The sequence below is a fragment of the Asterias amurensis genome, chromosome 10 (assembly GCF_032118995.1).
Source record: "Asterias amurensis chromosome 10, ASM3211899v1".
Classification (NCBI taxonomy): domain Eukaryota; kingdom Metazoa; phylum Echinodermata; class Asteroidea; order Forcipulatida; family Asteriidae; genus Asterias; species Asterias amurensis.
Window position 1 is genome coordinate 10,678,534 of NC_092657.1, and position 55,857 is coordinate 10,734,390.

The 55,857-nt window shown below is 39.0% G+C and overlaps 2 protein-coding genes, 1 non-coding gene and 2 pseudogenes across 3 annotated transcripts; 3 read left to right on the forward strand and 2 right to left on the reverse strand.

The window, feature by feature from the left end:
- The first annotated feature begins 7,773 nt into the window (after window positions 1–7,773).
- Window positions 7,774–9,558, forward strand: LOC139943203 (P2X purinoceptor 7-like; annotated as a pseudogene).
- Window positions 9,559–9,729: 171 nt separating this feature from the next.
- On the reverse strand, window positions 9,730–10,953 carry LOC139943207 (uncharacterized). The gene is made up of 2 exons (XM_071940021.1): window positions 10,267–10,953; window positions 9,730–10,004 (listed from the first exon to the last, which is right to left on the reverse strand). Exons 1-2 carry the CDS (start codon window positions 10,545–10,547, stop codon window positions 9,884–9,886), a joined length of 402 nt encoding a protein of 133 aa, XP_071796122.1. The 5' UTR covers window positions 10,548–10,953; the 3' UTR covers window positions 9,730–9,883.
- A 2,205-nt stretch (window positions 10,954–13,158) lies between these two features.
- Window positions 13,159–15,564, forward strand: LOC139942658 (zinc finger protein 862-like). The gene is made up of 5 exons (XM_071939483.1): window positions 13,159–13,761; window positions 14,344–14,567; window positions 14,695–14,909; window positions 15,041–15,164; window positions 15,321–15,564. The coding sequence occupies exons 1-5, from the start codon at window positions 13,159–13,161 to the stop codon at window positions 15,562–15,564; spliced, it is 1,410 nt and encodes a 469-aa protein (XP_071795584.1).
- A 616-nt stretch (window positions 15,565–16,180) lies between these two features.
- Window positions 16,181–23,299, reverse strand: LOC139942659 (uncharacterized; annotated as a pseudogene).
- Window positions 23,300–25,429: 2,130 nt separating this feature from the next.
- On the forward strand, window positions 25,430–25,528 carry LOC139943533 (small nucleolar RNA SNORD90). The gene has a single exon (XR_011786828.1). It is a non-coding gene; the product is annotated as a small nucleolar RNA SNORD90 (small nucleolar RNA).
- The last annotated feature ends 30,329 nt before the right edge of the window (window positions 25,529–55,857 follow it).

Below are 55,857 nucleotides of genomic sequence, written 5' to 3' on the forward strand. Positions count from 1 at the left end.
CCAGCGCTCTGTATCCTTTGGAAAAGGGGCTCTATAAATTCGGTAATTGTTATTATTGTGACACTTCCTTCATTATATCTGATCAGTGTGCTTTTTTTTTTTTTTTTTTTTTAAGATGTAGTTAAATGTTAATGAGACGAGCATCCCTTTGCATAGCATAGTCAGCTACGACCTTGAGGGTTCTTCACTTCTAGAACGCCCATGCCGTGACACCTGCAGTCCTGCACTTGATGAGTCCTTTGGGAGAACCAGCCAAGTATGGAATACCTGTACGACTGTTGAACCCGGTCTCAGAAATGTGAAAGCTTTGTGATTATTCTTTTTATTCTTTACATAGACTTTTCTGGCTCCTATCTCTCTGTTTCCCGAATGCTAGTAATTTTGATGTGACCTTTCCTCCATACCACATGATTCCGCTCAACCTCTGAATCATTGACTTTCACAGTGCAATCGTGTGCTATCGTTTCACTGTTTCTTTGGCCTCTGATTCAAACGCATAAGGCGATGCTTGCAAGTCAATATAAGGGCATTGTACATGTGACAGTCGCCTATCTTAATACACTAAAGAGTGTTATACCTGGCTTAATAAATAGTTTTTGCCAGTTGTAGTTTCCGCCTCCTCTTCTGCTTGGACATAATCAAAATCTTCATCTTATAGACCATGCTTTCTAGGAACATGTAACAATGCAGGCGCATTTTCCGCCTGTTATGATCAACTGCAGCACTCTCTAGATGTAACTCGCCATTGATTTAAATAACCAATGAAATCATCGACTACTCATCGACAATAATCAACATGTACATACGAGTGCACACTGACAAAAACATGGCTGAAACTTCTATTAATTGTGACAATGAGTTATTACCTAGGATGACACTTCTTTGTTTGGTTTATTCTATTTGTCTTTGACGTAAAAACATATGGAAGTTGACATTGTGAACACCTACCTAGTCCCCCCTGAATGCATTTGGGCATGTGTTCATCGAAAGGACATCTTGGTTGATGTAGCGCTTCTAAAAATGTGAAGCAATGTCCCTCATTTAGAGTGGATGGGATTGGCGATGAGAAATTGCGTACTCAACCCCATACATTAAAGTCTCTGATGGGATTTTCCTGGCAATGGCTACAGGTTTCGTTGAACACTTCGAAAAAAGAAGCATACCAAGTCGTCTCTCTGGATGGTCACGGGTAAAGCCCAGTTCTGATTGAACTAGTGGATTGTCTTTCAGCTGCGTGAGTGAGCCGTTCACTATGGCTTTAACTTTTTCATAGTCCATTGATTGGAGCCTGTGGAGTTCAACAACCAACTCTATCCAACGTTACGGTCTTGTCATCAAACTTCACGTCTTTCCAATAGTCACCTAGACGCTCCATGGCACTGTCAAATACCTGGTGAGAATTATAAATAGCAATAGACAAAATTAGTGCTGATAAACAGTTATAGAGTTAAATGTCCGAAGATATCTGGCAAATTTGAGCACCGCAGTCTGAATGTTGTGTACAAATTTACCCAATGCACTCAACGAGCAGGTGTTTTTTGATCACATGAGACCAAATGTGTGTCGAATTTCGTTTGGCGCATTCTTCGGAATTTTCAGAATATGCTCTGCAATTTGTACGTCTTCAAATGCCATTTTTTACGGACTTTGGTCGCGGACCCTTTTTTCTTGGCAATATTTTAGCATATGGTAGCATATCTAGGGGACGACGATGAAGGACTACATGTTAACCACCATGTCTGGATAGCGACGGTCAATAAGGACAACCGTCCTGCTTCTTCACCAGGTTTGTCCAGGTCATGACCCAAACCAAACGACAGCTAGCTGTAAAACGCCCGCCTTTTATAGATTTCTGTAGGTTACAATTAGTTAGTACGCATGAGCACGCAACCAAAAGTAACGAGTTACTGTAATGCAAATAATCATTCGCGTCAAGTGAGCTGTGTAGTTCTGTTTCGCAAAATTCTAACGAATACCCTCAACTTAAAGCTCATTAAAATTATTGTCAAAGATTGTCGGCGTGTGATAACTGCTAGTTATGTGCAAGTTCCAAGCACAATACTATTAATGCGATAAACTCTCGAACACCATTTTATGTGATGGCTCTATCCTTAGCAAAGTTTCTGCCTATCAACCTCTGGGGAAAAGGCACTTTTCGCCACATTCTCCCAACACCCAACAATAAATTTCTTGGAACATCAAAAACTTGTTCTCAATCATCTTAAAAAATCAAACATAAAATTCACAACATCTCATCTGCTTTTACGTAGACTTCTGTTCAAAATCTGTGACTCGCTCAATTTCTAAAAATCAATTATGAATGTATAACGATGGTGGTAGGCTACCACAACAATATATTAGAGATTACTAATACATTACAGGTAAACAACTGAATACAATAATTCAAAAATGTTATTAATGTTTGGACACAGTGAAATTATCATTTAACAAAACTCGTACAGACATTTCAAACCAAGTGGAAAATGTCCTGTATGTTCACTGTACAGGCATTTTTTCTTATGTCGACAAAATTGTTAATAAATCTAAACTAAAGCCCTTTTCCACAACAAAGTCAAACTAGGGTCCTTGGTCTCCTGTGGCAGTTGTCTTGACCAAGGACGTTGGTCAAACTCAAACAGGACCTTTCACACGGCACAGAAACCAACATCCCATGTCTCAAAGGTTAACGTTATTATATAACGGGGTCGAACATCTTGATTTCTTGCAACATGTGTTTCTTCTGGCGCGCATGCGTGGTAGCTCCAGCCACACCAGGGTCCTTCGTTACGCAAGCAATTTCCATTCACACAGCACACACGGACGATCATGGTCTAATTTTCACAACGTTGTGTTTTTAAGACGGAGGTCTGGACCTCGGTCTTAAAAGACCAGGGACCCGTGCCTATTTAAGCAGAGATACCTTTCAATCGATGTAAACAACGTTGTGTTCTTAAGACCAAGGACCCCCTGCTTATTTTGCTTGTGTGAAAAGGCCTTTATACTGGTGACCATTTTGGTCAGAGAAAAGGAACAAATTTCCATTTTAATTAGCATTTTACTCTCCAAAACGTTCTATTCTAAAACCACACAACTGCACAACTTACTTTTATACTCTTGGTAGAGGCCTTCTTTCACCTAGTATTTCACGAACTGGCGTACCAACCTTAAATTAGTGACAAAATATTTAAATACATGTTACTCTCACGATTCAAGATAACAGGGATTTTTCGTTTTCGACGACGGATGGTTCTGCGACGGTAAAGATCACATTTGGCGTCATCTGCCCATGCGTCGGCTTTGAGGACGGTCGTCCCTCAATTTCTACGACAGTATATGAAATGAATCTTCGTTGTGCTGAAAACGACGTTTAGCTAAACAACCGTCGCAGAACCATCTGTCGCCGAAAACAAAAAAGTCCCTAACGTCCGAGTGTGTAATAACAGTTTACCGAAGCATGCTGGGAAATTCCTTAAAACTATTCTTGGACAAACCAGGTAGCTACAACTAATTTTTGTTTTCCTCTTACTTTTGAATTATTGTTTGCCTAGATGCTCGTCTCAGTATTTTTTAAACTTTAATTAATTTATTCGCTTGGCTTACTGCTCGTCAGGTTGGGCGAGGTGGGGCTGTCCAAATGTTGCCATACTCTGGTCAGCTTTGTCGGAGGGACGGAATGGAGTATTCAGTAAAGTTGACCTCGAATTCCCTCCAGGGCATTAATAATATCGGCCCTCTCTCGCACATGGCGTGCCTGGACTCCAAACTCGATTCCATGGAGGATGTCACTGCGGGTTCTCCTGGCCTGCGGGTTAGAGCTCGCCTGCCGCATCCATTTTACTTCCCTTGTAGCCGCCGATTAAGGGGTTTTGGTTCTGCCTTTCCATACAAAAGAGACCAGGGGTCCGGGTGGTCCATCACGACCTGTGGTTGAGGGGGGGGGGGGGGGGCGCTCTGTAGGACTGGCCAGTTGTGGTGATGTGGGCCATTAATAGGCAGGGTAGGTTTCACTTGCTGGTGGGGGGGGGGGGGGGGGTCAACAAGGTCAAGTAGTCCTGCAGAGCTCATCGATTCATGTCAGGAGTTCGCGCGGCGTTGTCGTCGGTTGCTGCTTCATCCGTCGCCGCCGAAACAAATGCTATTACCGGCTGGCTTCACATTCTGACGGCCCAATATAGATTGTTGGAGTAAGGATTGTTTGGTTTGTCGCTGCCTAGTTTGTCACTAGCACTGTCTCTGGTGAATGTCTGACTGTCTACGGGGAGACTACCTGTGCGGGACTTGTGGGTCTTTGTTCAGGGGGGTCCGGTAGTCTTGGTTCCAAGACCATTGGTGTTGCGCGGTCACACACAACCAACGTTCCGATTATGCACGGCAAAAACTGTTCACAGCTTGTTATGAACGAACGCTAGCGGGCGCTCTGTTTCTCTGATTTACGGATCTCACAATGTCCCGGGCTCACCATGGTCTTGGATATTTGCAAATTGAAGGCGTGGCCAGACTATGTAAATTACTTTTAATGTATGTAATATTCATATCACGTGACGAATTGAAGATGACTATTCAAACTAGATTGAGTCAAAGGTCAATATGATCGGCGGTCTATTTTTAATAATCTTTGCTCAAAGAGTGATTCCGTGGTCATTATAGGCCTATTAAAAGGAAAACAGTGAAATTTTAAGTATAGGTACCTATTCAGATTATGGATACGTGACGATTTGAAATCGTAAATAATGGTCAAAAATCGAACGTAAATTAGCATTCAGAGAGTCCGTGTATCGGAGGCTGTATGGCCCCACGGCGTGGAGCCAATCGGAACGTGAAATAAGCCTTGTGGAATATCACGTACCCGCCCCATGCCGTGTCTCGTGGGGGTTGGAGGTGTTAAATCCCAGGCGCTATGAACTCCCAGCTTGCGGGTGTCGAATCCGTTGTTTCTTATGATCGCAAACGTTCCAATATGCTCCATTTTGATTCATGGCCCCCTAATTTCTTTTTGTTATGAGTTTTCAGGTAATTTTGATGATGTCAAAACGTAGGAATATCGCATTTTGTTATATTGACAGTGTTATTGTGTGAGTAGCTTCAAAAAATTATGAGAATTTTTTATAAAAGGTTTAAATAACAATAATGCTAAAACAAAATTCCCTCAAAGCATAATTTTGTCAAACAAAGTATTATTTTTTAATTCTGTGAATGAAGAGTTGCTTTTAAGGTAATGATAAAACTGGGCAACTAGTGGAATTTAATGACCCCGACTATTCGCCGCAAATAACTGGGAGTTGAATAGCAGTAGTCGCAGCTGGACAAGCAATCAAAATTCGAAATTTCTCATGAGTTATTCCAAAAGATATTGTTACGACTACACTCCAAAAAATGTATATGGTTACGTTCCAAGCTACGCAGCTACTCGGCTACGTTTACGTTCCAAGATACGCTTAGGGTCTAGCTACGCGTCAAGCTACGCTTACGAGTCCGAGCTACGTTTACATTCCAAGATACGCAGCTACGTTTACGTTCCAAGATACGCTTAGGTCTACGTTCCTTCAAGTTTCACTATATCAAAAGGTATGCTTTTAAGCCTGAGTCAAGCTATGCCTACACTTAAAGTTACGCAGCTGCGTTTATGTTCCAAGATGCTTCGCTTCAGTCCAAGATATGCTTATGTTCCAAAAGATGTCAACGTTCCAAGCTACACAGCTACTCAGCTGCGCTTACAGATCTGCTTACGTTCCTTCAAGTTACGCTATAATATCAAAAGGTACGCTTTCAATCCCATGTCAAGTTACGCTTACGTTCCAAGATGTGCAGCTACGGTTACGTTTCAAAATACGTTCTCACAAAGACGGTTTTGAATCCCTCAAGATTTCCTTCTCCCAAGATTAAAAAACTTTCACTGTGAATAACACTACTGTTACGTTCCAAGCGACGCAGCTACTCAGCTACGCTTATACACTCCAAGATACTATTAGGTTACGCTACAATATCAAAAAGTACACTTTCAATCCCGAGTCAAGCTCTGCTTACGTTCCAAGATGTGCAGCTACGGTTACGTTTCAAAATACGTTCTCACAAAGACGCTTTTGAATCCCTCAAGATTTCCTTCTCCCAAGATTAAAAAACTTTCACTGTGAATAACACTACATGGCCCACCAGTTAATATCTGTTTGGCAGAAAATACTGTACAAAATTTCTTTACTATCCAAAAATTTACTTGGGCACTACAAAATTTCAAATTTAATTAAAAATTGGCTGGCAACCAGTTTCTGCTAAGCAATACTATTTTGTGCTAACTATAAGCAAATTGTTTAGCCAATACAGGCTTCATCAGTGTGGGCCCTGGCACGTCGGGAGCATAACGCCACGATCGCATTTCAAGCTGCATATCATGGCAATGCAGTAGTCTGGATCTGGACATTATACATAGAAATGTTTGTGCTGGTACCACAAACCTTTCTTTATCGTATTTCCACCATGTGTCAAAGTTTCAAATCCTACTGATCTGGACATTATTATACTCCGATAAAAACATATAAACCCACACACAGAGTAAAGCAAAAGTCATGCAACGGAATTACTGCATGCATTGTACACTACATGCACAACACTGATGAATTATTCATGAGCCAACCGCAACGCAGCCTCTGATTGGCTCCACCGGAAAGTCGGGGGAGATTTGCCGAAAAACAATAAAAAAGTTAAGTTATTCGTTGCAAATATTCAAGACCATGGTGAGATCTAAATCAGAGAAACAGAGCGCCCCGCTAGCGTTCGTTCATAACAAGCGTGAACAGTTTTTGCCGTGCTTAATCGGAACGTTGGTTGTGTGTGACCGCGCAACACCAATGGTCTTGGAACCAAGACTAGTGTCCTACCTTTGAACGCCTTGCAAAATCAAAGTGCCTCACTGCCTCGGCCCGCACCGCGTAGACTGCTCTCATTGTCCCCATATCCACCAATAAATATTTGCGGCCGAGATGTATTGGATATATTTGTGGCAAAGATGTATTGGATGATTTGTTGAAAGATAGTTATTGCTCCATGAAGTACCACAATTCTTGTGTAAGCTCCGATAGTGACGCTGCTGTCATTGGATGGAAATGCTTCTTTTGTTCAAGTTGAGTAAGAATTAGGATACACCACGCGGCTACAGTCGGATGAGTGTCGGCTCATAGTTGTATGTGAAAGTTTGTAGGACGTCTGTTATCAACCATGATACAATGTAGTTTTTCCGACCACAATAAATGAAGGTCATTTAGACGTCGGCAAATTTCCCAAAACATGACGTCGAATCCCGACTTCGGATGGCTGTCGGCTTATGGTTAATATTCAGGAAACAGTTGAAATTATAGGCCCTCGGTGATGTCAAACCATTACTATGCCCTCAGCTTCGCTTCGGGCATAGTCATGGTTTTGACAATCAACTTGGGCCTATAATTTCAACTAAACCCCTCATAGCAATCAATATTTCCAGATTACTGACTTTAAATAACCCCGCCTAGGCATTTGCAAGCATTTTCCCATAGTTTTAGGCCTGGAGATTTGCAGGCCAGTCTAATTTAAATTGTTGCTAACGGTGTAAAATTATCTAACTCTTAAAGTGCGTGGAAAATGAGAAGTTTCCATTCAATCCACTTTCAAAATCTAGTTGCTGATGTATCAAACACAATGTGTAAGTATACAAAGATAATTTCTCGAAATTGTAAAAAGATTAAAACAAGGATTTTTTAAAAAGCCCGCGCGTCGCGATTCTGAAAATGCAGAGGTCACGATTGGTTGTTGCGCAATGGCTGTGACGTCATAAAGGAGACTGACTAAGTCTGGTACCCATACAACTCACGCACGCTAACGCAAGCCCCACATGTAATGTGCGTGTATTGTCCGCCGATTCTTTCCTCGACGAAGTAAACATGTCAGACTCTGAAAACTCCGGTGACGAATTTTGGGAAGAAATCAGTGTAGATTCTGATGGTTTCAGTGAAGGATCTGAAAGTATCTCAGGGGGATCGGGAGACAGCGATGACGTTGAGCCAGACGATGAGGATGAGGAGGTGGTTCGTGGGGCTGAACCATATAGATTCGAGCCACTGGCAAGACCACGCCAACAGCAAGGGTGACGCTGCTGCTGCTGATGACGCCGACCCCGATGAAGAACAAGATGGGAATGACCAAGCTGCCAACAACGAGCGATTGAACAATACCGACTGGTAATTTTAATTTCTGAATCATTGACATAGTATAGTTCACTGATTTTACATAGCCTGTGTATGTAGGCTTTTGCTGATATTGATGAGGGGAAAACACGTACCCATGTGTGTATACCTGGTCATTTGGCTCATAAAATCATAGGCCTTTATACTCGCTCGTCTATATCTACACAATCATACATCATACAATGCAAAGACAGCTTTGTTTGTGAGTAGTTTTCTGTAACTGTTAGTGTCTAATTTGTCATGATGTCAACCAAGTGAAATTCAGTTGTGTACATGAATGTTGAGTTAAATTCCATGCCACAGTTCTCTAAAAAATGTCTGACTTATTAATTGTCTTGCTTTTTGAATTGAAGGTGTTCCTGTGGTAAATGTGTGGTGATGGAGTTCGTTCACAACTGCATTTGCTGTAAAGAGATTGCAGCCATACAGGAGAAAATCGTTCATACTGGAGTCGATACTGAGGGTTTCAGTTGTTTTACAGACCATCCCTGGTATTCGGCTACATGTCTGAACCCTGGAACACTAGAGACAGCGTATTATGCGTACCGACAACAGTATGGGGCTAAAGCTGTTGAAGGTGACCTTCCACGGTAAGAGTTAATTTTCAATTGTTTTTAAATTTCAACTTTTTTTTCTGTAAGATTTTTGAACCGAAATAGAAGCACACAACCTGGTTATTATATTCAGATAATCTATTTTATGCGAAACGTGACATACATGAACATGTATCAGGACACTTTTCCCACCCCCAAAGTAAAGGCGACTCTCTTGATAAGCCCAATATTCCTTGTTTGAGCCCATTTCGTCAATCCAACTTATCCTGGTAACACTGATACTGGCTAGAACATTGGTCAATTCAACGTAACAAATGGACAAATGATATACAGTTTGTTGATTGTAAAACAGAACGGTATTATTTTTTATTTCACAGAAAGTACAGACATGTGTCTTATCGGCAGGTGATCAGGTGGTGTTATGGTTACTTTGGAAGACACAACAGAGTGCCCCTCCCAGCATGCATAATGGGGATAACCAGAACGACTTTCCCAGATGAAGGAGGCAACTATGAAGGGTTTAGATTTCCTGACCTTGATGACATGTAGATTTACAATATAGTAACACATAACTGGATATCAGTAACACTTTTACATGGTTTAGGAGTAAATATACACTTTACAATGTAAATTTGATGATAGTCTTTCAAAAATGAGTTTGAACGGTCAAGCGTTTTTGTAAAGTTTACTAAAGAGGCCTTTGCATTTTTTTATTATTTTTTTACACAAAATATTTTACATTCAAAGTTTTGGACTAAATATATTTGAGGGAATGCCATGTTAAATTCATTTTTGTGATGCACTCATGGATCAGTAGGAAAATAAACAGAATTTGTACTTTACAATAAAAAAATGTACAATTATACGGCACAAGTACATGTGTTTGTTAAAGTTCAAGCTCACCACGATGTCAAATTTAAAAAATATGTTGTTGCATTTTTATTTAAAATGAAGTGGTAGCCATGGCTAGTTATATTGGTTGAGTTCAGTTGAATAGTATTCTAGTGTGCAAACCAAGTAACAATCAATGCATGCTGACATGAATGCATAATGAATATCAAAGGATTATGCTCTGTTGTGTCGTCACCCCCAAATGAAAACATCTTAGGCGCGTACTGGTTAATAACCGAGTGGAAGCCTTCCACCGAGGATGTCTGCATGGATGGCGACAACATTTTCACATCCTTTCTTGTCCACTTGCTGTCCAGAATGGCTGCAACTTTCTTGGCAGAAGCCGACCCTGAAAAATATTCAACAAAAGGTGTACAAACCTTTAGTGACAAATACAGTGTCTGCTGGTCCATGAGAGAACAGTTTTAAAATTCAATTACTTCAAGCTGAATGAAGTCCATGGCATGGCATTGACTTAAAAAAAAAATAGAAAACATTTTCAGATAAATTTTTGTATTAATTACTGTTAAATTTACAAACCGCATTGAAACTTTCCCCAATGACAATGATTATGAATAATTGGACAAACGAAATCGGTGGTTTGTACATACCCTTGCTCTTTCCCTTTTGAGGTATGCTCCCCCAGAGCGCTTACGAGGATCTGTACTCCATGTCTTCTCTGCGGTGCTTGTGCTAGGGCCGGGCTCATCCGACTGAGTCTGCACATCGGCGGACGTCGAAGGAATTCCCGTCGAAGTACTCTGTGTCGGACGTTGATGCATGACCGATACTGTTGGTCCTTTGATGCTTGGGACATACCCAACTTTAAGTCTGAACCGAAATGGCAAGCCAAGACTTCGCTTCTTCTTAACTGTTTCGTCAATACAATCATCGGTGAAGTGAGCCGAGCAGACAAAAGATGAACTACCTACATGTAGTGTGAAGTCGGAACGTGTGTTGTTGACGAAACGAACTCATGCTCGCTGGTAGTGCACTGTCTTGAGGAAACAACAACCAAAATACTTCGGGATTTTTCAGTATATTACGTGTGCACCCGCCTACAACACACGATTTGGGCATTTTGATAGTGTCGGCACTGAACTTTAGATACACAAATCGAAGATTAAATGATACTAAACTGGGATACAACCAGAGGATAAAATTGTGAAGCTCGCATCGCTACGGCGAAAACAAAGCATACACACACACGTTGAAGCTCCTAGTGTACTTCCGCGTCACGTGACTCGATCTCCTTTATGACGTTTTTGGGGTCACGTGCATATCATTATCTCAATGTCCTACTTTTACGTTATGGGGGCAGAGGGGGTCATGCGAGTGCTAGGGTTGTCGCTTCTTTTTCAAGGTCAAATACACAGATAATGGTAAAGTAATATTTTATTTGGAATCAGTAGGGCTTGTTTTATAAAGTATATGTGTTTCCGTCCCTCAAAGCTATCATTTTTCACGGCCTTTAACTCTTAACTGGTTAACTGTTGCACAGGAAATGTGATGATGAATGGACTTGCATCGTTACTAAAAAAAGACTGGTTTTGTTAAGAACACCAGAAATGGGTAGCATTGACAGAATAACAGGTCAGTCGATTGTTGAAGTTTGATTGGTATAGATGTGTGATTGAAATCGTAGTAAAAGATTATGGTCATTTAAGTTAGAAACTGTTTGATTTGTCCGTCATTTCTGTCTGGGGTTTTGCAACAGGAATGACAAGAACCGAGATAACCACGTAACAATAAAAATTGTACCTGAAGTTTTTGATGGTGCTCTGAGTAAGAGGCCCCTCGCTGTAAGTTAATTATGCATTAACTTGGACAGCTTAGCCAATAAGCGTGAAATGGCCCACACATAACAAGTTTAAGAAATAAGTGTATTGCTGTTATTCCAACTACAATAACTATTTACTATCAAACAATGTATTTCAACTGCACGTCACCATTGCAATTTGCACTCGGTACTTATCTTAATTGCCTTAAAGTATCTTAGTTCTTGTGTTGAACTAGATTATTGCCTTACAGTGCGTAAAGTGCACATTTTTTGAGCAGCGAAAGCAACCGCCAGATTTACCGGGAGCCTCTCTCGGTCTTTGCGGTCCTCTGGACCTATACCCAGGCCCAAAACGGCCTTAATTGTAGCCTCCTCTGAAACTATTTGCAGCTGCCCCCCCCCCCACCCCTCCCATTTACTACTACACATAATAACGGCATCTGGTGCTACCACTCGTGGCTTTTGCCTGGCGGATGCTCGCCGTTCCAAATGCTTTCCAGCGGGGCAAGAGTTTGTACCAGTCTTCATCTGCAATGGACTTGTACAATTGCATATATACATTGCGATACCCTCTAACTTCGCATCTACGTGCTTAGTGCACTCCGCCAACAAATTTACATACAATTGTTTCTCTTTCCAATCATCGGAAGACAATGGCTCCATTTCTTCGACATATCTCAGGGGTCGAAATTGCCGGTAGCCCGCTAGCCCGGGACTACCAGATTGACAGCCGGGCTACCGTTTCCCCCATTTTTAGTAGCCCGGCGGGCTAGTGGAACAATAAAGCAAATTCACATCTTAACAAACATCATTATTTCTGTGTTAACAATAAGTTGTAGAATTTTCTCTTGTTTTATATTTCGTTATTTATCGAACGATAATAAATATTTTGATATCAGATCACCGTCGTGCTAGCGCCGTCATAACAAGAAGAGCAAGTCTCATCTTGTTGCCTGCAATAAATAAATGTACATGTACTTACTGTGATGTACACGCACACACTCACACAGTCACACACCAACCCACACGCAATAGCATGTAAAAAAAAAAACGCATCGTCTGGTTAACAGGTTGATTGTGCTAACGTAACGTCCGCCGCAAGACCAGAAATCTGATTTGACATAACAACAAGTATTGCACTGCCGCAAATTTACTTCCACTGTACGGTGTGTGCGCAGCAGAATCTCAGTTGTGCTTAACTCAACAGTGTCAATATAAAATTACACACCGGCACGCACGTGCAGAATCAACTGGTTCCCGCAGTCATTCAACTGAAACCTGATTATTGTGGTGGGAACCAACCAAACACAATACAACAAATTTCAGACGGTGCCGCGGCCGTGCGTGATTGACGGAAAGTTTTTGTGTGGATCACCGGCGAACTAGCTGCACTGTCGGCATCATGTGGCGATTTTTGGAAGGAGTTAATCCTCCTTCGAAAAAACAAAAAGTTTGGGAGACTCATAAAAGTAAACAATATGAGCTCAACGCAAGGAAACGAATCTTCCAGAAGAAATGGCAAGAAAATCACGCGTGGTTAGATTACAATGAGGGAAAAAAGGCAATGCATTGCAAATACTGTGTTAAATTTGCAATCAATACCGAAGACAAAAAGTCTACATTTGTTGTGGGGTGCACAAATTTTAGAGTTGAATCTTTAAACGCCCATGAGAAAAGCGATCAACACATCAGATCATTGGGGAAGGAAACTGCAACGGCAGCCATGGATACCGCGGCGGGCAAAGCTTTACAGAAGTTGAACGAAAAAGTGTATTCTCAACTCGTGGTTCTGTTCAGGAATATGCACGCAATAGTCAAACAGCGACGTCCCTTTACAGATTACCTGTGGCTTTGTGAACTAGATGAGCGAAAAGGAGTTGACATCGGCAGAACATATAGAAACGACAAACAGGCGGTAAATTTTGCAAGGTTAAAAGCTGAGCATGAACGAAAACAGGTTGTACAATATGTAAATAATGCAAAATTCATTTCTGTGATAAGTGATGGTGCAACTGATAGTGCAGTCCAGGAAGAAGAATTCGTTTACATTCGAGCGTGTCAAAATGGCTCAATAAAAACTGGATTTCTTGCAGTAGGAAGCCCTGAGCGAGCTGATGCTGATGGTATCCTCCAAGTAATTACTGACTCCCTAAAGGATGCTGGAATTGAAGACTGGTCAAAAAAACTTGTGGGAGTAGGTAGTGATGGAGCAAATGTTATGTCTGGCAAAAAGGGTAGTGTCGTTGCTAAGCTGAAACAAGTCCAACCATTATTGCGAGGGGTTCACTGCTTTGCTCATCGTCTTCAATTGGCTTACAAAGATGTGGTGAAAAATACACAACAGTACACAAGAATGAACACTGTATTGATGGGGTTGTACTATTATTACCACAATAGTCCCCTTAACCGTGAAAACCTAAAGAGATCATATGCGGCATCAAATATAAAACCACTCATGCCGAGCCGAGTGGGAGGGACTCGCTGGCTGCCACACACGGAACGAGCTTTGGAGGCCCTATAGACTGGCTACATTCCAATCAAGCAACATCTTGAACAAGTAAGTACATGGCATGGCCAAGTAAACAAACTCATAATATTCTTTAAATGTATAACACAAAAATGTAATGAATTAGTACAAGTTTAGTTTATCCCAATATTAATAATGGAATAATTCATGAAACAAAGATATTGATAGTTTATATTAAATACAAACAAATACAATTAAATTTCAAACCCATAAATTGTTAATGTTTCTAAAAAAAAATAATCATGTCTAGGCTAGCTCTTTAATATTTTTTTTAATTTTTTTTTTATTTTATTTTTTTTATATGTATTTATTTTTTTAGTGCCAAAAAAGTGTCTGTGAAGTAATATTACACTCCCCTTTTATTTTATTATTTACTTATAGCGTCCAACGGATAAGACAGCTTCGGCAGATTCTCTTGGCAAGGCAAAGGGCTTTTTAAAGATAATGACCAATCATGCCATGATCAAGTTCATGCTGTTCATGACAGATGTCATTGCTTGCCTGTCAAAGTTGTCTCTTTCGATACAAGCAACAACTGCAAGTGTTGCATATATCAAACGTCAACTAGATGCAACCATTGCTGTGCTGAAAAAATATGAAACCAAGTGAGTTTTCAAAGTTTAAATTTAAAATGTCATTGTTAAACCAGTGTTAAACCAGGGTTACACCTTGTCTGATTAGTTTAAAGACCAATTACAGTTTATTATTATTTTAATTTTTTTTTGATTACAGGGATGGTCCCAAACTTCGCAAGATGAGAGAGATATGCAGATTAAATGAGGACGAGATTGTTGCTGCAGTATCCATTCAGCCTGTTAGGAAAGCTGTAATAACAGGATTGGTTGAATGCCTTGGGAGCCGGTTTGCTGATGCTTATGAAGGAGTAATAAGCGCTTGCAAAATTGCAGACTTCCAGCTTTGGCCTGCAAAACAAACCGAAAGTACAAGTAAACAAAACAATAAGTAGTGTATAAGTAAATACGTTACAAACTAATGTTTTAACATATAAACTGCACTAGCAGTTTACAAAGCTTTGTATAAATTTTGTTTATTATTATAATTGAATTATTTCCTCCAGAGTTTGGAGACGATGAGGTGGCTGTCTTAGTTGATCATTTTGGGCCAATAATGACTGATGCAGGAGTAGATACGGATGCAGTAGAACTAGAATGGGACATGCTCAAAGCAGCTGTGTTCAACAGGTATATTATTGTAGAAAACTTAAGGAAACAATACAAAAATTATTATAGAATCATTACTTTAATTTATCAACAGTGATCTGCAATAGGAAAACTTTTCTTACCTTTTTCATTGATGTCAGTTTGTTATATCTTGATAATATTTTGTTTACCTAACAGATACAAGGATGTTCACAATGCCATGTGGTCAGACATTGGGCCAGCTTCTGCTGCAGATCCAAACTGCAAAAATGCCATGGCATTGATTGATCTGATATTGACAATTCCAGCACATTCAGCAGATGCTGAAAGAGGATTCTCAGAGATGAAGCTAATCAAGACAGACTGGAGGTCTAAATTAAGACCAAGTATCTTGTCAGATCTGATGATGATATTTTTCCATTCAGCAGAAATTAAATCTTAAGACCAAGTATCTTGTCAGATCTGATGATGATATTTTTCCATTCAGCAGAAATTAAATCTTATAACCTATCAGATGCAATCGACCTTTGGATAGCGGGAGGAAAAAGAAACAGACGACCAACCCAGAAGCCGTATGGGCAACGGATCCGATCGGAGATCATCAGCTCATCAGATGAGGACGAGGACGACTACCAGCCAGATGGGCAACAGATTGAGATCATCACCTCATCAGCTGATGAGGACGAGGACGACCACCAGCCAGATGGGCAACAGATTGAGATCATCACCTCCTCAACAGCTGATGAGGACGAGGATGACAGTGATTTCTAAATCAACTACAATCAAATAGACTAATTTTTTGTGTTTTTTGTTTATTCTAAAGGGTATGGTCATTGTTTGGTTTTATCAACATAATGTTAGCTCTGATATGAAAGCAAATTAAATCAATGACGTGAAGAAGGAAACAAAAATCCAGCCAGGGCTACTGAAATTTATTCAGGGCTAGTAAAAACTCAGGGTTACTAGCCCTGTGGGCTACCATGAAAATGTACTTAAATTCGACCCCTGTATCTTCTCAGCAAGGACATCACTTATGCAACATTTCGATCATAGCATGTCTATGTACATGCCTTGAGCACCAACATGCGTTCTGCTTGTGCACCTCTAATGTGGACTTTGCCTGTATTCACCAAACGGCAACTAAGACAATATTAGTTTAAATTGTTGCCATCCAAGATGTCCAAAAATATAGTTAAATGCAATAAATTATGATGCGGGCAATGTACAATGACTTTTAGCCACATGGTCCAGCTCTTCTCAAACTCAACTTATGGTTGGGGTTTATGAAAACTACTTAGTTATGGCTTTTATCAACTTAGTTTGTTTGGAGGTGTACTGCGACTTGGCCAACTGGCCAAAGGATATGTGAAGGGATTAAATGTCATATTGGCACCACTTCGATGGACCAATCGTAATGCATTATGTAAGTAATCAGTGTCAATTATGTGTAATAATTTACCTGCATTCTCATCGACGGTTTCATCCGGGGAAGATGGCTTGTTTATTCCTGATTCAGGTGTCCTGTGCACCATTGCCAAGTACTTGGCAGATTCTGCCGAAGTACTCTGAGAAACGAAAATTACACAATATCCACACTACACTTCTGCAAATAAATAAGCAATGTAAACAGTTCTGCTCTCTTTATCTCTTATTTAAACACTAATTGATATTGAGTGATAGTGAGATAGTAACATTAGATATTTCTTCCGATGTCACCAAATCCTCACAGACACTTACATCCGCTCATATGATTTCCCATAATACCCTGGCTCAGGACAATCTGTCAGTTTTACACAGTTAACAGATTGTTTTTGTACGTCTTTGCCACAGCTGAATTACAAAAGTTGACTTTTGAAGTGTTTTTGTCATCGTTTTGACTGACCACATGTGCAAATGACGTACAATAAGTTTCGAGTTTCAATAATTTATTTACATTTCTAAATGCCGAAATCATTTTGAGCAATTGTAAATTACTGGCTTGTATTTATTTACTTGACCTCGCGTTCAAGTCGTGCTTGTACCTCAAGGTTGTATCAATGCCGTAGCAACCTGGCACAGGACAGTTGGCGAATATCCTTTCATATTTGCCTCTTTGGGGTTTGGTACTCTGTGAAAACACAATAAAAAAAGAAAAAATCACATATCGGCTGCATGAGAGAAGGGATTTTACATTAGAGATCAACTGGGGTAGCTTCAAGAAGCATCTCAGTGTGATAGTATGACGTCTGCAACGTGGATCAATTGCTGATATACTCCTTAAAAGTTCACTATTTACTGGCATTTTCCTCTGTAGACATGCTGCACATTTGACATAAGCTTTGGCACATTGTCTTTGGCAAATTTCTCTGAATACTGCATGATCAGGGAGGTCATTCGTTTTGTCGTCTACCTGAAGCTGAGCTAGTCTTCTTTGTGTGATTTCATTCAGCTTCTCTGGTTTGATGCAGTGCTACTTGCTTGTCATTGAGAAGATGAATCATAGACATCTCTGTTTGAAACAACATCACATATTTCTTAAGAAGTGGAAGAACTGATGAAAAAATATGGACCAAGACTTTGGTTTTTGAACCAGTGTAAAACAGCTTCTGTACATTTCTCTTTTTCGTTCAGCACCCTCTGTGGTCATTCTTTTTATTTTCAGTTTCATTTTGTTTTGCAGCTGTTTCAGTCCTTGTGCGTTCTTCTCAACATTGTGCTTCTTGTATACATCAAGAATACATGCAAGGTAGGTGATTCGATCAGTGTCGGACAGGAATGCAAAATAAAACACCAGTTACGCATCCCACAAACATTCTGTATGAACACTTACATCATACACTGATAGCCATCTATGGCTCACATAAAGTTCAGGTGATGCCCAGTGTATCACATATTAAAAACAACACTTCTTTCTTATCAGCAGACCACTTGAAGTCGTTGAACAAGCTTGTCAATTAATATTCAACATACTTTTCGAATGGTTCGCAGAAAGCTTTGGCAGCATTGTGTGCATGGTGACAATCAACGAGGTGCGGGGCTTTGTTTCTTCTTATCAATGTTTCTAGGCCTGCTTTTGAGCCTCGCCTCACATTAGAGTTATCCATTAGCATTGAAACAAGGTTCTTCCAGTTGGAGCTCCTCAAACAGCCGCACAAGTTGGTCATAAATGTTCTGGGTATCTACTTTTGTGAGTGCAAATGATGACGAGTGCTTAATTACTACTTTCTTTTCTTTTTCGGAGTAGTAACATACCAACACTGACACAACTCGAAGATTAGATTGGCTTGTGCATTCATTGATATTCAAGGAAAAAAAAAATGTCTGCAGATCTTCAAGACATCCGTCTTGACAGGTTTTACCAAGTCCATATGTCATTGTATATGTGGCTGACGTGCGGTCCATTGAAAGTCCATCTAAAGCTTGCTTATCTTTGGCTAGGGATTTACTCAGTGCGATTATATCAGGGATAACAGCATACGGCACTGATTTTTCAGCAGCAAAAGCCAGGACAGTTGCTTCTGCAGTAGACACTCTGTCCGTCAGTGACTCTCGGGGTGGCAACATGCTGCTGGTGGGAGTTTCTGCTTTAATTTTGAGCATAGGATGTATTCCATAAGAAGTGTCTGTGCTTGATTTTGGTTTTTTTCTGACCTGAAAAATAAAAAAGGAAAATCAATTTATAACTTTTAATATCTTGGTTAAAAATAGGAATACAATAAATGGATTTAAATTGACTTAGCTAAAAGAACAAAAATTAAGAACTGAAAAATTTAACTGACCCAATATTATTTCAAGACGCTGAAGGAAATATAATATTGTGGACCAAAAAAAAGCAGAAACACATTATTTTCAATCCATCAAAACAGTTCTATAAACAATCTTATAAAATAATTAAATAAGTCAATGTGAGCTACACTCTAGACTAGTAAGTTTTTCTTTGTTCAATGTTCAACCCCATATTTTTTTTTACCCTGTCAGTTTCCCCCTTATTATGCTTGTGGCTTAATAACTTGATAATCTACCATGATCTAGACATACAATCCATAGAGTAGACAAATTATTTAAATCCAATTTAAATGTTTTATTTATTAACTACATTTCATGTATTTTAATTTTATCATGTTAAGATAAATTCAAAAGTATTATACTAAGTTTTGTACAAATTAACAATATAAGTTATCACACGAGCGAGTGCCATACGGAAAAATATAGCGCTTCTGCGTCCCATATTCAACGAGGCTGAAGGCCGAGTTGGATATGGGACGCAGACGCGCGTTATTTTCCGTATTTCCACGAGCGTATTTATCTTCAAGCAAACTTGGCGCGTGACATAGAACACACAAGACGCATGGTAGTGATATTAGCCGTGCAATATAGGTTTTTATCACCACTCCATTCTGCCAATGTGATGGGAGGATTTGCGCGTACTTGAAGATAATAGCGATTTACAAAAGCTGGCCTATAAGTATTAACAAAGTACAATTTATAGAAAGAAGCTGTACCTGGAAGTAGGGTGTTGTTTTTCCTCATCTCCATTATCGATACATGTGATTCTTTTTTAACGTGTTGCACAAGCGCAACTCGCCCACGTTTCCCGTACTTCAATACCTTATTACAAATAATGCACATTGCAAACCCAGCTTTCTGGATTTTCCGAATTGTGTCCCCCAATTTTACCTCACCGACAGTATACTCCATCCAACTCCATTTCCACGGATTTGTGACGTCGGGATCGGATCTATCGCTGCCTGTGTCTAACTCTGACCCCCTTTTAATAATCACGCAATTATGCAATACCGACATCTTGAATTGTTGTCCGCAAAACACAACGAAACAAAATGTGCATGTGTACCGTACGGTTTACAGGTACATGTACATGTGTACATTTAATGTTCACATTTAATGTACCAACCAATGATCCGACGACGCCCTCTATTGACGTAGAGGGTTTGATTTCGTTTTTTACCCTCTTTTCAAGTCTTGCACACGCACGATTCTAAAGTATATGCAGCATTATTTTGTTCTCAATGTATTTACCGACTTAACAAACGGCTAAAAGACCACAACGTCCTCATGCATCCATTTGTTTTGTGTGAATCCCATTTAGCGTACATATACATGTACAATCATGTACACTACATGTACATATATGTGTTTATTTAAGTTGTACACGGGTTTTACAGGCTTTTCCAGATGCGTCCCGTGTGGTAAGAATTCTTCGGGTCTTTTCGTGTTTGTTTTCTTTCTTTTGCCGGCACTTCTGCACTGCAATGAATAACCATCTCTGTCCTTACACTATGGAATAACTAAAAAGCGGGCACAAATTTGTGTGATCATTTTTATTTAATCGTGGAGGAAGTAAAAAGCGGAAAAAATCGGTAGTCATGAAAACAAAAAAGCGGAACTAAACAATCGGCACGGAAACAAAAAGAGCGGATTTCAGCTTTAAAGCGGTTATGGAGCTGAAAAAAATGTTGTTCATGATGGCTTTGGACCTCAGCAAAACAAGATGTGAGATCAAATGAATAATGACCTAAAAGCTGTAAACGAGACACAATTAATTCATGCCACGTAACTGGTTCACAACTGGCACATTAGTTTAGTGTATAGAAACAGACAAGTAATAACCTCAGTTTTCATCGTTCTGTTTCTTAAGGGCTAATGTCTACAGACACACATACGTGTTTATCACATCACTTAAAGTTACCCTATAAAAGTAGAAAAAGTAATGGGTCTTCAAAGTAATGGACAAAATGTGGTCAAATTCATTGAGTTACACACCGTAAAGTTCCAGCAACTTGTTTTCCTGAAAAATTCAAACTTGCAAACATTGTACCAATTCTCAAAGGCTCAAATAATTACTGCCCCATTACAAACTTGAGGTTCTTTGCTAAAACATTAGAAAGAATGGCTGGCAGCTGGGCAGTTGCAACGGTACTTAAATGATCATGAACTCCACTCAAGATCTGGGTACAGATCATTTCATAGTGTTGAAACTGCCTAACTGTGAGTAACAAATGATGTATTTTTGACACTTGATTTACGTTTTGTAGCGATAATTTGAATACATGATCATTTTCATCAATTATTCGTTAATAATTTTGTAGAAAAAAGAATAAAAAATTGGTTAAGTATGTTACTTTTAGACGGCTGGAAGTAAAACTAGCCCAGGTCACGTGATTGTTTGTTCCACTTTTTGGTTAGAACAATCACGCGACCTGCCTTGTTGTCTTAAAATGCTCCAAAACGGCTAAATTTGGTCATTCCTGGAAGAACGTTGAAGTCTTATCTTAGTCTATTTAGTAGCCAAAATAGCCCAATTCGGCCGGTGTTGTCCCTTTAAAGCACCTCATGGTCTTTCGACAGAGTATATTCATGCTTGAGGAAAATACTGGGGGTCACCAGGAGGGACAGACTTTGCAACACAAGAGTACGCGAACTGCTTCGCTACTGTAAAGATCGTTCAACTTCATTTAGGAAGACTAAACTCAAGTATTTTGGGTATGTGAACAGAATTGGCAATGGCAGATACCCCAAAATACCCCAGAAGGCCACATTGCAGGAAACAGACCCAGAGGATGACCTGGGAAACGATGGCTCGAAGATATCAAGCATTTCTTTGAAGAGGCTGACATACCATATGTGGCAGCAGCAGGACACCTAGCAAGGAACAGAGACCTATGGAGACTCTTAGTCAGGAAGCCATCTCCGGGATCTACCTCGGGAGGACGGCTATGATGATGATGATATACAGGATCTTGTTTCAATCTTTTTATAAACTCGGGTCAGGGAATAATGGTTATTTCTTGGATATCCCTCTGGTTAAATGTTGACTACATTTGGCGATAGGGCTTTTTCTTTGGTAGCCCCTAAGCTTTGGAATGCGCTCCCACTTCACATACGTAGCGAACAGAAACTCAGCTCCTTAAAATGTGAATATAAAAACCTATGTTTATAATACAGCTTGTTAGCTTTTGTATGTCTTCTTCAATGGCCACCTTGCCAGTTAGTTTAGAATTGTAGCATAGTAAGGGTTAGATGCGTCCATCTCCTGAAAAGGACAAAACATTATCGATGCCAGCAGAGATAGGCCTATGTAATAAGTAATTAATTACTTCTCTGTTAGCTGGACAGACGTATCCCCATATTTTTGCTTGGGTACTGGCCTGGTGACCAGTCTTTTTTTTTTTGGTCTTTTTCTTCCACTCTGTGCTTTTTAACAAGTGTTCTGCGTCTCTGATCATTTTGTATGTAAGGGGCGCAATATAAATGTTAAATAAATAATAATAATAATATTAACAATAAAAACAGCAAGAAGGATTCCAGATTGACGTGGACAAGGTTATGAGACAGATAAAAAAGGTGGCAAATTGGAAAGCCCCAGGTCTGGACCATGTGCATGGGTACTGGTTGACGAACTTCTGTAGTTTGTATGAGCGAATGGCCATACATTTGCAAGACCGTCTAGCACAGGGTAAGGTCCCATCTTGGATGACTGTGGCAAAAACAGTGCTGATCATGAAGGATGTCCAGAAATGTAACGTTGCAAGTAATTATAGACCAATCAAGTGCTTACCTGTCGTGTATTAACTCTTGACCAGTATGATTGCATATTGCCATATGGATGACCAGCAGTTGTTTCCGGAGGAGCAGAAAGGCCGTAAGAGCGGTCCAGAGTTAGAAGGATCAACTTGTCATCTATAAGGCTGTACTGAAGGACTGCAGGAGCAGAACGACTAATTTGGCAATGGCGTGGATCGACTATAAGAAAGCATGACATTGTATCCCACACATGGATAATGGAATGTCTGGATATGGTTTGAGTGGCTGATGCAGTAAACGTCTTGTAGTTGGAAACATGAAGACATGGCAAACACATCTCACAGCCAACGATGATAATCTTGGCAAGCTATGCAAAAGAAGAGGGATTTTTCAAGGTGACTCTCCGTCTCCGTTGCTGTTTGTTATTGCATTGATGCATCCGTCTCCGTTGCTGTTTGTTATTGTACTGATGCCCCCGTCGATGGAAGGTGAGTGCAGGTTATGACATGAAGAAGGACGGTTGTAAGAATAACCATCTGCTTTTTATGGACGATTTGAAGTTGTTTGCAAAGAATGAGGCCGAGATCGACTCGTTGGATTTTCAGTGATGACATCTCGATGCAGTTCGGTCTGGAGAAATGTGCTTCAATGACCATGAAGAGGGGGTTCAGATGGAATCAAAGGTAAGGCTGAAGGCAGAACACATCAGGCCTGTAAAGAAATGTTTGAAGTCTAAAATGACAGGGGGAACATGACTAAGGCGATTAACACATGGGCCGTGTCTTTGAGGAGGTACAGTGCGGGTATTGTCGAGTGGACTAAGGAAGATCTAGATGTCACTGACAGGAGAACAAGAAAACTAATGACCATGCATGGCCAGAATATTGACGACGACGGCGGCGACAATAATAATAATATATTCTTCCCCAACATACTTTAAACCTGTTGTACAACACTCTGATTCTGCCTCACTTTGATTATTGTGATGCTGTTTGGCGCAACTTGGCCAAATTTGTTCTTTCAAAATTTGATACATTCCTAAACAGAACTGGTAAAGCTATACTTTTCCTCCCCGGAGGATTTCCACACACACTATTTTATCTACTCTTGGCTGGGAGTCTTTAAGTGCCAGGAGAAATTCACTTAAACATTTTAGTATAAACAAGTCTTACTTCTACACTGCCTCCTAAACTTTGTAATGGTTTTAATTATTCGCCACTGCCCACTCATACAGCACCAGGTCTGGCTCACAAGGTACTTCAGTTCCCCAACTACTTAAAACCGACTCAGGTAAACGTAAATTTTCTACTCATGGCGTCAACTCATTCAACCAACTCCCCCTTACACTAAAAAATCCCTTGCCATGCACTGTAGCACTGTAATCATTTTCTATATTGTATTTTGCTTGTATGGTAATTTTTTACTGTTATTAATACTAGTTTATGTAGTTATGTTATGTAGTTGCTGGGTACCTCCGAAAACAGTGTTTCACCGAGAGGTTTTTTCCAGGGTAAAGCAGAAACAAACAAATAAATAGAATGCTATTCCCTCACATACTCTAACAATACAAGGATTGTTCACTATTTATATATCGTCCCGGGGCAACACACGGTTGAAATAATAACTGGAAGACACAACCGACAGCAGTATCTCTTCCATGTGCCAGTCAAAAAACAAACTGTCCACACTGCACATGACCAAGTCACCGGCCAATGACTTGTGGAAAACAACCGAAACAACCGACATACTGACTGCTCTAGAGGAGTGGTCAGTATACACATGTTGTGAAGGCAGACAAGATTCTTCGCCTTGGTGCTCACAACAACCCTAGAACAACCACTACTGAGAAAGCTGGACCCTCCACTGCCCCATCCAAACTTATTAAGAGATTGTCCACATCATAGATTGTGTAGATCACCGTTTCATTGTTATTTACAGTTCATTTTGTTATTTTTCCTAAACGAAATACAAAGTTAACCCTGTTTTGTTGCTAATTACCCAACTTGAATGTTAAACGATATGATTAAATGAAGCTAAAACAAAAGCTCTGTTAAAATACTGGCAAAATTATCTTAGAAAAATTGGAAGCCTCCAGAATCGAATGCCCTTTACCAAGGTTTTAACACAAATGACAGCAAATGCAACCCATACCCAGAAGCCATCAGAGCGTTTACTGTAAAACAATCGAACGGATAAAGCTCACGAGCTAAGTCTGACAGATCACGGGCTGCCACCAAATGTGATGCCTATGACAAAGTCTCTGTAACAATTTCTCAGGATGTTCATTGAGTCTTAAGTTTTGTTTGAACCTTTCAGTTCCACTGGTAAAAGAATACAAGCCAACCCTGTTTTGAGATGGGGAGGACTACAAGATCTTCTTCAAAGCAGAACAGTTCAAGAGATGTGGCTGTACATCGAAAACAACCAAAAAAGATTTAAACGAAAAGAAATGCTCTTCAAGGGTACACAACTTTTGTAAAACGTCATACTGCTTAAATTATTAAATGCCGTCAATTACAATATTTCTTGTAATTTTATTTTTGGCATTTTTAGAGATTTACTTGTGAAAGACAACAAGACATGCAAAGTTGAGACAAAGCTTCAGAAATCAGTGCATAGATTACATGATTTAACTAAGTGAGAAAAAAGGAATTGCTACAATTGCAAACAAAGTTGTTAATTGCCTCATGTTTCGACCCCCATCAGAGTCTTCAAAGGACTCTGCTAGGGTCAAAACGTGAGGCTATTGAAATGTTTTATTTATTTATTTATTCATTAATTTATTTATTTTATTTAACTAGGTGTCTCTGTACTGTGGCAGAACCAGTGGTGGGGATGCATACCCACCACTGGTTCTGCCACAGTACAGAGACACCTTATAAAATAAAATAAATCAATCAATATAAAACAATTCAATGGTGTCTCTGTACATAATTGTCGTGGTGTTGATACAAATTACATTGATACTGCTTCTGCTAAAGTAGGTTGTAATTTTGTGTTTTTAGGAAATTTAAATGTTTAAATACATAAATGTTACCATTAAGTATAAATAATTTAATAATTTAATCTACAGGCTCTGATGTAATTGTACAGGAATGTCCTGGTGTTGATCCTGGTAATCAACAGCGTTCTGCTTCTCATGTAGGCCTAATTGTACAGGAATGTCCTGGCGCGGATTTCATTAAAGTCTGTTTGCGATCATCGCTAACACGCTTGCCTCAAATCCATCTCAATTGCAATGAAGCTAATTTTGCGTTTCACTAAAGTCATCGCTAGTCATCGTAATAGCGATGGCTTAAACATTAAAATAAACGTTTCGTACGAGGCTCAAACTAGTGACCTTTGATGGCATGACCTTTGACATGACCATGACTGCAAAAAGCGGCAAGGTTAAAAATGGCTTCGGATTCTGCTCCGTGTTGTTCGTCCGACGTTGCTGGCAAGTCGACGGGTTCTTCCAGTAAGAAGCAAACGGTAGGTTGAAATGCAAAACAACTATGAAACCCATAGGATTGTAGTTTATATTTTTGTTAATTTGTTGTGTTAAACGGCTGTAGTTTTACGTTCAGAATAATGTGAATTAAAACACAGATTAGAAGATAAGAATCCTCGGTTACGGTACGACAACACGTACACAACAATGTTGTTTGTGTAGTGATGCGAGCTAGCTGTCACTTTGTCAGTGTACTACAGCGTACAGTACTTGTTTAGATTGGCTCTATAAAAATCTGATGGTGTAATCTAGCTAGTTAGCGCTAGAGTCTATTACAACACAACCCATTTTACAGTATTTAGTATAATAGTTGGGAGCTTGATGATGATGATGATCGTATTTTGTCACTGTCATTGTCAATAGTTGACAATGCTCTCTTTATTACCCTTGCCCAAAAGTTTTCCCCCGCCTACTCTTCTCAAAAATTCAAAAGTAGTGAATGTTTTACTTGCTTGGTCACGTCAGTTGGTTAAAATGTGTGAAGGCAGTTTATTCAGGTCGGTAGTTGCACATAACAAATTAAAACTCTGCATTTTTTCTTCTTCTTAATATTTTGTATTGAATATAACATTTTTTAAACAAAATGGAGAATCTTAAATCACCACAATCTTTGAGCTGAACCACATCTTTCGTTAGCAGCCATAACAATAAAAATCGACCCAGGGTAGAACAAAATTGTGTCGGTGTAGGACTAGACTTTGATGGGACGGTAGTCTGGACCCTATAACCATTTTCATATAAAAAAGGCCTACTTTAGTTGTAACGATTTTTTACGTGTAATGTATTATTAATTCGATAAGTTTATACCAAATATTATGACGTGTCTTCTCACTATTTGAATATGGTTATTTTCCGGATTGCAGAAATTTTACTGAGGTGAGATTTAGTAACATTGACAAAGTATCCAATGAATTATAGGCTGCGTATGTTACTTTTTCTTTATATGAAAGTACTATAGGCATGAAGATTTTGATTATTTACACAATACAACTGTTGAAAATAACTGTAACAGGATTGTTGATGTTTTTTTTGTTATTTTTTTATTAAATTAGAAATCCTGACAACAGTGATGGGAAGAATGGGAGACAATTGCCCTGGCAACATTCGTTGAGGATAATGCCAGGGAATTGTTCGGCAGCACTGGCTGTGCTGCAGTACAAAGCGTCAAGAGAAAAGCATGGCAAAGGTATGAGATGGAGTTACGGGCAGCTGGTGGCCCAGAACATCCTGGGGGATGGGATGCCATACGCAGGAAATGGTCAGATGCAACATACCGGGCCAAAATTTACAGCCGAAAAATGCAGGTGACAAACGTGACAGGTACGGTTTTTAATAAATTTGTTTAATAATTTATAAATCTTCAAGTATGCTGAAATCCTTGATTCTGATTGGTTTATCCATAAAAATGACCACACAAGCCTGAGGGTGTAATATGGAAAAATATAGTGCTCTTCTATGTCCCATATCTAACAAGGGCAAAACGAGGCCAAAGACTGATTTGGATATGGGCCGCAGGTGCGCCACATTTTTTAGTAATCCATGAGCGCCGTGTGACAACGTATTTTATCTTCAAGTACGAGCGTATCCTCCAATCAGATTCGCAGAATGGAGTGGTGATAAAAAGCTATATGGCACGGCTAATATCACTACCTGCCTCTTGTGTGTTCTATGTCACACGCATAGAGTTATATATAAGAAATAGAGCGTGCATTGGCCTATGGACGCGCCGCGGTATGCGAGCAGGCGGCCATTTTCTAAGTTGACAAAACAGCTTTCTCACAGCGTGTGTTTGTGCGGCCATTTTGTAAGTTGAACAGCATCGCATGAGCGTTAAATAAAAAAAAACCTCAAACGTGTAATTCATATTCACCGCACGTACAGAATGGCGCGCTTGTCATCCTGCGGTCCCGTCGTGTTGGTGCACGAAGCATCACTCGTGCGGCCTCTAGTTCTTGTATAACTCTATGGTCACACGCCAAGTTTGCTTGAAGAGAAATACGTTATCCTACACGCGCTCATGGAAATACGAGAATAAAGCCAAAACAGTGAAAGAAAACCAAAAAAAGTCCAGTGAGGCATAACCATAAGCTTCTGATACACTTAATCAAACAGGGAATCAAAATCAACTTTTGATTTAAAGCCCCATGAAGTTTGCATGGCTTGTACCGATACGCCAAGTTTACATTTATTTCCAAAAGAAAAGAAAAAGCAAATGGTCAGTCCAATCTAACAACCGAGCAGTACAAAATGATCTTGGAGAGAACAATACAAAAGACCAAATCAATATATTGAAATAAAAAGTAACAATGGTATCTGATGATACAGACAAAACATACGTAATGGTTGGCAATCGTTTACTTTTCATACTTGGCTAGGTCAACACCACATCAGCCCAAGCCAACCCCGTTGCTCAGGACAGTGCACCACCTCCACCCCCAGACACAACTGACACTGAATCTGAAGCAAGTATTATGCCTTTGAAGAGTAGTGAAATTTAACTTTCAATTTGCAATGGGTTATTTGGCAAAGTGGTTCCCCTAAAGTTACTGTTTTATAAGAGTGGCACCCCTGCATAGTACCTTGACTTAATTCACTCCTTAATTAATTATTGATGCGAGGCGTACCAATCTATTGCTCTGTGTTCCACTGACCACATGTGCTGGTGTGGGTCAGTGAGCAGCGTTACAGTATTGATGCCAGACGTACTTATTTTCCTTGTGGCTAATCGGAGTAGAATGGGAGCGCAACCTACAGGAAAAACAAACAAGACCAAATAAACACAACAAGCCGAGTAAAGAGGTAGATATTCTAGACCTTAATTGCAAACTTTTGTCCCTTGAAAAGGAGAAGATGCAGTATATAGCAGAGGAGCTTAGTCTTCGAAGGGAGATAGTGAATGTTTTGCAAGACATAAATGCAAACTTAGCTCAAATAATTCCATCACCTGTTCAAAATCTCTTGGACCCCGAACAATAAACAACAAACTGACAATCTGTTGTTATAATTGATAAAGGAACATTACAGAACTGGTAAGAGAAACACAAGTCTAAGATTACGGGGTTACATAAAACTTTAACTGTCCAATGATCGAGTAAAACACCCCTTGAAATATATCTGTCTGAAATTTCAACTTTTGATGAGAAACAAATAGTACTTGCTGAGGTGCTGTAGTTTTGGGGAAATGAGTAAAACAATGTATAGTGTCCCTATATTAGGATTCATCTGGGAAAAAATTGGAAAGAAGCTGATTTCAACTAATAATGGTAGGTATGGGTGTCAGTTACCACCAAAAAAAAAGTAAGGACCAATTGGGGTTGGGGAACTCGTTTCTCATTTTGTCATGTTATCATCCTGTGAAAAGGTACACTTGATTTAAGATGTGGCGCTTGCTATTACACAGTATCAACAAGGTCATTACACACATTCACATGTAAAACCTTTAAAACTATTATTTTACATTACTTTGTATCTATCAAAGTGTACCACACTGTTTGAGGGTTCAAATTAACTTGGTTCAAGACAAGTGGATACTACTGGTACAGACAGGCCAGTGTGCGGGAACAACTTGTCGGAACATAGGGGTGCGGAATATAGGGGTGTCGGAACATAGGGGTGTCGGAAGTATAGGTCCAGTTGTCGGAACATAAGGGTGTCGGAATATAGGGGTGTCAGAATATAGGGGTGTCGGAACATAGGGGTGTTGGCCTATAGGCCGAGTTGTCGGAACATAGGGGTGTCAGAACATAGGGTGTCAGAATATAGGTGTGTAACCTGGCTGACATGGGGCTTATAACCTGGGAGGGTCCAGGATGTTTGAAATAACATTGCCAATAACCTGAACCCTGATCCTAGGTTTAAAAATCAGTATCAGGTCTAAGAGAATTCTGTTTTGTGTTGTACATTTACATAAACAACAATTAAGTAACAGTGTTCTTAGTCAATAATATTTAAAAAGAATTCGTCCAAAGACATGCGCACGCAGTGATGTTTTTACTCAGCTTTTTCGTTCCAGCCGAAAAGTTCCATTGCAAACTTGCGTGCAATGGTACTTTTCGGATGGAACCAAAAAGCTAGGCGAGTGACTCGGCGTCCTCAGTGTGCAATGGTAACTTTTTTGCTGTCACGTGACGGACAATCCTCCCATCAAATGGCAAGGATCTGCTTGGTGTTATATAAAATTTCTTATTGCATTGTTTAATCTAGTGTCAGAGAGTCCTTTAGAACAATAGTTACTATACCTCATACTTATACATGACCGAGAGTCTAGTTGTCATTGGTTTAATCATCATCATGTGCCAGGTGTTAATTTTGCTAACTACCAAGCGCGCACACAAGTATTTACGCAAGTGGTGTATGCGCATGACACGTAATAGTTCCCTGGAAACTATCTTGTCATGGGCACTACCATTGTGCCACGTCATACCCGGGTGCTATTTTTATGCCGTGCACTCTACGATCGTGGAATATTTTGTAATGACACATTAATACGTGAACTAAAACGGACTGAGTCGTTTATTAGCACCCCTCGATATTGGAAGTTGAAAAACTAGTTCCCTCGGCCTCGCTTCGGGAACTGGTTTGTCAACTTCCAATACCTAATATCGACTAGTTACCCTCAAACTGTTATACTTGTATATTAGCTAGCTCTTACTGTTTGCCTTTAAATTTATTCTTTGTTTGTAGGATCTGGGTCGTTTACAACCAAATCCTTTTCAAATAATGATCCAATGAGCAAGTTTTGTTGTATCCTATTTTCTGTGCATTAGACAACGAAAACCAAGTTCTGGCAATTGACTCTAATCATCTCTTTTATTGTGAACATGTATGGAATAAGTTGGGTCTTGAACATTGTAATGAGATTGTAAAATAACGAAAACCAAGTTCTGGCAAGTTCTGGCAATTGACTCTAATCATCTCTTTTATTGTGAACATGTATGGAACAAGTTGGTCTTGAACATTGTAATGAGATTGTAAAATAATTTTTTAGACCCACTTATGTAAATGTAAATATGTAAAGTAGGACCTTATACAGTGATTTAAGCTTTACTTTTTTGGTTGAAATACCTAATCAGCTACTTGTAAAGCCATTTTCACAATGACAGATTTTCATCTGATAATTGTTTAGCATTTTGACACCTGATGTACTCAACATGGCCAAACTCTGTGGAAATAACTTTTTTGGAAACCCTGCATCAATCAGTCCAGGCTAACACTGAGATAACCTTTTAGTTATCCAATTACATGCAATAGTGATTTTTATGGTCCTGGGAAAATATTTTTTTCCCAAGAAATACACACAATTAAAAATAACTGCATTGTAGTTATTGTGAGTAGGATCTTTTTATGATGTGGCATTAATGCAAAAGTACTGCAGCATTTGGACAAATGCCACCTTAAGACCTCCAAGGTCAAATTCAGTTTCAATTTCCTAACAAAACAAATAACAAGTCTTACATAACGATAAAATGGTTTCAGATGTAAATGAATCAAGAAAACTTTGATGACATTACAATTCAAATGTATGGTCTGTATTTGTGTTCATTGCTTATTATTATTATTATTAAATCTAAAACGCTTTGCATTTGTTGTTATGTGAGTGGAGCCAAACTTCTTCTCTGTAATGTACACACCCCTTTGTTGATGTCCATAGTATCAAACAAGTTGATATTTTACACCATAGCACAACATAATGTGAGGTCACAGACTTGTAACTTTTCCTCACTTTCATGAGGACCTTATCTAGTATCTATTTGAAGTTGAGTGCATCACGAAACTGAATTTGATCTTGGAGCCTCTCTTTAAGCAGATAATAAAGCCAACAAAACCAATTAAAACTGTATGATGAAACAACTTTGTCTTTCGTTTAAAACTTTTCAGGATTGATGCAACAAGCCCAGCTTCTGGTTTGGCAAGATGGATAAATGACGGAAAATATCCGTCATGTAATTCCACAATGAAAAAGATGATGTTTGATGGAGACGAAAGACCACACCTTTGTTTGTTTGCACTACGAGACATCTCCTCAATCACAGAGCTACGGCATGACTACGGAATAAACAACTTGCCCTGGAGGCAGCAGGTGTACAAACTTTTAAGTCATTATTGTTACAACTTTTTTTTTTTTGAAGTTGTGAACATTTTGCTCGTCCATTAAGGCTTTTTTAAAACTAGTTGTTGAGAGGTCAGGATGAGGATGTTGGTTGATTTGAAGTACTGTTCTGTAATTTGCCTTACAGTACTGTCGGGTATTTTTAATTGTACTTGTTATCAATTAACGGTTTGTAATCACTTTCAATTAACAACTAACAACTAAGTATTGTGTTCTAAAGAACAAGCCTTTTTTCAAAATCTGGTCAATGATTTATTTTAAGAGCAAACAAATGTTTTTTTGTTGTTGATTATATTGCACGATTGACAATTTTTGTTTCGTTTAGATGAAAATGATCCTGACTTTGTTCCTTCTTCGGATGAATCTGACAAATTAGCAGATTCATCAGATGATTATGATGTAAGTTCATTGCCATCAAGTCCTGTCATACTAATGCCACCATAAGCTAGTTGGTGAAGCACTCATATCAGGGGCCAATTTCATAGAGCTGCTTAAGCAAAAAATTTGCTTAAGCACGAAAATAGCTTGCTTGTTTTAGACATGTTACTGGCCAGAATTTCATGCCATATACATTGCTTGTGATTGGTATTTAGCTGTTGTTTACTTAGCATAACAATTGAGTTGAGTCTTGGCCGGTAATCTGAATTTACAAAGCAAGGATTTTTTTGCTTAAACAAAATTTTGTGCTTAAGCAGCTCTATGAAATTGGGCCCTGGTGATGAGTGTAGCGAAACAGTGTAAAGATTTCCAGGCGTCTCAACGGGGAGACGGGATTAGCCATCATGCATTACGCAGTCTCCATGAGGCTAAACGAAACAGTCCCAAATTGTTACCGTTGACAGATGAAGTGAAACTATCAAACTATCTCAAGGATGAGGTCAAATCAAGAGGGCAGACACTGAGGCATGCAACTGAATCAGAAGAAATAACGAAAGTGTGGTCTAGACTTGCTGAAATGAAGTACTCCTCACACAGGCCAATAGATGGTGTGATAAAAATATTTCAGTACCTATAAATTATCTATGTGTGCTGAAATATAATGGAGAGTAATAAAATGTGTCTTGTGAGGAAAGGCTCCCCGTCGGACTTCACTTTGCCTCACTGAGCCGGGAAGCATACCGGCGGGCCGATGCAATGCATGATCGAAACGTAAACCACAAATATTTTAGGGTTTTGGAACACGTTTCTCCAAAACGAAATGAACTGAAATTTATGAGGTATTTTATAAATAATCAGACCAAAAATTTCTCGCCGGGCGAAAAAACTAATATAAATGCTGGACTTCCTAAATTGTTTGTTCCAATTTTCCAGAAGAGGGTTGCCGCGATCCGTAAACAAACTAGTCAAGCTGGAATGGCCTTTTCCACCTTTTTTTGGGTTGATGCCCTGTTACAGATTATCTGTTTATTCGTATTTCTTTTGTTTAGCCTTCGAGTGAGGGCCAAAAAGTCAGGCTACTTTATGTTAACTCTTCATTTTATTCTACGAAGGGAAATATTTAAGAGGAACCCCGTCAATAATAATGTAAGCGTACTGTAATTTTTAATAATACTCTACCGTTACGTAAGAGCCTTCTTAAGCGTTACGTGTTGCTCAAATTGTCTTCTTCAGACAACTCTCGCATCAAATTGCAAAAGCAACCTTGCTCTTTCCTTCTCAGGAACCACTTTCTGACCCACGGCATTTTCTTTTCAACTGATTCTTCTTCCAAGACAATAATCAGTGCTGTAGCAACTTTTCTCTTTTGCTAGGCGACATGGTGGACGTGCACCGTACACTTGCTGTAGATTGGTTGAAAAATCGATGACACGACAGACGGCGGCGGGGCGAGGAGCCGACATAGATATGGAATAAAATAACTAGATCGGCCGCGCGTACAATAGGCTTGTTCAGCCATTAATCACGGTTTGACGCCAACGCGCAACATTTGAAATGATGTGACAAACATGCTTTCGACGACCAAACATATTTTGACTAAAACGAGGAGCCAGACGTCTTCAAATTTCCGGATATTGTAGTCTCTGTCACAGGTTGACTAATGGAAGCAATTTGAAATAGTTGTTTTGTATATTTTGTGGTACACTAAAATATAGGGCAATGATTTGCTGTTGTAAATAGTGCTAACGCTAGCTGATATCTGTGCAACTGCTGGGGCAATCGCTACTGGCTACAGCGCAGCGGCTACAGCTACTGTGTTGAAATGTTGTAAATAGTTTTGACAGATGGTCAAGTGCTACTGTGCAGCAGTAGAACTTGCAATGCAAGCACAAAGGCTTTTTGTTAGGGCGGCCCTTTGTTTCCGTGTGGCGTTGAGAAATATCTTGAGAATTTTACTGGAATGATTGAGTGTAGAATGGGAAAAAGTGAATTGATGTGCAGAGTACCAGTTCTAAAGTGAGTGTGGTGATGTGTAAGAAGTTGGGGCTATGCATTTAGAGTTCTGCTTGCGTTGCTACAGCACAGACGTTAAGTTCTGGTGAGGCACAGAGGAGGACTGAGCTCGACAAATCGTAAGTTACTTTTAATTATGTTTATGGAGGAACCCATTGGATTGAAGTAGTATGTTTCATTCAATATAAAGCATTTTGGAATTGTAGGTACACAAGTGGAGAATTGCAAGTTTCAAAATTTGTCGTTGTATTGGAAAGCGTGCCGATACATCCCATAATGTTAGCGACCTTGTTCTTGTACAGTTTTGTAAAAGTTTGGTTCATTTTTAATTATTATAGATGGCCCTAACCCACCCGATTTTTTAAGTCCGGGAGTGACTGATCGGACGCCCCTGATCACATGACAAATCACATGGGACCGCCACGCCAACATTTTCATCACTAGAGTGGAGTTGGAACTTAACCGATGGCAGGGTTTTCTAGTGCTCGAAACACAGAATGCACAGATGCACACATCCAATGAACACTACACTTCTCACGACCATTGAGGAACTATAATATTGTAGACTCGGGAGAATTAACCAGCCTAAGGAGTGGTGTTGTACACAGTTTGTTAAATAATTGTTGGATTTTAGAGAAGTTGCCTAGTATTGGGATATATGGTTGAATTATTTAGAAGTTGCAAAGTATTGGAGATATTGTTGAATTATTGAGAATTTGCAAAGTTCCGGAGGTATATTGTTGAAGTTATTGAGAAGTTAGAATTTGAGATCGAGGTGATGCAAGGCGTAGAAACTTGAATAAACTACTGGCGAGTTAAGGTTACTTGACTGTACTCACAAGTTTAAGAGTCGGGTTGACTCAATTTGAGGTTTGGAATGAGTGAATTTTGGTATTTGAATTTATTGGTTTTTTGAGGTGTGGCCACTGAAAAGAAATCAGATTGCCGATACATTGTCTTGTAAATAAATGTGTAATATTTTGTAAATATAATCTTGATTGGCTTGAGTGCAAATTTATTTCTGCAGTGTTGGTTTCTTCCTCGGTTGCAACAACCCTGATGGGTTGGTTGTGACAGTCTCTTTCCATCCATTTTAGAATAGGCCTAACGTTTACCGAGTATTTCTTATGGTGTATATGAAATGGTGAATAATTGTGCAGCAGCTACATGTACAAATCGAGGGAGGAGAAAAGAACCAACATCTCCCTAAACTGAGATACCACATAGGCAAATACAAGTACATGTACACTCCTTACACAAATTAAGTTCAATATTGAGGTCTAACTAACGGTTCTTTTCAAAAAACAAGAACAAAAGAAAGAAAATAAATTTAGATAGATTACTAGTAACGGCGAGGCAAGCGATATGCCCTACTAACTGAACAGTCCGTAACCATACCATAGAAATGCTTGCGTTCTGATTAAATTCAAAAGTGCATTCATCAGCTGAGGCAACTGACATCATTTGAATTCATATTCGAAACAGACATCCAGCGCCAAGTTGCTGAGTTATTTTCCAAGTGTGAAATACAAACAAGCAACATCAAAGCTCTTATTAACCTATAGACCCTATTGGTTTTTGTTTCCATCTCAGATTTCCCCTCAAGGACAAAATGAGGATGTGCAGTTGGTTGCACAGAGTAAACAGGAAGAGAATGTACCGTATGTATAATGGTACCGCCACACCGTCACCTATGACCAACCTTATGGAGACCAACCATGGTAGGAAGAGCAGCCAAAGATATGATTAAGAGTGGTGTGTTTTCATCACCACAGCACACTGTTGATCCAGCTAATTCTTTCCTCCACGATCCATCACATGGAGAGAGCCTGGTATGTGGTAACCAGCATCGCTCGCGAGTATCTTCGAGTCAGGGCGTATGACTTCGGGGAAAAAACTACAGAGATCGCTTAAAGGCCAGAAAGTACGAAGCGTGTATTCTAATGTGGTTTTGTTCGAAGGGCAATAAAACTGCAAAGGATATGACTAGTTTCAGACGATTGGTGATAGTTTTTACAAATTATTGTAGTCAACATTTAACAAACTATTACGACGGCAGTTGTTTAAATCATGACGGGACCTCAACTTCTTTTAAGTTTGACCAGAGCGGACCTCATAGAATTGCTTAAAACCACTTCAGCGAAGCGAAACAGTCATTGTATTATTTCAAGATGTCATTACAAAGAATATACCAAAACATTTGGTAAAATTCTACCGTGGGCCGTTTTCACATAGACTTTTGTTTTCGTCCATTTGAAAGAGAACATGTTTTGTTTCTTCTTAGGGATTTTTTTTATCCGAATCTTCAAGGATACTTTCAGGAATTGCTCAAGCTTCAATGTTCGACACAATTTCATCGAAATGGGCTTTGGATTAATTCTCTGAATTGTACAGGTTACTTTGGAACTCGGTATATAGCAACATCGATCATTTTATTCAATCATTTATTTAATTTGTTTATTTAATTTTATTTAATTCTGTTTTCTTTATTTGATTTAACTGTTCTTTTTTTATTAATATTTTGTTTTTATTTATTGTTAACAATTATTGTTTAAAATGTTTAAGGGGTGCCGTTCTTTTACATGGGGCGTCTTCCGATAAGGCTAAATAAATCTATCTTGTTTAGCTGTCATGTCTTATGTTCGTCTGTTCTTTTGTTTGCGTGTCTGTCTGTCTGTTTTTTGCGCCTGTCTGGTTTTTTTTTTTTTTTGGTACAAGCTACTTATCAAAACAGTCACATACTATCTTATCATTACATTTATCCTGCTTAGGTCGTCATTGCTTTACTCCTTAGCTTCATCATGTCGACCCTTTCACAGAAGTGTGGCAATAAAATGTGTGTCTGAATGAAACTGAATTTAAAAACTTTACTGGTTAATTGGTTGCTTTGAACTGCATTGTAGCTAGTCACGAAAATGTTAAGTCATTGTTAAGACTATCGCTTAATATGTACCCTACTTGTTAGTAACACGAAATTGGCATTGTCAATTACTTTATTCTGCGCGTTGCCGTCAGCACGTGACATTTTACCGCATCCATGTCGAACCAAAACTTTTTCTACACAGGCAACGGTGCGGTTTGTATGCGCGGCCGATCTAGTTATTTTAATTATGTTTCTATGGGAGCCGAGGACAAGCCACGTTACCTGTGATGAATTGCTAGCAACGCGATTGCCCAAAATCGCCTTGTGTGACAATGGTTTTAAATTATCAAGGCCACACGATCCCCCAACTTCGTCAAAACAACTTCCCCAAGCATATCAAGCAATAAGCAAGCAGTATTTAATCCACAAGAGGTAGAGTTAAGCCAGAGCTACCGAGTTTTTAGTTGGAAACCTTACCTTATTTGTATGACACCATTTTTCCCATGAGGCACAAGCCGTCAGAGCAATCGCGCAAATTAAAGCCTCCTCGGAGCGTGCAATCTGGATGGTATAAAAGTGGCCAAGCCTGTGCAAAGTTCCATGCAAGTTTCAAGCCTTTTTGCTGAATGCACATTTTAAGTGTCGAACCACGTATCAAACGAAATTGAAATTTTTTTTGTTTTTTTGCGAATTTAAAGGGGTCTTTATTAGTTAAAGACCAAACTAAAGTCCAAATGCCATATTAAGCTGCACCCTATGGGACATTTTCGCCTTGCAGTGTATGTCGTCTTTGGCGAAAAGAAGCGCAAGCTTCAAACGCATGCGCAAAATCACCGTACAAAAGTTTCACTTCCAAAAGCTTGAACTTTGTTTGGCCCATCTTTTTTAAGATCGGGCGCACCACAAGCTTCAAGCGGCTAGTTTGCGACATCAACAAAACAGTGAAAAAAAAAAGCAATATTTTAAGTAAACAGCCAAAGAAATCATGGAACCCATGCATGGATACACTATTTGTTTACAAAGAAACATGTCAAACCTGTGAAAGTGTCGAATGAACAACAGAAAAGTATTTTTAGGAACCTTTTGCAGATCTTTGGTAATTTAATTGTCATTAGTTGAGAACTGTTTTTAGTTAGTCATCAATGACACATTGTAAATAACATTATTATACATCTGACGATGTCGAAGCCAAACTGCTACATCACTGGCAATCGGACTATCCTATAGTATTGTTCATAAAAGTGTGGGGAAATGTGAGCCCATGCTCATAATGGTTGTTGCGGCTGTGTTAACAACTACGACACCACTCCCGTCTGAGCTGACATTTGACGTTATAAATTAGTTGTTTTATTTAGATATTAAAACTAAATTTATTTGAACTTGACACTGTCAGGACGGTAAAATGTACTTAAATTCAGAAACAGTCTCAGTCTCCTACTCTCACTCGAGAGTCAGACGTGTCCAGTGTTAGACTCTTGAAGCCATCAGTTTACCCGTGCACAGGGCCCAATGTCATAGCTTTGCTTAACGGTAAGCAAATTTATTTGCTTACCGTTAAGCAAAGCTAACTTAAGCACGTAAACAAACTGCCCGCGCAACATTTTAGATCGTCTTCTTAAGCGAATATTTGACAATAAAATGGCGGGCGAAATAAATCTGAAAGTGGCGCAGGCCGGGGCAAAACCTAAATCGCCCCCCTTCTCCCGCCGAAATGGACCTTGCCCTGGCGACATCTTATATTGAGGGCCAACTGAAAGGATCTAACTTGACGTCCTGACACAAACAATCAAGCTGGGAACGAGTGAGGGGGTGTGTGAATGCGTGAGTATCACAGACATAAAGAACCTATTTTTGTCTGAGGTGAGTATTGTAAATGGGTGTCGCAATTGCATAAACATAACGAACGAGAGTGTTACATAAAAAGATTCAAGGTTCCGGTCTTATGTCGTAAGGATTTGGTTTTTGTTTCAAGTTCTAGGCCAACTTACGATGTTTTAACAATCTGAATTGGGTTGGTAGTTTGTTCGTTGGTGATGATTTCTGGCGGCATAAACCGTGATATGATGCTGACAATCATGTCCATCATAGGACGTGTAGAACTTAGTTACTGTGCTCGTCCATCCAATGCCGTCAACATTTACTGCGTCAATTAGGTGTAGCCCCCCCCTCCCACTTGTGTTGCCAAGGCTAGCTGTAAGGCAGTCATTCTGACTGAAATTTTTGCTAGAGCAACAAATACGGTAGTTAAGGCTCCTTTTTTCTTGCTTATCCCATTAAGCAAAAAGTTACCGCCAAATTCTACGCTTACGGTCGTGACTCCCCGCTTACGTGCAAGCGCTGAATTTCTACTGCTGTACACAGTTTGTTTCTGCTGTGAAAGGTGCAGGGTGATAAGTTAAGACAGCAGGTGATGTAGAGCAGCATAACAACGATTTGAACCTTGAACAGGTATTCTCCTCGACCAATGCAACTAAAGGTTTTGCCGTTTCCCATTTCAAGTCATTGAATAACACAGATGATGCGCCATCCCATAAAAAAAACAAGTAAACAAAAATACAGTTTGGGGTTTGGTTCGCGGTGTACTGGCAACAGTCTGATTGTTCGAGAAAGATGATAGAACTTCTCATTATGCTAGGGAGTTTGTTCACCAGACAGCTCAAGAAGATTATTCCTTTGGGGTCACTACTGACATTGTCAGCTCAAGATTATTCCTTTATGGAAACTACTGACATTGGCAGCGAGTAATCTACAACATAACTTCAAAGAAGAAATCAACAGCAATGTTGACTGCAAAATAAATTGTCATTCACTTTTATGAGTACATTTGCTAAGGTTCGGTGTTGTTAGGGGACATCAAACTAAAAAAAACAACAAACATAACACCAAATGTCTCAATTACTTAATCAAAATTTTGCGTCTACAACACACCTGCAGTATATAACTTACGGTCGGTAAGTGTCCACTGGGCAATTCGATGCAAAGTGGCCACTTCAAAACACATATCATTGATTCAGTGGACTCGACTGTCATGGAGTTCAACGATGCCTCCGTTCAACAAGAAAGTGGTTTGACTTTTAACAACAAAGTGTCTGCGACTCGCTATCTATTTTTTTTACGAAAAACAAGAAATCTTTGACTGACCTCGGTCGAAAGAGTAACGAACATCATTTCAAAGTTAGTACAAAGAAATTTGTTCACATTCTTTGGGTTTCCTGTGATGAAAACAACTTGCACAGCATTGCTGTACGGGCAAAACGAACGAAGGATTTCCAGTCATTTCATCGACTGGCAATGATTAACAGCTCCCCTAAACCACCTATTCTGTAAATATTGAAATATATCAACAGAAACTACCACTGTGGTTGGTCAAGTGATTTCCTTAAAAAAGAATAATGTTATGTAGTCTTTTGAGAAGAAGAAACACCTGTTGTTCTCGTTTCAAAACAATTGGGAAAAAACCCTGAAACAATAACCATTTTGAACATTTAACAATTGAAGCGCAAATACCAAGGAATGGCTGATATTGCGACATTAATTCCCATATTCGGGTTAAACCAGGCGTATCAGACCACTCGGCTATCTTGCCATTTACATTTACAGAAACCTCAACAAAGTTTTATGGCTTGGTATTTGTTTAACTTCTTCATGGTCTTGTTGATAACGTGAAAGAGATTGCAATAAAAACATAGTGAATTCATACAGTGAGCCGGAACTGGTCAAACCGAGTATTCTTTAAGGGCCAGGCAATACAATATTAATTCTGAATAAATATAAACTGATAAATTAATATCACAAAGAAAATGTACCCAACTAGCGGCAATGATGAATACGGTCAGTCCACTTGGCAATCCTATTTTTGTGCTCGACGTAATTTTTAAGCCGGGTCAAAAACAAATTCACGCCAGTCTGCAGAATGAGAAACAGGCTGATCCCATTAAATCGTAGGGTTCTCGCGTAATTTGTTGACGTGATAAAAAATTCACTAACTCGAGACCTGGAAGGCAACACATCATTTCACGCAAATTTCATGATGTTCTAACATGATGTTTTAAAGCAAAATCCCCCAAAGGGCTATACGTTGGCTGACACGGACATGTTTATTGGTAGAATTCGGTTGGTAAGTCTCATGATGGAGAACGTTAACTGAAATTACATCGGCACAAACAATTAGGGCTATTGGTGCCACTTGTGCCACGCTTACTCCATATAGCCGTCCGGTCTCAATAAAACAAAATCTTCAAGTCAAGTAAGGGCATATCGCAAAGCACCGAAAATATAATTCAACAAGCGAGTATAGACTTCAACGAAAGGGAGCAATTTGCCATAATCGGCTGGTTACGTCACATCAGGACAGAACACAAATAGGTACATGCTTTTCTATTTTAACTGGATGACATCTCCCTTAACTTTAACATTCAAAGGCATCCCTCTCCAAGCTCTGCTTTCAGGGATTTTTCCCATACCACTTCCTCTTTAAGTTCCTGTTTATTACATGGCCATTCTGCATTCAAATTTTGTTAGTTTACTTAATGAATTGTATATTTTCTGCATGCACTTCAGTATTTGTTTTTCTGTCAAACGAAAATAAATATTGTTTAAATTGTAATCGAAATCGAAGCCTTTCTCTAGGTAGTATCGATCTAGTTCATGGCAAGTTTTAATTTTGGTTCAGATAGTTGTACAAAGGGGAAGGTTATTAAAGCCATTTGACACTTTCGGTACAGAAAAAAAAAAAAAAACGTTCACAGATTTACAAATAACTTACAGGGTTTACAGAAGGCAATGGTGAAAGACTTCTTTTGAAATATTATTCCATGAAATACTTTACTTTTTGAGAAAACAGCAAAACAATGTAAATTCTCGTTAACGAGAATTATGGATTTATTTTAAACATATGTCACGACACGGCGAAACGCGCGGAAACAAGGTTGGGTTTTTCCGTCGTTTTCTCCCGACTCGGATGACCGATTGAGCCTAAATTTTCACAGGTTTGTTAATTGATACAGAAGTTGTGGTACACAAAGTGTGGGCCTTGGACAACACGGTTTACCGAAAGAGTCCAATGGCTTTAAGATACAAACCTCTAGTGAAACCCGTGTATGAACAAGATTTTAACAAATCCTTGCAGCTCTCACAAATTGATATACAAATACATTTTTTATAAGTAACAAAATAAATGATTGCATATGTGTTCAGCTTGTGAGAGGAGTTTGAAGCCATCTTTTTGTTCATCAACGGAATATGTTCTGTATGACTAAAATACAACGACATCCTATGAATGACTACATTAGGATATTTTACACACTAAATGAAAATTAGATCATCAGAAACACTCGGCATCCTTCAGCTCAGAACAAAGGTTCACAAAAGGAAACCCCAGGCACCCATCACGCGTTTAATCTCAAGATTTGACTAAAACAATCATAAAGCCATACACTCAACTCCTCCCACATACGGACTACAAACTGCCCATAATGAAACTCGCTTACATGTGCCAATAATTCCCCCGAGAAAAATTTGCTGAATGACAATAACCTTATTTTGAGTCTACGTACTTGTTGAGCATCCAATAAATGTCACGTGCAAGAAAAACACGAACAAAAAACAATTTGCATGGTGTTACAATGTAATACACTAAACATTGACGTACAATATAATACACGTCTTCACTGCGTGGTAATGACCTCGTTTGGTGGCTGGCGCTGTTAACAGACCTCGCCGGACAGTGAATACCGGGTACTCGCACTGGTATTCCCTACTTCTAAGTCTCCCCTCAGCAGTTCGTTATGACATGGTTTAGTAAAACGTTTTACCATTTATGCCCCTCATGAGGGCATAGTTAATTCAAATGTTTCCTATTTGTTTAAAACTAAAGTTGTCCATGGATTCATGTATGATTAAGCTCAAATTTAAGAAAAAATCTGCAGTTCAGTAATGCACGTATTCACCACGCCTCCCACATGGTGTTGATCTGTCTGGTGGTGACACGCTGCTGTTAAGAATTGAACTATTCTACCCCTGACTTTTTTCAAGTGCCTGTTTAAATATTTAGTTTTCTAACATTGTGAAGTAATATTTAGTTTTCTAACATTGTGAAGTTTGAGGAAAAGTCACTCATTCTACCCAAGCGATTTTTATGATTGTAAAACTGTAACTTTCGATTTAAATAAGTTTCATAGTCATAGTTTCATTTGTTGGCCAAGTAAAAACATTATGTTACTCATGGTATCCCCATTGCTTTTCTAAATACTTGCTTGTTACCTGTTTTTTCTCCAATTATCATTGCATAGTTTGTACATGGAACTACATTTAAAGTTTAAAAACTCGATTATTTTTTGATTTTTTTTTTAATTAATATAAAATTGATTAATCCTGAATTATTATTTTGCGGTTTACCGGAGCTTTAGACACACCTGAATTATATTGATGCATCGATCGGTCAACCAAACAGTTTTGCCAGTGTCAATCAAGCATTCTCTTCTATTCATCTTTCTCTGCTAAGTCGATAACAGGATAAATATATAAGCACACCATTTATGTACGTTGGCTTAGCAGATGGCCTTTAACTGCGTGTTGCTCGTCTTCCCATTAACTCGCCCAAATCCCTGTATTGTTTTTCTCACGCCTAAATAGCCCAAAGTAAGTGCTGTTTGTTATCTTATAGAAACAATGTATCGAAGACATGAACATCATATCAGGTAAGGGTTCCTTTACTTGCATGATTGTCACCATTTACACTGTTGGCTATTCAGTGGGCTATTCAGTGCGATAGTCTGAAGCTTTAACGTTTTTGTTTAGATGTCATGACGCCATCCTTACTTCAATGCCATTTTGTTGCGGAGCACACCCCAAATATCTCTAGCCTAGTCGGCTCCCGAGTACTCGCACAAAACGTGGCAATTATTTCCCCGACTTCCGTATTTTGCGGCTGCAAACGCCTTTGCTGCATAGTTTCTCAAACATCATCCGTTGCCTCTCTTTCGGGGGTAACTCTCACCCAGCAAGAAGACTAGCAGTTGGCTCACCTTTATATACAAGAGCTGGTCTTTTCAGCTCCCTTCTAGCATTCCCGATTTTGTTTGTGAACTAGACGGACATCGGCAGACATGCAATGTGCAATGCAATCTGTATTGGTGAAGATCATAGAATCGTCAAATAAAACAACTTGTGAAAATTGTAGGATGTATATAGGTTTATATTAATCAGAAAGACCGATTGTTGTTTGTGAAAGGTGTAATTTTACTGCGCCTGTTAATGCAGAAACTTTTGTGCAGTTTAACGCATCCACCTTTGATACAATAATTTATACTACTAACAACTGTCCTTCCCTTTTTCAACCGATCGATTGTCAAAGAGGGCTGAAAGTTAGTTGCCCTCGATCGTTAAAAAAAAAAAAAAAATTAAGTATTTCCATATTTGCCAAAAGTTATAATGTTTGGAAGAACACCATCACAATGAAAACACGTGGCAATGTGACCACCATTTTTCGTCATATAATTATTTAATTCGTTCTGAATAAAATTTTCTTGAGTGAGTGATCAGTTTCTCTCTGAGCTTTCCCCTCTTCTTGATGTGAAGGTTATTACCCGTGTAATTCAACGAAACTTCATGTTCACTGTTATTTAATTGCTGTTATGCCTACTGGACGTGAAACCCGGTTATTTTCTTCGGGTGAACACTTGGAAATAATCGTGCAATCGTTTATCATCTCTTTTTTACGGCGTGGAAACCTAGTTGGTACTAGACAAAACGTAAATAAGTTTCCAAAAGATCGAATGTCACCACGAAAATCAATCAGTAAACCAAATAAAAACAAAAATTGAAAACTTGCAAAGGGGAATCATAATTTAATTACTTTTCTGCAACCCAGTCTCTCTCTCGTGGCATATCTGTTGACTGTAACCTCCATGCTTGCTGCGTATTTTTGCATACGAACCCACCAAAATTGTCCATGATTTGCCTGGTCGGGTGTGTCGATTGGTACGGTAAATACGCGCACCAGTCAGAGATGTAAAAATTACTTGCCGTGTGTTGCAGTAAGAAGTGCCTGGTACATGTCTTAAAAGTGTGCGACACTCAAAACACTATCCCCATGCATCGAGTCTCTTGCTACTAGCAACTTCCTCACCAACACAAGTATTCCCCTGTACTAACAGAGGGCACAGTCATACATCTTTTTTAAACACACGATGAACGAGAGACCACTTCATGACAAAGTTAACCTTCACTTTCTCCCAAGCAGCAAACACGTGAGAGTCTGCAACAAGGAAGTAAACGGCGCTCTCATCCTTTGTTGCAGACTATTTTTTTTTTTCCAGGAAAGCCTAAATAACAGCTTCTGCTAGCAAGCAAGCCGTCAACAGCTAAGCAAGATCCGTCAAGTTTACATGGAATGGCCAGCCCCCACTACGCAAACAACGGATGCCCCCTTTTTGATGACATGTCCAAGTTTGAACTGGCATTGTCTTAAAGTGTTTTGTGTGTTGTTTCTTCCCGGGTTGTGTTGCTCCGAAGCAAATGATATTCGTTTGTGTTTTTGGAGTTTGGTGCGAAAGTTATGACAGGTGAAAAGTAAGGTGCAAATGATGAAGATGGAATTTTTGGCGACGATGGAGGAGGTCCTTCACTCATCTTCCTCCATCATTGCCTTAATTTAGTCATGGGTTGTTTTCTCTCATTGTTTTCAATTTGTCCCCGCCTGTTCCGTACAAGAGTTGATTTGTTGATGTTTCTTCTACCTGTACATCCAGGGGCCATATCTCTGCCAGCCTGCATGCAATAGTATGGTGGTAGCACGTCCCCTGGAGAGACAGGGGCAGAAGTCTTCAGGAACGAGCGTTACCGAGTAGTGGTTTCTCTTGGAACCGGCGCCCTTGCACTATAAACACGCTCTTCTCAGTAACGCAACTTATCCTTTTGTTTTAATAACCATGTAGGCAAGGTTTAACCATGGAGGAAGAAAGCGAAGGAGCTCGAACGAAGGGACTTCAAAAGTCGAACCTGTGGTATGGCGGTCGTTTAACGACACCTCGTAATCACCCACATACCTTATACAAACAATGGGCGACCTGGCTTATGTGAGTTTGCACGTGCGTACTTGGTTCTTCACTCAACTAGAGTGTCGTATGTCGTTTGGATGCCATAAAGAAGAAAAAAAAACACTACTTTGAGACCTGATAAAATTTGAGGACACGTTCGCCCACCAAATCAAAAACACAATTGAATACAACCACCCCCGTGTGCTAATAACGAAATTTTGAATCACGGCTAGTAACAGGAAGGTTGCAAAAGTGTAAAAATATGCTATGCTATTTACATGTAAACAACACCAACGGTAAAAACGTGTGTATTCACCATTCAAATTTACACGAAGGCAACAGTGTAGAATGCGGTTTTTTGGGTCGTTCGAGCTCCTCTTCCTTCTTCCATGGTTTAACTGGCTCCTGCAATCAGAATTGATTGTTGGTTCTTTTGGAGCCATCGCCTTTGCTTTAATGAAAACCTCTACAACTGTATCCGGGTTGCACATCATGACAGGGAAAACGGTATCAGAGACACTGTGTTTGAAGATTGCATTTGGATTTCAGCCTGAAATTTCCCAAACAGTAAAAAACCACAAAGTATTTCGTTGTAAAATAAACTGTCCTTCTTAAACAATAACTTGTTTGACGAAGGCGTTGAAGCCCTCATTGTGGCGTCATTCCCGATACCAGAATCACCAGTAACGGCACACGATCTGGTTCTTCCCAAATGTTGGTCGAAACAAAATTGCATACACCGTAACGTACTGTGATCAGAATTTCATTTTGTTCCACCGGTGAAGGTGAATTTCAACCTACTCATTTATAGTTATTGGTTTCGTTTACATGCGTTGCGTTAAAAGATCTGTTTAAGATCATTCATTTAAATGTATAACTTTAAAATAAAATTAGGAAAACATAACCCACAGTGGACAAGCATAAGTAACACATAAATCTTACCTGGTGTTTACTGCTGCTCCGTCTTTTCTTGGTGCCATAATTGCAAGCAACTGTACAGTGTTGTAAAACACTCTTGCATGGCAGGGACTGCGTGTGTCAAACAAAGGCTTCACAAAAAGGCGTTAACCACTTTTATGAGCAACAGAGGGCGCTTAAAAAAAACAAAAAAAACACGTATTCATTTGAAACAAAATGGTTTTCGTTTGAACAAATGGAGAAGGTTCTAAACACAAAACAAAACACATAAGTTCAATTATTTACATGTATACTTTTTCATGTACTTTACTCCATAACCAGTGGTCTGTAAACAATGATCACAAGTAGTTATTTTGTTAATTAAACGACAAGCTTACCATGTAACTTTAAAGAAAAAAAATGCAAAATGCACCTAAAACTTCATTAGTTTGAATATTTGAAGGGTTGCCAGTTGGCCTTTCTGAACTAGGGGTTGTTACCAATGAAAATTTGACGTAAAATGTCTTGTTATAAACTTGGTACAAAAAGTTGAAAGTTAAATAAATAAACTTGTGTTTCTTAACAGGTGGTTTTCTGGAATTGATGGTCAACCTAAATGCTTACATGCCACAGATTTGCAGATATTTCGAAAGTTACAGTTTACAGAGGCCATTCTCTTACCCAAACCATGCTTTAGTTCATACTTCAAACACTGAACATTTGTCAAAGGCTCTTACATACTGATGCAGGTCGGATAGTGTATCATGTGATGGTGTTAATCATTCTTGCATCGGGGAAAGTCAGCCTGAAGTGTGAATGATGTTCATGAATCAAATGCATCAGATAAGCAACACTGTGACCCTGCTACAAACTGTATAACATTATCGCAGAGCAGACAGATGTATTATATTGGACTGACAGCAGCCACTCAAATCAGCTCTATGTTTGTTTGCTAATTTCATAGTGTTTGGCTTATTTTGTGTTCTTATTTTTATACAGCTGTATTTGTAACTACACCTGGAATCTACAGGACTGTTGCTGTGTATTCTGGAGTCATCTGAATTGAGAAAATAGTGATTTTTGGTGGAATTTTTCACTGTCTCAGTTGTGAATTCTGGTGTACAAAGCTAACACACTCCTTGGTAGCTGCCCAGTGCAGCCATCCACATAGTCCACGGACATTGTTCGCCCATCTAGGGACAATGGAGTTAAGTATCGTTTTGATTCTCTCCCTGCTTGCTAGACCATTTTACTGTACTGACTCATCTGTGGTCAGCTTTGTTACATCAGCATCAGTCGGGCTTGGTACTTGGATCCTCCCAAAATATGCATCTAGGAATCATCCAGCATCGTAGATACTAAATGCCCTATTTCTGTTTTTGCTTTTGAGTGGAGCTGTAAGACTCAGTTTATTCATCACCAGTGAAAACAAAGTACACACATCTGCAATGGAACATTAACACATACTTTTAGATCAATACATTAAGGATACAAGAGGCTATTTAAAAGACAATGAACAAAGGTGATATTATGAAAACTACCCAGCCACTTTTCATTTGGAAATTGTGACATTTGGTGACATTGCTGTAAATTTCAAACAACCTTAGGTTGCTTGCGTTTTTTTTTTTTCTTTTTCAGAACAGTAACAATTCTGCTTAATAAATAACTTAATTAATGCATAACAGCTTGGTTCCAGAAAGAGAAGCGAAAACAAAATCAATAAGTGTGTCAATTGCATTCAACTAGTTTTAACTGTCATGATTTTTGTAGTATTTTTCGTTTCTTTTAAGTTTGAAAGTGGTGTCCAAAAGTCCGAAAATGGTTAAAAGATTAAGTAACCTGGCAAAGAAGAACCATTTTTTCCCCCATAGTCTATTTAAAACTACTTGACAATCATACGATTCTAAACAATGCAAATAACGTGTGCATTAATAAGTATGCATTTTAACAATGAATGAACGAAAATGTAAACAACAAAATGTCAAACAGCCAATGGTTAATCTGGGAAAAATTCGGACAGCCAAAAGGGCTGTCAAGGCTCTTAGAGTGGCACTGTCTTTGTGTGTTGGAAGTCCAGGCTGGTTGAAAATATACCTCTCAAAGAATTTCCACAAACCTATGCAAAGGTCCTGGTATTTTCAGTCAATAATGAAGTGAACCTTATAGCAGACATCTATGGCCTTCAGTAGGGACGGTTGCAGAATTGCGTTCTTCTCAATAAGTACACTGATTCACTGTACAGGACGAACGGGAATGGATGTTTTGCCGCGTCAATGTGTTTTAAGTATTGTTGGCATGTGCACAACAATATCCTGCGAAAAGTAAAGGTAACAAGGAAGTATACATTGTTATTGTATACATAAAATTTACTGGAACGGGGCTTTAATCTCCAACCCATCGGATGATATGCAGGTGCGGACGGCTAAATTGAACCTCGCATAAACGTTCCCAAACAGAATTGTGGAAGGGGTTAAACTACTATGGGACAGATTTCCCTAAGGCACTGGTACTTTACAAACTGACATATATGGGTGGCGGTTTCCCGATTTTTTGTCAACAACCTTTTTGGGGGGGAATGGCATTAATAACAAAAATAAAAAAAAAACATAAAAAACACTGTCCCTTTGCCAGGGATCACATCCAAGTTACGATAAACATGGGACGAGGCAGTGCCTTGAAAGAAATATCCTACTCAGACATTGGGTATGAGCTTTTTGAACACAGCCTTGTTTCTATGCTTACCAGGTTTTAAATATAGGTATGCCACGAGTGTCCGTGCTTAATTGCAACGCGAACATTAGCTTGATCCAACAAGATATGAAATTGCTGTTGGCTAAATTTGAGTTCAGCCTCTGACAAAATAGGTGTAGACAAACACTTAACAGCTTGTAAATTTTAGAAAGACGCTGGTGGAGTTCTAATCATTATTTGGCAACGGTCCATCCAAACCAAGCTCAGATTTGTGTAAAACCTTAGCACGGGAATGTGGTTTTTGGTAAAAACCATGGTAATTGATACCAGCATCTAATTGGACAATGACAAAATCAGGATCACTGTAAGTTTGTAATTTTACAAAATTATATCGTAAATTGTGGCTCCACGAATAGTGAGATCAGTCGAACTCTATCTGCTATAGGAAGCTCATTCCGTCAATCATGAGACAAACAAGTGTTTGACGATCAGAAAATGTTCGCTTCTCTTTTGTTGCATCCAGATATTCTTGAGTAAACCCTGGATGGCAGGCAGTTGTTGCCATCCACCTTCCAAAATGACAACTTTATTTCTTTCCTGACTAGACTAACTCGTACGCTTGTTGAGCAGTAGTTGTGGTACAGTGCGAACTTCTGAATATCCGGGCTGTGGTCATCGGGTGATGGGTTGCGCATGTTGTTGACACACTCAAACTGCAGTTTTGAAAACTCTGCTTCCATCACTCAAGACTTCTCGGTAGTCTCTTGCTCCAAAAGAGTGACAAGTTTCTTCATAGCAACACATGCTTTGCGAGGTGACGAGTTATACGTTTCTTTTCATTTTTCGAGGCTCTCAGTCCTGTTTGTATAACCAAACTACAATTGAAAGGGGTTCGACAACACTAAGGGCCCTACGAGCATTCATGTCTTTCAAAAAATGTCATAGTCCAAGACACTGTTAGACAAAATGTATTGTATTTTTGTTGTGACAGTTTTTTTTCATAGATTGTCACATTTTGACCATTCTAAAACTTCATTATCTAGTTCATGACCAAATTTGAATTAAGTGTTCAACACGTTTTACACATCTTAACCATCGCCATTTCTTTAAAACGGTTTAAATTTTGCCATATAAGCACGACGATTCTATTGTGGATGAATATCTTTGAACGGTTCACCACTTAAATGTTGCTCTTTACAATAAAATAAAAAAGATTTATAGTGTCATTAACGTGAAGCTTTTTCTTTTACAGAAGTGAGACAGAAACAGTCTTCCAAAAAATACAAACAGATGTAACAACTGCATCAGTAAGTTACTACATTAATAATTTGTTTATGAAGATTCTAGATTGAAGTTTTTAGTTTATAGAGTATCAAAAGCTAAGTTCCGTTGTAGCTCAAGGAGCATCAATAATTAGGTTTTGAGTTTATAGGGTGTCAAAAGCTGAGTCTTGTTTTAGTTTATGGAGCATCAAAACTTAAAGGCACTGGTAATTACTCAAAATAATTGTCACCATTAAACCTCACTTGGTAACGAGTAATAGGGAGCTGTGGATGAAATAAAACACTACGAAACGGCTCCCTCTGAAGTGATGTAGTTTTCCAGAAAGTTTTTACGAATTTGATTTCGAGACCTCAACCTTGAGGTCTCGAAATCAAGCATCTCAAAGCACACAACTTCGTGCGATGAGGGTGATTCTTTTCTTTCAAAGTTATCTCGCAACTTCGACGACCAATTGAGCTCAAATTTTCACAGGTTTGTTATTTTATGGAGGTAAGAAGACTGGTCTTTAACAATTACCAATAGTGTCCACTGGCTTTAAGACTTGGTTTGTGTGTGTCAGGGCTTGCCTAAAAAACATCCACTCGCCTTTTTTGTTATTTCTGACGCTATGAATATTCATTGTTGTGCTATTAATAAGCTTCATTCAGATTTTGTACTATCTGCATTATTCTTTCAGTTTTACCGTTTTAGTACACTACACGCTGCATTGGTTATCTGTTTGGAGCGCCCTGGCACCCCAAGTTCTTTACACTTACAGTGACTGTGATCACGAGTGTGTGCTCTTAGTCTTTGGTCAACGGCCTTTGCATAAATATTTCAAAGCAGTCAATGGTAGCTGTTGTTTTTCGGTAATTCTCATACTTCTTGAAAGCTTTGGGAAGCGACCGTCTCAGTTTGTCTATGAGGCCAGTTTATAAATGGATTCAGCTGAACAGACATGTACTTCATCCATACATGAAATATTTTTGATGCGCTTGATCTTATAATTTGAAAACTGCCTGTAATATCGAGTCAATCGAGCCTAGCAACAATTGATCTTTACAATAAAGGCACTTGCAATATGAAGGATATACACCCTTGACAAGCTGCTGAAACAACCACAAAAACACATAAGTTGGAAGACCAGTATAAAATCAGACCTGAGACTTGCTACCTCATTGCGGTACAAATAATGTGCGTCACTGAATGCAATAGTCTGCAGTTTGGCTTGATGACTCGTCTTTTCTTTTGGTGCGAAATCCTCCTTAAGCCTCTTTGGGGTAGATGGAATAGGTACACTGCTGAACCGATTTATACAGCAACAGCAACTTAAAACCATGATTTATTATTCAACTACAGTTTGTTTCTGCATACATTGACAAAGTCTTTTGCAACCAAGATGGCGGAATTGTTTGGTCCAACATCCATTAAAGAAGGGAAAAAAAAAAAAAGTAAGTGGCGGTGGCCGCGTAAGAAACTTTTTCAACAAGAGTACACGTCCCGGGTTGGGGCGGAGACGGGACAGGGGTGTTATGTGGGACATAATAATATTCTTCAAACTTTTTCTGCACAACCCCCTTTCGGCAAAATAGTTCCGTCCATATATGTGTCACCGGTATGAAAAATACCCCCCTCTAAAAATAGATTGTAGACTTACGTCATTGGTTAAAAATATTCATATATGCAAATCATATGCAAATCACCCCCAAATCAAATCAGCTTTCACACCGTTGGCGGCGCACTATACTTCGCCGTCATTCATATTCTTGTAGAAGACGCGTAAACAGCTTTCCTTTCCTTCGTCTTCTACTTTACAGGTAAAGATTTTCTATTTTCATATATTATGCTTATAACCTTATTTTCATTTATTTATACAACATGTGACTAGAGCAAATGTATAATAGAGTTACCTTGTACATATTACTGTGATTTATCGTTAGTTTGTAGATAATTACTGTTTGCGAGATGTTTTCCTGTATATTGAGATATGCAGGAAAAGCAACCAAATTCAGTTTAATCTCGTACCCTCGTTGTAAATAATGTTTAAGTAAATATACAACACAGGCGTGATTGTTTTAACGTCTGTCCATTTTGTTTATTTGGACATACGATGTCTCTATCGTCGACTGAGTCACATAATTCAAGATGGCGGCCGCCAGCAAGCTTTTGGCGGGAACCAGGCGCCATCTTGTTTTATTTGTTTTCTGCCTTAAGCAATACCTTTACCTTTTAATTTAATTGATTTGTTTATTAAATCTAAATATATCCTAAATATGCATTAGCCTTTATTAGTTAAAAAAGTCATTCATATTCTTGTAGAAGACGCGTAAACAGCTTTCCTGTCCTTCGTCTTCTACTTTACAGAATAAACATCGTGATAATAAGAACATCAACACAGCCGTGTCCTCTATCCTTTATTTGGCCTATTAAATACAGTGGGCCACATATGTCCTCCGTCTAGTCTCTGGAGGTCGCCCTTTTACCGTTTCAGCGCTGGTTTCAGTGGCAACAAACCTGAAGATTTGACCGGATGCGCGATCTGATATTTTATTTTCGATTTTATTCCCACCAGCTGAAAAAGAAGTATATGTGAAGATAGTTTAAGGTAAGGACCCATTAATAACTGCCAAGATTATATCGCAATTTTGAGTTGGCATTTGAAGGGGATCGGATCGATAGTGCTCCTTTTACGTACTGATCCTGATGATCCGCAGATGTCAATACATATATTACTAGCGTTTAGAATTTACATTCTAAAAGAGATTCTTTTTAAAACGCTTCAATTGCTGGGTCTATCATACTCCCAGAACTACTGCGTTGTTGTACTCCTCTTTGAAGTTTTGACTTCCGCAACAAATTTATCCTTATAACCTTATAGTTAAAAACAATCCATTACTTTCGGTTTAGAAAAAAAAAGTTCAGATTTACAAATTATTTACAGGGGTTACAGATGGTAATAGTTAAAGACTTCTCTTAAAATATTGTCCCATGAAATGTTAAAAAAAACATTAAAACAATATCAATTCTCGTTAGCGAGAACTACGGATTTTAAACACTTGTCATGACACGGCGAAACGCGCGGAAACATGAGTGGGTTTTCCCGTTCTTTCCTCCCGACGACCGATTGAGCCTAATTTTTCACAGGTTTGGTATTTTATATATAAGTTGTGATAAACGCATTGTGGGACTTGGACAGTATTGTTTACTAAAAGTGTACGATGGCCTTGACAAATAATGAAATTCCAATGAACAAAAATAATGAAAACTACTTGAATTTGAGAAAGACCAAGAGGCGGGAACAATTATTACAAATACATGTTAGTTAGACAACATGTACTGAAAATTAATCTAAAACACCTTTTTAAATATAATCCAACCTTACCACAAGTCTTCATAGTGTCTACAACAAGTCCAAAAAAGGTCTTCAAGGTGAAACAAGAGGCACTTGTACGGAGTGGTTCGAGGAAAACTAAACACTCCAGAATTTTTGTTGGCAAAAAAAGCCCTAGGGCAACACAACAGGGCGCTAGACCAAAAAGGCGTTACTTTGGGGGCACGAATGAACATAACACTGGTCTGTGCATAACCTTGAGATGACCCTTTCCACAGATATCACAGCTCACTTCATGCTTGTGTAGTAGGGGTAGAAAATTCATTGTGTTATTAAAAAAGTTAGTTAATTCCAGGTTCTAGTTAATTGCCCGTTCCTGTTTGCATTGTCCCTTCAGCTGTTTTATTGCACCCCTGTACAGTGTAGTTTGTTATTTCTTAGAAGTCTTTCGTTACATGTTGGTAAACAGTTTATTAATCCTTTGGTAGTTTAGTGACCCATCCAGTGCTTTGTATATAATCAGATAGCAGCCAGACAGCGAAAGAGGAACACTGCACATTTATATGTTCTCTCATCAAAAGTTTTAACTTCTACGATTAATTTGCCTGTTTCAAGTATTTTATGCTGTTTTGGACTCGGCAAGACTATTACTTTCATTTGTTGTATACATATTTTGACAAATTGTAGTATTCCTGTGATTCTTTGGAAGTTCATTTTCTAAAGCGATAATTGTTAAGATTCTGTCTTTGAAGTTACTTTTCTTAAACATTGAAATGCATTTTTAAAGACCATGTGTTTCTTCCTAAACTTGATAGAATTGTATTTTAATCAGTTGTATTTGTTGTTTAATTAACACAGGTTTCCTAAAGCCATTTTGATTTTAATTTGTAACTTTTCTTTGGCACTGTGTTTTAGTTTTAATCTGGTTTAACTGTTATTCAGGTTTAGATTTAACTTTGATTTAACTGTGTTTCAGTTTTAACTCTGGTTTCACTTTGTTTCAGTTCATGATTTAACTCTGGTTTAGTTTTGGTTTAGTTGAGTCTGTTTAATATCTTGGTTTAGGTTTGACTGGTTTAATTTAAGGTTTACAAGGAAGAAAGTTTAGATCCTGAGTTTGGTTTTACTGTTTAATACT

Excerpts from the sequence above, each read along its gene's own strand:
- LOC139943207 (XM_071940021.1), bottom strand. The coding sequence starts at position 10,547 with ATGATTGTATTGACGAAACAGTTAAGAAGAAGCGAAGTCTTGGCTTGC. Across the intron at positions 10,005-10,266 it reads TCAAAAGGGAAAGAGCAAGG|GGTCGGCTTCTGCCAAGAAA; the intron begins GTATGTACAAAC and ends AATATTTTTCAG.
- LOC139942658 (XM_071939483.1), top strand. The coding sequence starts at position 13,159 with ATGGATACCGCGGCGGGCAAAGCTTTACAGAAGTTGAACGAAAAAGTG. Across the intron at positions 14,568-14,694 it reads CTGAAAAAATATGAAACCAA|GGATGGTCCCAAACTTCGCA; the intron begins GTGAGTTTTCAA and ends TTTTGATTACAG. Across the intron at positions 15,165-15,320 it reads AAAGCAGCTGTGTTCAACAG|ATACAAGGATGTTCACAATG; the intron begins GTATATTATTGT and ends TTTACCTAACAG.